The sequence below is a fragment of the Apium graveolens genome, chromosome 3 (assembly GCF_009905375.1).
Source record: "Apium graveolens cultivar Ventura chromosome 3, ASM990537v1, whole genome shotgun sequence".
Lineage (NCBI taxonomy): Eukaryota > Viridiplantae > Streptophyta > Magnoliopsida > Apiales > Apiaceae > Apium > Apium graveolens.
Genome location: NC_133649.1, coordinates 286,785,251 through 286,857,339, shown reverse-complemented (window position 1 = coordinate 286,857,339; position 72,089 = coordinate 286,785,251). Strand labels below are relative to the sequence as shown.

The 72,089-nt window shown below is 36.0% G+C and overlaps 3 protein-coding genes and 1 non-coding gene across 4 annotated transcripts; 1 reads left to right on the top strand and 3 right to left on the bottom strand.

Annotated features, from left to right (window-relative positions):
• The first annotated feature begins 13,938 nt into the window (after positions 1 to 13,938).
• On the top strand, positions 13,939 to 14,045 carry LOC141716438 (small nucleolar RNA R71). The gene has a single exon (XR_012573148.1). It is a non-coding gene; the product is annotated as a small nucleolar RNA R71 (small nucleolar RNA).
• Positions 14,046 to 18,810: 4,765 nt separating this feature from the next.
• On the bottom strand, positions 18,811 to 20,734 carry LOC141715117 (uncharacterized). The gene is made up of 7 exons (XM_074518599.1): positions 20,539 to 20,734; positions 20,351 to 20,447; positions 20,121 to 20,245; positions 19,728 to 20,014; positions 19,512 to 19,629; positions 19,022 to 19,169; positions 18,811 to 18,874 (listed from the first exon to the last, which is right to left on the bottom strand). Exons 1-7 carry the CDS (start codon positions 20,732 to 20,734, stop codon positions 18,811 to 18,813), a joined length of 1,035 nt encoding a protein of 344 aa, XP_074374700.1.
• Positions 20,735 to 20,782: 48 nt separating this feature from the next.
• On the bottom strand, positions 20,783 to 39,361 carry LOC141715116 (uncharacterized). Its single transcript, XM_074518598.1, has 10 exons — positions 39,213 to 39,361; positions 38,935 to 39,119; positions 38,198 to 38,656; positions 38,059 to 38,088; positions 37,835 to 37,961; positions 37,127 to 37,579; positions 36,833 to 37,068; positions 35,350 to 35,540; positions 20,927 to 21,088; positions 20,783 to 20,827 (listed from the first exon to the last, which is right to left on the bottom strand). The coding sequence occupies exons 1-10, from the start codon at positions 39,359 to 39,361 to the stop codon at positions 20,783 to 20,785; spliced, it is 2,037 nt and encodes a 678-aa protein (XP_074374699.1).
• A 14,527-nt stretch (positions 39,362 to 53,888) lies between these two features.
• Positions 53,889 to 54,212, bottom strand: LOC141715115 (putative mitochondrial protein AtMg00820). The gene has a single exon (XM_074518597.1). It carries the CDS (start codon positions 54,210 to 54,212, stop codon positions 53,889 to 53,891), a length of 324 nt encoding a protein of 107 aa, XP_074374698.1.
• Between the last annotated feature and the right edge of the window lie 17,877 nt (positions 54,213 to 72,089).

Genomic DNA, 72,089 nt, shown 5'->3' with positions numbered 1-72,089 from the left:
AATTTTATAAAAATAAAAATGTGATTTTTGTGGGGTTTTTAACACCCAATGGGGCCCGGAAAAGCCATTTTTCGCGAAATGAGAAAATTTGTAAAATACCTAGATGTTTAGAATAACGCGATGGTAAAAGCCGTTTGATGAAAAATAAGGCCTATTATTTTATTTGAAATATCAGCTATAAAATCATGATTCGGGTCGTAAAACTTTTAAAATGAAAGCTATGAATGCAAAATAAAATATCTGAAAAATATCTTAAAAAATACCGGGACAACATAGAATGCACGTAACACATAGCAGTTATGGTTTGACAGTTAATTACACATAAATGACACATTAACACACATAATTTATTATAAACATGATATAATACAGACGTAAATTTCCTAGACGTTACATCCTTCCCCCTTAACATGATTCTGTCCTCAGAATCTTGCTACGAAAATAAATGAGGATATTTCTCTAACATCTCACTCTCAAGTTCCCAGGTTGATTCTTCAACCATAGGGTTTCTCCACAATACTCGGACTAAAGATACAGACTTATTCCTCAACACTTTCTCTTGCCAATCTAAAATTCTTACCGACTGTTCTACAAAAGACAAATCAGGTTGGACATCTACCAGTTCATATTCTATTACATGCCTAGAATCAGGATTATATCGCTTAAGCATCGACACGTGAAACACAATATGAATATGTTGCATATGAGGCGGCTCGTAAGCAACTTTTCCCACTTTCTTTAAAATTTCAAATGGTCTGACATATCGTGGCTTCAATTTACCCTTGTTGCCAAATCCGGTCAATCATTTCCATGGCGATACCTTGAGTAGCACATACTCTCCTTCTTGGTAGTCCATATCCTTCCTGGCTTGATCTGCATATTTGCGTTGTCTATTTTGTGCTGCATCCAGTCGCTTTCGAATAAGTTCTATCTTTTCTTTAGTCTGTTGAATTAATTCTGGACCCAAAACCTTGCGTTCTCCAACTTCATCCCAATACACTGATGATCTACATTTTCTTCCATATAACGCTTCATATGTTGGCATCACAATGCTCGTATAATAGCTGTTATTGTAAGAAAATTCAACCAAAGGTAAATGTTCATCCCAACTGCCTTCGAAGTCAATCGCACAAACTCGTAGCATGTCCTCGATTATTTGGATAGTTCTTTCACTCTGCCCATCGGTTTGCGGATGATAAGCGGTACTCATGTTTAGTTTAGTTCCAAGACATTCTTGAAATTGTCTCCAAAATCTTGAATTGAAACGGGATCTCGATCAGACACGATAGATATTGGAACTCCATGTCGCATCATAATTTCTTTGAGATACAAGTGCACTAGCTTGTCGAGCGAAAATCTTTCGTTAATCGGTAAAAAATGTGCCAGCTTTGTTAGTCTGTCAATTACCCATATCGCATCATGATTGGCTTTAGTCCTTGGAAGTCCTACCACAAAATCCATTTCTAGATGTTCCTATTTCAATTCTGGAATGTCCAATGGTTGCAGTAATCCACTAGGACGTTGATATTCTGCTTTAACTCGCTAGCAGGTGTTGCATTTGCTTACCCATTCTGCTATCTCCTTCTACATGTTTGGCCACCAAAAGTTTTCCTTCAGATCACGATACATGTTCGTACTTCCAGGATGAATGGAATATTTTGAACTGTGCGCATCTCGCAATATTTCTTCCTTCAGTTCAGCCATTAGGGATCCAGACTCTTGATGCAAAGCGTAGAATTCCTTTTTTATCCTTCTGGGTTGTGATTTCTTCTCCCGTTAAGTCATCATCTTGGCTCATCATTTCTTTTTGACATCGTCGAATCTTTTCTAATAATTCTGGTTGGAAAGTCATCGCGTAAATAGCTTCGGTAGGTTTATTGGGAACACGAATTTTGATTTCTAACTTATCAAATTCCTTGGATAATTCTTCACATGAAGTTAAAAGATTCAATCTTTCTTTCCGGCTTAGCGCATATGCCACAACATTTGCTTTTCCTGGATGATAACTGATCGTAACATCGTAATCTTTAATCAATACTAGCCATCGGCGTTGCCTCATGTTGAGTTCCTTCTGCGTAAAGATGTATTTCAGACTTTTATGACCCGTATAGATTTCACATTTCTCACCGTAGAGATAGCATCTCCAAAGTTTCAATGCAAATACGTTCGTTGTTAATTCCAGATCATGTGTAGGATATTTCTGTTCATAAGGTTTTAGTTGTCTCAAAGCATATGTAATGACATTACCATGTTGCATTAGTACGCATCCTAATCCGCGGTATGAAGCATCGCTGTAAATGACAAACTTTTCATGCTCGTCTGGCAATACGAGCACCGGTGTGGTTACTAACCGATTCTTCAGCTCTTAGAAACTTTCTTCACATTTGTCATCCCATACAAACTTTTCACTTTTTCGAGTTAACTTGGTTAGTGGCATTGCTATTTTGGCAAAATCTTTGACAAACCTTCTATAGTATTCTGCCAATCCCAAGAAACTTCGAACGTCTGTCGGTGTCTTTGGCCTTTCCCAATTTAACACAGCTTCAATATTCACTAGATCAACGTGAATGACTTTTCTACTGATGATGTGCCCTAGAAATTGTACTTCTTTCAACCAGAATTCACATTTATAGAATTTCGCGTACAATTGCTCTTTCCTCAGAATTTCCAAAGCTATTCTCAAGTGCTAGGCATGCTCTTCTTTCGTATTTGAGTAAATCAAGATATCATCAATAAATACAATCACGAATTTATCCAAGTACTTCTTGAATATCCTATTCATATCCTATTCATCAGATCCATGAATGATGCTGATGCGTTTGTCAAACCGAATGCCATTACCAAAAACTCATGATGTCCATATCTAGTACGAAAAGTAGTCTTGGGGATATCTTCAGCTTTAATCTTTAATTGATGATAGCCCGATCTCAAATCTATCTTTGAAAACTATGCGGCTCCTTTTAGCTGATCGAACAAATCATCAATTTTTGGTAACGGATATTTATTCTTGATAGTGAGCTTATTCAACTCCCGATAGTCGATGCATAATCGCATACTGCCATTTTTCTTTTTCACGAACAATACCGGTGCACCCCACGGGGATACACTAGGTCTTATGATGCCTCGGTCTAGAAGATCTTGTAATTACGTTGACAATTCTTTCATCTCGACTGGTGCCATTCAATACGGAGCTTTCGAAATTGGTTATGTACCTGGTGCTAAATCAATTGTGAGTTTCATTTCTCGATCTGGTGGTAATCCTGGAAGTTCGTCAGGAAAGACATCAGGAAATTCATATACAACTGGAATGTCTTCTATTTTGGGACTTCCCTTCTCGGTATCTTACTGTAGGATATATACACCTCACATCCCTGTCGAAGCAATCGTTTGGTCTGCATTACTGTCAGAAATTTATTCCGCTATTTTTCGTCTTTGGACATTACCGTTGCATTTTCCGCATTCCGTAATTTTATTTTCTTGTTCGCGCAATCGATTTGAGTATTATGACAAGCTAACCAATCCATTCCCAAAATAACATCAAACTTTCCTAACTTAAAAGAATTCAAGTCTACAGAGAAATGATGTCCAGCTATTTCGATATCACATGCAGGACATACTCGATCTACCGGAACTTGGTCATCATTCGCTAATTTTATAATTAACATCTCGCCTAACCATTCTAATTTGCAATGTAACTTATCAAAGAATTCTTCTGAGATAAACGAACGTGTAGCTCCAGAATCAATTAATACTTTTGAATTTACCGAATTCACCAAAAGCGTACCTGCAATTACACTAGGACTCTGCACTGCTTCTTTCATTGTCATGTTGAAAGTCCTTGCTCTAGGTTGATTAAGCGGCAGTGGAGGAGGTAATGCCTACACTTTCGGAATACTAGCTATCATTGCTGGTCCTTTGCAATTCCTAGTGATATGCCCTTTCTTTCCACACTGGAAGCAAGTAACTTCTGCTGTTTTCCCATTGGATAATCGTTAGAATAGTGCCCTTTCTGCTTACATTTGAAACATGTCACATCCACTTTGATACAGACGCCAGTATGTTTTTGTCCATAAGTCTTGCAGTACCGCACTGAGAATCTGACAATTCCCTAATGGCTAGGAGCTTGGAAACGATTACCTATTTTCTGGATACCTTGTCCTATCCTTTTAAAATTCAAATTTCTCCGGGCTTGAAATCCCGGCTTCCTGCTGAAGCGGTCTTGGAAACTTCCCTGTCCTCTTTCCTTTTGAGATCTTTCGCTTTCTCCCTCAATAATCAGAGCTTTTTGGATTACGGCGGTATAAGTTATTAATTCAAAAACTGCAACTTGTCCACGGATCCATGGTCGTAATCCTTCTGGAAATCTTTGGACTCATTTTTCTTCAGTATCAACTTGTTCTGGGACAAACCTAGACAACTCGATAAATTTGGCTTCATACTCTATCACGAACATACTTCCCTGCTTCAACTCCAAAAACTTGATCTGCATTTGATTTCTTCATATAGCGAGGAAAATGTTTCTCCAAGAATAATTCTATAAACCTATCCCATGCAATAACATCTTCACCTTCTAAAGTCTTCTTAGATTCCCATCAATAATTTGCTTCCCCTTTCAACAAGTAACTAGCAAAATCAGTCTTCTGGCCTTCACTTACCTTCACTAACGCAAATGCTTTCTCTATTTCTTTCAACCAAGTGGTAACCTTAATAGGATATGCTGTTTCTTCAAATTCGGGAGGCTTAACCGACTGAAAATGTTTAAAAGTAACAATAGGTATAGCCGGTGGCATCTGAGGCTCAGGATGCGGTGGTTGTTGTCACATTTGTTGTTGAATTTGCTGCTACATCTGTTGCTGCATCATTACCATCTGTTGTTGCATCAGATGGAACATTTGGGTCATGATATCATTGGTCTGTTTTTCGGAGTTGCTATTAGAAGTCTCAGCCCTTGTCTTTCTCTTGGGTGCCATTTGCTGATAATAAAACAAGTAATGTCTTTTTAACAGCGTATTAAATAATTGACAATAGGTAAGAAAACAATATATCCTGTATTAACAAAATTTAGATAATGGTTCGGAAAGAAAAAACAGTTTGCTTAATATAAAAATAGGAAATATAAACAGTTAACTGAAATGATTGTTTTTTTTCTTTTTTTTCTCCAGAATTTAAAATACGAAAAGCTGTAAAACAATAAAGTAAAGGTAATTACTGAAAAACTGTAAAGACTGAATTTTAAATAAAAGAAATTTGAAAAAGTTCATTATATATATATATATATATATGACACCAGCCTCAGGTGTTAGTGCTTGGTACAAAAAGTCTCGCTCTGCTGGTCCTGGCTATTGTACTAGTCAGATTACTACTACAAGTCAAGCTGCTATTATACACATACACACTATACTAGCCGCATCTATGTACATCTGTCATCTCCACTATGTCAGTCCCCAGTAGTTAAAATCTCAGAACCCCGACGGTATACGCCTCAACTCATCTCTGAGTACCTGAACCAACGTCTGTGCTAAACGGAAAATCCTATAAAACTCCACAAAAGAACGCGGCCCGTCATGTGTCAAAACATCTAACTCCCATGTAGCACTCATCAAAGTAGACTGTAACCTCTATCTTATCATATAATCTGGCTGTAATGCGGCTAACGGTCCTCGGTCTCTCTGATCAAACAAGTGCATAATCTCCCTACACTGGGCTCTCCAATACTCAGCGTCATCTCTCATAACACTGTAATCATGATACGGTACCATATATGACTGTGCAACATGACCTACTGACTCCTGCAACGGAACCCTCTGCATCCCTGTAGCACCCTGTTGTGGTAATCCCAACTGTAACTCCACATCATGCTCACTCATACCTTCAATCGGAACCATCTGAAATATCTCTGGCTCTGTGGCATACACCTGAATAGGAGGTAATACTGCTGGTGGTGGAAACTCTGGCTCAATCTCTGGCATAAACTGATGTTTTACTGGAAGTGGAGGTAAAAGCATTGGCTCAAAGAACTCCAGTGGATCAAACATCTCTATTGGATCATGATTCAAATCTGGCACTGGTGGTGCTGGCTCCTGGGGCAATGGTGGAGGAGGTGGAAGAGGTGGAAACATATACTCAGATACTGGTGGAACCACTAGTGCAACTGGTCCTGTCACAGTCCTCTCGGATAAAACTGAATATCCTGATTATGCCATTCGATAATATACCAAAGAAAGAAGAAAGGTCACTAAATCATTTCTAGAACTAATACCTTCATATCCTAATCTTAATTAAATTCTAACACTACTCTTCCTAATTGACTATTCCTTACCTATGTGATCTCCCTATCTTATTTTAATCCTAATGTTCTTGTTTTTAGGGACCAAACCTACAACTCTGATGCCAAACCTGTAACGCCCTCCAGACCCGAGGTATAGGTCTGGGGGTTACTAGCTAATCACCAAACCTGTACAATCTGAATAACAATAATAATGAAATATATCTAAACCCCTTTAACACTAACCAAGATCTTTTTAGGTTGAAGTATGAAAACAAGAACCACTAACTACTTTATTACAAACCAAATTCAAAATCTTATAAACTCTCTTTATTACAAACCATTGTCTAACCAGTTTTAAACTAATTTCATTTTTATTGAAACACACACATTAATTATCTACACTCCACCTGTTCGGGCAACTCAAAACTTTCTTCCAGGATTGGGATCAACACCTTGGGTATGAGAGGATCCCGAGGCTTGACCCACTTCTTTACCACTCGAGTCCTGATGGGTTTCATATTTCTTCTTAAATGAAAATAATAAGGTGAATAACAACAAAAAAGGGTGAGCCAAAAATTGCTCAACAAGTCCACAAAATATAAACAGTGTTAAAGCACTTTAAATGAATCGGTAATCTGGGTACATCTGCAAAAATATAACCCGCTAGAATAAAAAGAAGCCACCATTGCGAATACAAATGAATTAAACTGGACACAAGTTTGCATCTATACCCTGCTGATCAGCCAAGATACAGTGCAGATCTTTATCCCCTTATATAGATCCAGTCAGGCACCCAGGCACTACGACCCATCACAAGGATCCAGTTATGTCTCGGTCCTTAGGATTAAGTAAAACTTAATCCCCAAAATATTACTATCCAGTCCATGAAGTAGCAACCGGAATAATCGCTATGCTTTGATATATTCTAATCACTAAAATATACCAATGTGTGTGCGTAATAATTGGAATATGAATAAGGAATTCAAAGGAAAAGGAGAAATCAAGAATCAAAATGAAATATGAACAAGAGAACAACAAGTGTGTATCAGTGTTTATGAACAAGAATTAAAAGAGTGCAAGCGTGATATGAATCTGAAGAAATATCACTATTCTGAAATTAGAATAGGGGAAAAACTTGCGTTCTGCGCGATTCACTTCAATTAAATCACCTTCGTCTATCACTGGCTCAACCTGCCTTGCTGGCTTAGCTTTTGTTAGAGAAATAATCTGGTTTAGTGATTTCGTACTTCAATTACGTCTTGAACCGACTTCACATTGTTCCTATTGTCTACCCATGCGCTTATGACTGACTCGTATATTATATATTAACAAGTAAGACTCGATTAACCACATAATACATATAAGCACATAACCCATAATAATTTTTTAGTTAAAATAATTTTTAGAATCAAAATCGACTCGCTGATCGCTCAACTGATCATTATCTGACTCGTTTCCTATTTTTCGGAATTTATCGGACTCGTCTCGGCACGCGATTCGGTTGATAAACAAACAAATAACAAAGTCAACTAATTTCTACAAGAAATTAGGTTTTAATATTATTTTTAATGAAACTATTTTATTTTTCTGAGTCAAAGGGCTTTTGTTTCGCTCGAATCGGACTAACGGTCTATTTAATATCAATTAAAAACATATAATTCAATTTATTATTCAATATAAATAATTATAACTAATTTTTAAATCCTAAAATAATTTTTAAATAATTATTTAAGAAAAATCAGAACTGAAAATGATTTTTCTATAATTATTGGAATTAAAATGAATTTATTATATTTTTTTGAAAATTATTTGATTAATTATTAAAATAATTGATCATTTTTAAATAATTATTAAATAATAAATACATAATAAATAATTGAGAAAATAATTAAATCTGATTTTTAGAAAATATTTCAGAATCATTTATAATATAAATTAATTAATTAAATAATTAATTAATCAATTTATAAAATAAATAAAATTGATTTTTTTAAAATTTAAATAAAAAGTAAAAATAATTTCCAAAAACATTTGTCAGAACTGAAATCCCTGACAAAATAGATCAAACATGGGTCAACTGGACGGGTCAAAATCCGGGTCGTGAAGAACATGTCGGACTTTGCCCAGAATCCGGCCACCGGAGTAACTTCCGGCCAGCTAATTTCAGGCCAAAAATGGAACCTTTTGGTTCGTTTTTAAGCTGGGAACAATTCCAAATCATTTTGGCAATCTAATTCTGGCAACAACATCACGGAATAACCCTCAGGTCACCTTCTCAGATCAAACCGACTTCATCTCCGGTGAAGTATCGATATTCTTCGTTTGTACATGAAACTTCGATGATAATAGCTTAAATCAAAGCTTGTTAAACACATAATCAAAGCCCTAACACCATATATACCTCAGCTTTCTCTAAATCAAAAACGTACAAATCAAAATTGACTATAAACCCTAGATATGGAACTATCAATTCAAGTAATCGTCAGTAAAATTAATTAACAGAAATCAGTTAGAAATCATCAGACAAAGCTATTCATAACATCAATTTCAACAAATAACCCCAGAATCAAAAAGTACCAAATCGGGCATAAACCCTAGAAATTGAAAATCAAAAATAACAACTCAAAACTTGAAATTGATGGAAGAAACAGAAAGAACAGATTGAAACCTGTGATTTGAGTACTCAAACTGCTTGATTTGGTGCAGAAATCAAATGAAAATCCGTGTTGGATTGCTTAACCCAAATTCAAAACCCGACCCGGTGCTTGAGAGAAATTTCTAATTTTCTGATTTTTAATTACTTAATTAATAATAATTAAATAAAAAATTAGGCTATTTATATTAGTAAAATTAATACTCCTAATTAAAATTAAGGCCCTAATTCTACACTTTTTAAAATTATAAGCCCCTAATTTTATAATTTTTGAGTATTAAAATTTAATTTATAAATATTTTATATATACAATATATATGCCAAAATTTCCCAAAAATTGTGAATAATGCAAAATACAAAGCAATGGTATAAATGAAAGTCCTATAATTTTATAAAAATAAAAATGTGATTTTTGTGGGGTTTTTAACACCCAATGGGGCCCGGAAAAGTCATTTTTCGCGAAACAAAAAAAATTTGTAAAATACCTAGATGTTCGGAATAACGCTATGGTAAAAGCCGTTTGATGAAAAATAAGGCCCATTATTTTATTTGAAATATCAGCTATAAAATCATGATTCGGGTCGTAAAACTTTTGAAATGAAAGCTATGAATGCAAAATAAAATATCTAAAAAATATCTAAAAAAATACCGGGACGACACAGAATGCACGTAACACATTGCAATTAGGATTTGACAGTTAATTACACATAAATGACTCATTAACACACATAATTTATTATAAACATGATATAATACAGACGTAAATTTCCCAGACGTTACAGTTGAATCGTGCTAAAACGCTCTTCTTACGGCTCTCCTTGCGCTCTGGTATGTCTCTCGTACGTCTCTCAATGAAAACGTTCTTATTTGAATATATATAGCAGCCCTTTGGAATCTGGAAGTCTCCCCACTTATTTGAATATATATTTGCGCTATGTGATACCGCGCGACCTCGCCACCTTTCTAGAATCCTGGCGCGGCCGCGCGGTATCACAGCGCGGGCGCGCCGTCTTTCTGGGAAAAACTCAGATTTCATCTTTTTCCTTGCTGCTTCGAGGCAGATTTCCACGAGCTTTTATTCCAACACCACCTTGACACCAAATTAGCACCAAAACAATGCTAATTCACCTGATTACCTAGATAATGCCTGAAACACAAAAACACTAGAAAGCACATTAAAACACTTAATAACTTGAGTACAAATGCATCAATTCAAAGCTTATTAGAGCATTATAAAGTGTCATAAATGCCACTCAACATACCCCCAAACTTGAATCGATGCTTGTCCTCAAGCATAAACAGACTCAAAGAACAAGAGAATAAAAATGCATGAATGCAACTAATATGAATGCAACGATCGCAACAGAATAACTCAACCACTCAACAAGCAACATATCAACAAATGCAGCTACTCGCATAAAGATCAATTAAATCATACAAATTAACTTACAAACTAGAGACGTGCGTGTGTGCAAATGCTTACAGATATACTATCGCAACTAGATCAACAATCATGACTCACTACTTATCATGACAATCGCAAGTTTATAAATAGAATAAAAACTAGACTCAAAATAACTTATAAACCTTCAATTCTATATCGGAGTTTAACATGGATTCTTGCTTTTATTCACAACAACACAAGTATGCTTATTTGATCGTGCATTGAGTGAGATCCACAAAAGACTTATACAATAGTACCCATGTAGTGAGTGTTAGGTTAGTGGATCTCAGACAATAAAAGCCTTAGGTCATTAGGCACAAAGTCCCCTAAGAACTTAATAACTCGAGTACTAAAAAGCCCACTCGTGATCAATTATACATAACACTTGTTCTTTTCTTTTTTTTTTTCCTTTTTTTTCTTTATTTTTCAACGAATTTCTGAATGAGTGTGTTTCGCTCCATCTCATTCAACCCTAGATTACTCATATAAATATGAGCCGGCTACTAGCAATTTGACACCTAGCCACACAACTGGCTATGAACTCCAATTTCCTCCAATTTTTAAATATCCATGTCTTTTATTATTAAGAGAATATCCTAAATTCTAAATATAAACAAGTGATTAAACCTCGACCAAACAACAAACCATGATTCTGATCTAGCACTCTAGCAACCTATAAGACTTAGTGAAATACAAGTGTCTCTAGCATGCAAATCAACTTAATACGACTTAACATCTCTAAACACGACATCACTACACTAACATCAATATCACAAGTCAATCGGAAAAATTATCTAAGGGATCCTGTTATAATGCAAATGCATGAAAACTATATGAACAAAATAACATAAAACTAAGAAAAATAAATAAAAAAAAAACTATATGGCAAAATATGCAAACTATATGCACTAAACTATCATGAACATGCAACTATATGAGACTCACACAAAAACATATTCATTCAACTACTACCCCCAAACTTAAAATATTCACTATCCTCGGTGAAGGTAATAGTAAGGAATTAGCATACCTAATCAGAATCAGAATCCTCACCCTTAACGGGTGGAGTGTCAGGTGTGTCCGGAGGTGGATACACGGAATCCTCACCAAAAAATGGCCACTAGATATCAACTCCGGTGGCTCTGAAAAGCTGTCCCAAGTGTGTGGGTGAGATCATGTGCGAATCGACTATGGATGTCGTGCATCGCATCCATCCTCCTAGCTAGACGCCTGTACTGCGTCGAGCTCAAACTAGCTCCAATATCTACTCCTGCTGCCTCCTGCTGCTGCTACTGCTGCGATGAACCAGCCTCCTCTCCTAACTGAGCTCTCCTCGCTGCTCTACTTGCTTGCTGTGTACCACCAGCATACATCTAATCACGGGGCACACCTCCTGGCAGATGATCAAACATGTATTCAAGCCCCTTAGGATCGGGCTTACCTCCTCCCTACTCAACCATGTTGTGCAGCGTAGAACTGTCAATAGGAGCACTGGGAAGCTGAAGCTGCTCATGTGCAGGCCAATGAACACCAACTGCCACGCACAATTTCGTCATAACGGACTCATACGGAATAGCACCTATTGTACCTCCTCCCAAGAATCTCAGAATCCCCTGATAAATCACCATCCCCAAATCAATGTAATCACCCTGAAGAATACCCCACAATAGACGAGCACGCTCCACAGGAAGAGTAGATGGATCACCTAAAAATGCATACCTCAAATGCTCAGGTAAAGGCTTAAGCTCAAGAGTGGGAGCTTCTTCAATAGATGGCTTGAGATGTTTAGGAGCTTTGTTCAATTCCTCCATTCCAGGAGATTCAAAAGGAATATCTATCTTCCTCTTTCAAGGAGAATCATTCAAATACTAAAATTGTTCTTCACCTTCATCATATTCACTATCCAAATTCCCCAAGAAGGCTTTTTCTAAGGCATCGGATCTTAGCAATTGATCAAGTTCCGATGTGACCTCCGAATCGACCAACTCCACTTTTAAGCACTCCTCATTATCAGTAGGATATTTCATAGCATTAAAAACATTAAAAGTAACATCCTGATCCAGAACTCGCATTGTGAGCTCACCCTTCTACACGTTTATCAAGGTTCGGCCAGTTGCCAAGAAGGTTCTTCCCAAGATTATGGGAATCTTCTTATCCCCTCGAAATCAAGAATTACGAAATCAGCAGGAAAGATGAGTTTATCAACCTTGACCAAGACGTCCTCCACAATACCTCACGGATATGTAATAGAATGGTCGGCCAACTACAAGGTCATATTAGTCGGTTTGGGATCAGGTAAGTCCAACTGCTTGAAAATTGACAAAGGCATCAGATTGATGCTAGCTCCCAAGTCACATAAGCATCTGTCAAAAGACATTTTTCCAATAGTACACGGAATAGTGAAGCTTCCTGGATCCTTAAGCTTCGGAGGCAACTTCTGTTGCAGCACTGCACTGCATTCCTCCGTGAGAGTGACTGTCTCTAAGTCATCAAGCTTCACCTTCCGAGAGAGAATACCTTTCATAAATTTTGCATAACTAGGCATCTGCTCAAGAGCCTCAGCGAAAGGTATGTTGATATGAAGTTTCTTGAACACATCCAGAAACTTCTCAAATTGCTTGTCCCACTTTTTCTTCTGCAGCCGCTTGGGAAAATACGGTGGAGGATAGATCTGTTTCTCCCCTGTATTACCCTCAGGAGGAGTGTGCTCAATAGTAGTCCTCCTTGGTTCCACTTCTACTTCCTGCTGCTCTACTTCTTTCTCAGCCTCAGCTTCTTCAGTCAACACTTGAGTTTGTTCGGGTCGCAACCTTTCCAGACCTCAAAGTGATTGCCTTTACCTGCTCTTTAGCTTCCCTCTTTCCTGGAACTTCAGTGTCACTAGGTTGTGTACCAGGCTGACGATTTAGTAAGGCATTGGTAATTTACCCAATTTGATTTTCCAAGGTCTTGATAGAAATGTCTTGACTCTTGCACATAAGCTTCAACTCCTCTAATTCAGATTTTTCATTGGCTTGTTACAGCTGGAGTTGTTGTCTTAGTGAATATTGCGGTTGCTGAAAACCAGTGGGGTTACACTGCTTAGCTGGATACTGCTGATAAGGCTGTTGAACCGTATTCTGAGTGTTGCTCCAACTGAAATTAGGATAATTGTGGTTGTTGGGATGATAAGTGGCTGGCACTGGTTGCTGCAATCACTGGAAGTTACTCACGAACTGAGCTGATTCATTAGAAATTGTGCACTGATCAGTCTCGTGGGCACCAGCACAAAGCTCACAGACACTAGCGATTTGATTAACTCCATAATTAGCCAAAGTGTCCACCTTCATCGTAAAAGCCTTAAGTTGGGCAGCGATAGCAGTTGCTGCGTCCAACTCCAGAATTCCGACGAATTTTCCTTGAGTCAGCCTCTGAGAAGGAGTCTGGTACTCATTAGCAGCCATCAGTTCAATAAGTTCATAAGCTTCATCGTAGCTCTTAGCCCACAAGGCTCCTCCTGATGCTGCATCAAGCATGGGTCTATAAGTAGCACTCAATCCATTGTAGAAATAATTAATAATCATCCAATCAGGCATGCCATGGTGTGGGCACTTCCTTAGCATCTCCTCATATCGATACCAAGCCTCACACAGAGATTCTCCAGTTTGCTGAGCAAACTGAGTAAGAGCATTCCTGATTGCAGCAGTCTTCGCCATAGGGAAGAATTTAATGAGAAATTTTTGAGCAAGATCCTCCTAAGTGGTGATAGACCCTGCCGGTAGAGAGTGTAACCAGCACTTAGCTTTGTCTCTTAGAGAGAATGGGAAGAGGCGTAGCTTGATAGCATCTTCAGTCACATCATTAAACTTGAAGGTATCGCAGATCTCGATAAAATCCATGATGTGCATGATGGGGCCTTCAGTAGGAGAACCCCCAAACTGAACTGAGTTCTGTATCATCCGAATCATGCTTGACTTGATCTCAAAAGTGTTAGCCCTGATGGCTGGTCTGATGATGCTTGACTACATGTCATTAATCTTAGGCTGAGAATAGTCCATCAAAGCCTTCAGATTTTCCGCTTGATCACCCATCTATTCTAAAGTTGGTTATTCAACTTTCTCCTCTTCTTCTTCTTCTACGTTCTTTTCTTCCTCAAAAACTTCCTTACGAACTACCACAAGTTTTTCCTCGACTTTATCCAGTGTTCTCTTACGAGTACGCGAACGCGTATGCATACACCCTCACTAGAGTTCCTGAAATAAGACAAGAAAATAGATAAGTAATAATGTCCGAGTCAATGAACTTTAACGACCACTGATGGAAAGCACATAAATTATAAGTTAACACTTCAGTCCCCGGCAGCGGCCCTAAAAATTTGTTAGTCGCTAAACACGCGCTAATATTACACGCAAGTATACGAGTTCGCAAGTAGTATAGAATCTTTTCTAGTTCGTTCCCACAGAGACTGTATTGGTTAACTAATTAATTCATGCACTTAAGCAAGAATGTATGGTTATTATTCAATGCTAAGCCGATAACAAATTGAGGTTATTTATAACTAAGAATTACGCTAACTATTATAACTACGAAATTAAGATTAATTAAATTACTATATATGATAAACATGAGATTCTAACTTCATTAAATACTTCATTCAATAGCCTTATTGTTCTCAACCTTAGCATGCAATGGTGATGACACTAATCAGCAACACGAAACTGATAAACGCCAACTTTTATTGCACGAGTACCATACTACCAGACATCCACAAAAGAGATAGAAGTTGAATAGACACCAATTATATTGAGACCCTATATGTCTATAGAATTTTACAACATAACGGTTTAAGCACAAGTTATGTATCTTGATTACATAGGGCAAGTAAGATGGGTAAAATTACCTACGAATCATGCATAACAATAACACATGAATCTATGCTAGCATGTCAAGTTCTAAATCCTTAAATTCACTGTTGCTTCACTAAGAATTAACACACTATCTTATAAGTTTGCGACGCTCATAAGACGAATACGCACAACCAATATTAGGATATCAATCAATCACCACATAATAAGGCATCGAAACAATTTAACTAAAGAAATTCATAAATAAATCTGCTAGAACCCCACGATAACGATTAGCCCATAATCGGACTCATCATCAACGTGGGTTCCGATGAAATCATGGTATAACAAACGTAATCTTTATAACGAATAAATAAAACCATGTACAAACAAGAGTAAAGGTTCACAAGTAAGAAAACTAGCATCCAAATACAACTTAAAACAAAGATTCACAAGTAAAAACAAGATCTTCTTCGCCTTCGTTGAATCGTGCTAAGACGGTCTTCTTGCGGCTCTCCTTGCACTCTGGTATGTCTCTCATACGTCTCTCTATGAAAACGTTCTTATTTGAATATATATAGGAGCCCTTTGCAATCTGGAAGTCTCCCCACTTAGAATCGAATTAGAATTAGGATTCTCTGCCTTTCTGGAATCCTGGCGCGGGCGCGCGCTATCACCGTGCGAGCGCGCCGTCCTTCTGGGAAAAACTCAGATTTCATCTTTTTCCTTGCTGCTTCGAGCCGGCTTTCCACGAGCTTTTATTCCAACACCACCTAGACACCAAATTAGCACCAAAACAATGCTAATTCACCCGATTACCTAGATAATTCCTGAAACACAAAAACACTAGAAAACACATTAAAACACTTAACAACTTGAGTACAAATACATCAATTCAAAGCTTTTTAGAACATTATAAAGTGTCACAAATGCCACTCAACACATACATATACTATTTTTTTTATACATTTTAGTATTGGTTATAAATCTTAAATATAAGTTTAACTAGTAACGTTTTTAATCAGTGGTGCCTTGCAACCCAAATATTTTTCCAAATACCAAATGACATGTTTTGATTTGTGAATTGTGAGCGAATATTTATACATGAAAAATTTCATAATATTATTAATATCAAGGTGACCAATCAATTAATGGCATATGTCCATTTAGTAATTTTTTGGGATAAAGTTTGGGTTATCCTAACATTTTTCATTAGGAAAGATTAATATATCGTAAATAACAGGCTTCATTCGGAAAGTTTAATTTTTGGATTTTCAATATTACTTGCGAAATTTATTCATTTTTTATGTGTAATTATGACGTGATCTAATCAAGAGAGATTATTTCTGTGAAAAAAAAATATGAATAATTTAATAAAAAATTCGAAAGTGAACCTTCTAAAAAAAATCTTGAACATTATTGTGGTAAGTCAACCTACAACATCGGTTGATGACCCTATGACGTGTCTCGCTTAACCGAAACAATTAATGTTTGTGTGTCGCTTGTTTAACCGACGTTGTAGGTCCATATATATAGCATCCCCCACACTTACTTTGCCATTTGATTGATGCCTTAGTGCTATTTTTACCGATGCTAAAAGTCCAGTCTGTACTAGTGCTTGCTCAACTTCAAGAGAAATGGAAAAACGAATAAAGCCATGGAATTGGTCACATCTAACTTCTAGATAATGACTATGGTACTGGTATAGAGCATCGCAGTTGAGCTTCTGCCACATCTCTTTAACTTGGATCCGGCTCGCTTTAGTGAAATAGGCCATCAACAACTTTCCAAACATGTGAAAGCTATCAAGATCGTGTATTATGAATGCAAACAATATATCCATAATATCAGTATCAATGCTGAAAATGTTAAAGTTTGGCATGATGTAGTGATGATAGTAATTTGGTAATGAAGCACAATTAGAATGATAAGTGATTATGATAAGGTCTAAATAAAATTAAACTGCTAAATGCAACTATTATATATGTAAAGGCGGGCAAACTTGGAGTTGTTCACTTTGTAGATATATAAAATGTTTTATGTATTACAATTACTTGAGTTAACTGCATTGAATGTGAAGAAAAACTTTTCACTTTCTACTATACTTTGTGATTCTTTAAAGAGTTGTAACTTCAGAAATGCGTAAAGATTAAATGGTAGTAACTTGGATTATTGGAAAGTACTACTACATCATTATGACTTGTAGTAATAAAAAAAATTGCCAAAATATTTTTGCCTTGTGGGAATAAACATAATCATGACTTTAATTGATAAACATATCAGTAAGAAAATACAATATTGTAGGTAATCGAAAAATTTAGGAATGGACAATGCATGTAACATCAAATCAAACATATTTACACATTTACATATTTACGAAGTACAATAATTATTTACATTGATATATAAAAGCAAACTGTACATTATTTTAAAATATTTACATATGGATTCAGTACATATACATAATTAACAGGAACAAACACAAACAATTAAACATGCTTAGAAATTCACAACCTGACCATCTTGAACAGGTTCAAGGTCATTACTTTCAACATCTTGAAATCGGGCTTGTGGAGGGCCAATACCTAAATCCATATTAAGCGATTCTTGAATACTGTCAATAGGTCGGTCCAATGTCTGCAAATCGTAGAGATTTTTTCTACCAATAGATGACAAACGTCTTGCAACAGAGTTCCTCTGCGGATGTATCAAATTAATTTCATAATGAATGTTAGGATCATTAAGACGTGAAAGGATAAATATGAAAGTGCTCCTAGTATGTGGTGTTAATCCATCCTCTTTGTAGTACTTGCATTCACGGTAAGCCTGGATATTATCAGTATCAATCATAACACGTTCATACTGGTCTTGAAATGCTCTACGCATTCTAATCAAAACAGCCCATAAAGCACTATTCAGATTAGTTAGGCCTGAAATGGTGCCATATGTTAATCGAATAAGAAGGCCATTTAAATCTCTCACAACAACGCCAATGCCATTTCTATTCTGACCTTCAGGAGCATTCTGAAGGAACTCACTGTGAACATTTATCTTGATCCAATCTTGAGCAGGGAATTGCCATACACGTTCAACATGTTCCATGACTATCTATTCCGTGCTTTTTTTTCTTACTAAAATGTTTAAAGACCAACTAATCTCAAATATAATGACAAAATTCTATAAATACAAAAAAAGTAGATGGGGTGACTATTGGGGAATGGCTATTGAGTTTTATAATAAATTTGTTTTTTGCTTTAATAACTAACTTGAAACAGTTATAACTATATCAGATTAACTACCTGTAACAAATATAACTAAAAAAAGGCATCTAAAATTTGGTGTTCCTCTTAAAATTAGATTAAATATGAAAAATGTGATTATCCAAAAGTATGAATTAGATGACAAATAAAACCAAAGCGCAATCTTGATAGATTCTAATAGAAAAACAAACTGGAACAACCAGAAATAACGTTTAGAGTTCAATGTGATAAGGAAATTTCATAAATAAAAACTTAGGAAATTGAATTGTCATATCGAATGTTGCATCCAAGCCACAAAAAAGATGCACATCATCACTTCTCCTGTAATATAACTGAAAAGCTATTATTACTATTTACCATTTTTATCCTCTTTCTGGAGGATTTGCAAGATCCTGGGGTCTTTGAACTCTCAGCCCGATCCAATGACTATAATGCAAACATTTAGTCAATAATGTTTAAATATATTCTAAAAAATGCAATCACATTAATTTATGAAAAAAATTACATACCTCTGACAAATCAAGGGTAGGGAATTCAACATGATTGGATGATTCATAATTTCACATTACATACATGTTTGTATCATACATGTCTTGGGATTTGATGATGAAATTTTCAAGAATATCTTTTGTTGTATGAACTTCAACAACATCAATAATTTCTTTACCGTCCAAGTCATGCAGAAATGTAGGAAATACTTTAGCAGCTACCTCTACTTTTTCTGGTATTTAAGTCATAAAAATAATTGGTCTGTATTGCAAATAATTTATAATCTGGAAACAAATTTTAAAAATATAAGTGATTGAACCTTTGTTTGCTTTAAATAAAAATGTGAAGCAGAGCATCTTATCAGCCGTTTCACAACACGATCCATGAGAAGAATGCTCCATGAGAAAGATTGATCCACAACAACAGCCTTAAACTGAATCTGTGAGTAAAAAAAATTATTAAATAATTTTGCGTTTCGTAATCTAAAGAAAATTTTCAAACCAAATGTTTAATATATGATTTACTATGTATCAATACCTTTTTTCAGCCAATGGAAAAGTGCGATTACATTTACCGCATTTAAATCTATTCCCAACTTCAACAACTTCCAAATGACATTTGCTACATGAATATGAAAACCAAGGATGTCCTTTCTCCAACTTAGCAATTGTGAAAGCATAGTACAATTTCTTCTGCAATTGATAATTTTGAGGATAGTGTTATAAACAAATAGTATATTGCATATAATTCAAAGATAATTCTCTAACATTGCTGTGAACTGTAAATTAACCTCAATGCTACCAGCAACATTATCAATTAATTTTTTCAGATTTATAAACTCGTAAGGAGAGGTCAATGTTAACGCATAGCTATTATCCACATCATCCCTCGACGGCTTGTAGCCTTTAAGTTCAAGCCTTCCCATTATATGATGAACATATGATTTGCAATCTTGACTTAATATGGAAAAGGAGTAAAAGTTTATGAGAATGTACTTGTTTCTCATCTCAAGTACACACTCATCGTCAAGATTGAAGTACACTTTCGAGGATGTCAAACTGCTGATTTGAAGCGTATCTAAAGTTTTAAGGCAATATGTATTTTACGTATAATATAATTTATTATAACTGTGTGTAACCTTACTGAAAAATTAGTATATAGCATAAAATACTAAAGATCAAACCGTTGTATGTTCCTAGCTTTGCGCTTGTCAGGATTACAATAACATTTTCCTCATGGTTATATTCCTCATATTGATCACTGACAACTTTCGCCATATCTCCCCATATACCAACCTTGTGCTTATTGCTATAATGTAATCAAGTAAGCATTTACTTATTTATAGAGCAAAGTACAAAAATTGATAATGACGTAAAATGAATAAAAAATTGTATGCTGAATTAAAAGAATAACCTTGCATCACAAATTTTGAATCGAACAATATCAATATCTCCAAACTTAGTGGGGGTTTTGCTTACTTTAATAAAGTCTTCAACAACTCCAATTATATCTACAAGATATAAACACATGGATTGCAATCAAAACTATTATAAAAATTGTTAATACAAATAATACTAAAAAAATAGTAAAGAGGAAGTAACCTATAGCAAATTCTGGATTCTCTTCGGGACCATATTTTTTGTCTTCATTCATCAAATCACCCAAATCCATAAATTCAAATTTGTATTTTGGAATCATAACATAATCGGTGCATGGTTGGAAAGTGGTCGCATTTTTAAATCTTATAGATGTGTCTGTAAAAACAGGATCTAAATTCCCAGAAGCATCCCTAACCATAAACGTCTCAATAATATAAACAGCTCATTCAACAACATTATTCCCAATCTATTTCCATGTATCAGCAAAAGCAAATGCATGAATATGAGTATTCTGCACATAGTATAAAGAGGCAAATTATAATTCTAAATATCAATTTCGAAAATGTAAACATAATCAATATATAACGAAATCAACAGATTAGGTAATTACATCATCATCAAGAAGAATGAGATTCCAGCCTTTCCTTATTCCTGATTCAGAAGATAAAGTAGGCCACATTCTTGTAACTCTTTCCTTGATCTTCCAATATGACCTAGATTTGTCAGGACTTAAAATGAGTTCAAACATGAGGGCTTCCATCTCTGCAAGATTCTGTGAAAACAAATTGTAATTTAAATTAAACAGAATGATCTATTATTAGAATTTGAAACTCACGACTCATGAGAGAGCTTACATGTTCTATTCTTAATGGAGGTACTAAACTTAAAATATCACACCGATGTGATAGTCTTTTTGTACTACATTACCTTACATTAACGGGAATGATAATTGATGACATGTTGTTCAATGAAGTGCATAACAAACATATATTACGGAATTGATCTTTCCCTTTTAATACGTGACATAAGACCTGTGAAGGAATAATCCAATCATCCTTTACTGAATCATAAATGTAATATCCGGGATATATCGTGTAATTATTTTGCTATTAAATAATTATTATGTGTGTTCAGTATCTATTCTGTGAGTTAATTGTTAAATGTTATCTGTACTTGGATATTCAAAAATAATATTAATTGAGTATTTTAATTTTTATATATCCAAAATAAAACATAGATAATTGTCATATTTTCCTAATTATTTTTATGTTGATTTATGGATTTATAAGGATCATATGAAATTTATAAAATCTTTTTCCGAGTATTTAAAATCTATTTTATAAAAACGGGAACCAACTGACGTCAACCGTTGCTACGTTTTTGGAACCCGAAACTCTTCCGAGAACTCCTTCCTAACTTAATTGTAATATTCCAAGCATATTCCATGTTTCGACTTTTTCGATCCGGCGTACGGTTTATTCTGTGCGGGTCCCGGCGCAATATTTTCGATACAATATTCATTTCGGTAAATCAATAAAACCCGTATTTTCGATAAACGGGAGCTTTTTATTAAACTATCCCAATTATCACTTCGTAGTACGTGTAACCAGGCGCTGAGACCAAGACCGCAGTACAAATTGTACTGATTTGGATAATTATCCCGAAAACCGATACCGTTTGGATCAGTTTTTATAAATAAACGTACCATTTATATCCGGAATGATCCAACGGGATACTAATTTTCCGTAATTATAAATAGCCTTTTTCCGTATTTTATTTCGTATCAAAATCATTTACAGATAGTTAATTTTATAATTTTCAGAGAAAAACCCTAATTACATAAACTGTTCTAAGAATTTAACAGCAAAACGAAGGCGTTACCAATCTCTGTTTTCAAAGCTTGAGTAACCAAAATGAAGGATTTGAAGTGTTCTATCAGATTCTGAGCTTTGTTTCACTGCAGAATCAAAGGTTTATTTTCTGAAAATTTATTTATTTTCGAATTTATTTTATTAAAAATATGAATTTTTGTTCGGATGATTGTTTGTATGATTTGATGATTGCATGTTGTAGAGCTTGTTTTCCTGATGATTTTCATATGTTATACGTCTGATTTTGAGTTCAATAACATGCTCAAAAGTTGGTTTAATTTTCGAATTTCAAAATTAGGGTTTATAACCCGTATGAATGTTTTCAATTGAAATTTGGGGGTTTTTGATTTAGGGGTTATTAGCTGTTGATTTATAGTGGGTTGTGTTCCATATAAAATTTGCAATCGATTGATATATAGCTCGTTAACAGAGGATGCTTGAATCGAAGGGAGTTGTGTTTTAAAGATTTACGATGTTCGCCGGAAACCGGCGATGTTCTTGGCCAATTTCCGGCCAGAACAGGGATGATTAGAATGTTTTGAATGCATGAACAAGTTCCTGGTGTTGTGTAGTGTTGATCTGGAGGTGTTGGTGGGGTGATGACCCCCGATTTTCCGACGACTGAAACTGCAAAATTGCAGTTTAGTCCCTGTATTTTTGAAGATGATGAAGTTTAGTCCCTGTAGTTTGCAAAGTTTTCAAAAATAGGATTCCTGTTTATAAAATGTTTAAAAATCATATTTCCTATTTATTTTTGTTATAAAAATTCATTTTTAATTTCTGAAAATTCTGAAAATTATTATTTTAATTCCGAAAATTATTTTTAATTCAAAAATAAATCTGAATTAATTAGTTAATTAATTTCAGTTAATTTTTAATCAATTAATTGGTCAATTAATTTGGAAATTAATTGATTAATTGATTTAATTAATTATTAATTGATTTTAATTAATTATTTAATTAGATATAATTACTTAAAAATGATTTAAAAATTTCGAAAAATAGTTTCGAGCTTTAAAATATTATTCTAAATTATTTCCAAGGCTCGATAATTAGTATAAAATTGTTTCGGAGCCAGAATTGGCCAACCGAACCCTGTTTATTATTCCGAAATTGATCCAACGACCCGTTTTAATTCCGAAAAATGTGTTAAAAATCATTTTAAATATCAGAAAGCCTATTTATGACCCGAGACTTTTTTATAAATAATATATCATTGATTACGTGATGTATTATGTGCTATATGTGACTTGTTGATTGACTATCAGTCTATATATTCGGTGTTTACTTGATTATTGCATAACTTTCAATCTGTTAATCAGATTTGGGTAAAACGAAGGGTAGACAAAAGTATGTGTTGAATAGAACTCTATGAGTCGATTATTGATAGATGTTTATGATATGTGAGTAGAAGAGGCAAGGCGTAGGAAAGGGAAACAGGTAGTTGAGGAGTAAGACGATTGTGATTGCAAGTGAGTGCAGAATAGTAAGCTAGTACCAGGCAAGTGTTCTGAACTTTCTCGAGACATTGTAGTACTTGATAATCCTGTGATATTACAAGTGCTTTGAAGCACAGAAACCTAAACCCTGATTCCAGTTATTGATCTTGAGCCATGAACCTTATTCTTTCTAGACCATTGATTATTGTATACCCAAACACGAACCTCAAGTATACGATACTACTCTACAAATACATGCAAACAAAATTCCAAACACTAAACTGAATTAATTATATACTCAAACATTGTATCCTATGCATTGAAAGCCCAAATCTTTGAAACCCTGAAATGTTGATTCCTTTGTTATCCAATTCTTTCAATACCAGCATCCAAGCTTTTAAATTATCTTATTGATCCTTACAAGGATTGAAACCCTTTCATTGTTAAACACTCATTGTTGTTAATGATTCTGATTATTGTTTATTATTGCTTATTCTGTTATTATGTTAGAATTAGATTGTTTTTATAAAATTGTGGACCAGATTCGTGGTCAGACCATATAATGGTCAAGTTAGGCCAATGTGTGCCTTGGATCCAGTAGTTAGAGCAATGCTGTGTGCCTTGCTCGGGGTTAGTGCGTGACTGATCAGCAGCCTAACCTTGGTTTTTAAATTAAAAGTATAATATCCAATTCTAAATCATAATCTATTGTTCACTTGATATCATAATCATGTTCACCTGATGATCATTATTCTCAGTTTTGTCATTGTGACTTGCTGAGCTAGTTAGCACATTTGTGCGATGTTGTTTATATTCTTTCCAGCTAAAAAGGAACCAGTTGGTAACGAGGATCCCCAGTCCAGCACGAGAGCTAGGGGTTCAGGTTGAGAAAGCTGAGCTAGTAGGCTTCTTTTGGAATAATTTAAGTCTGTAAAAGTTTGTAATAAAGTTTAATACTCAGTTTGAGTTTGAATGGTTGGGATTTGAACGATATGTAATATAAGTAGATGTGTGGCTTGTGTGCATACTTTAACCTGTTGCGATCCGTGGTAGTTGGTAAATAGGGTCACTGCATATTATTGTTATCTTTATTATTATTATAAGCAGGTTATAAATAAGATGTGTGTGTGTGTGTGGACCCCAAACTTCTGACCCGGGTTTGGAGGGCGCCACAGGTTTGGTATCAGAGCTACAGGTTATAAGTCACTGACACAAGCCTAGGTTGACGGGAATGGGTAGAGGGTTAGGATTAGAAGTAAGGAATAGAATGATAGAACATTGAGAGGTTGAGTGTTACTGTATAACCAGTAGTAGTATAATTCATGTCGTGGTTCGAGATTCTTATATTGCGATATAATTTCAGATAGCAGCGATGGCCGACTCTTTTATTCCTGTATCAACTGATCATTCAGTGCCATCAGTTGGAGTGCCGTCTTCGAATTCACGTCCTGTTGTTCCACCAGTGCTGGCTATACTACCTCCACCTATGTTGCAGCCCGTACCACTGCAGGCTATTCCACCTCCAGGCATGAGGCCACCTGTCAGAGGACCCCCACCTGCTGATTCAGGCTTTACTAGTCATTCAGTCACAGGAGTACCTTTCCAGTTCTCTTCCTATCTTGTCCCATATCATCAGTTTGAGGCTTGCCTTATGGAGCAGCGATTCCTACAGGGTCAGATCCAGGAGTTATTGCATATCATGCGTACCAGAGAGATGGAGAGTGGTGAGAGGCGACTTAGGGAGAGGCTCCAGGCATTTCGTAGAGCAGCTGCTGTGAGGATTGCTGAGGCTACACATGAGGACATCACTCCTGATTTCTTAGTGGAGTGGGCTAAGTGGGTTCTAGAGGAGTTTGAGGAGATTGGAGGTCTAAATTTTCCATGAGCCAGAGCTTTAGAGATGGAGATGTTGAGCAGTGTTGTTATGGTTATGTAGTATGTACAGTAGTGTGTAGTGTGTATCAATAGACTTTTGAATTATATTTATAGACTAGCTATGCTGACTAGTGAGTAGGTTGTTGTACCCTTTTTGCTTTTACTTCCGAAGCGTCTTTACCCTTGTACTACCTAAAACTTTTGATTTATATATATCAGTATCTTTTTCCTTTCCAGCACTGTCATTTACTTTATCACACCTGTTTTACTTTACCTTATTTATTGCACCAGTTATACCCTGTGATACCATGTACCCTGTTTTCCATGACTGTTTATATTCTGTAAAGAAGCATGCAATTTACTTAGTTACAACTGTTTTCAAAAAGAGATACCTCTGTTTTACAAAACTTTTCTTTTATACAAAGATTTGATTCAAAAGCTGAATAAGTTGTTTGATTCTTTATAGAAAATGCCTCCCAGAAGAAATACCTGCACCAACACCCAGAATGAAGAAACCAACAACAATAACAACCAAGATGATACGAACCCAAATGTGAACCCAGGACCCATAGACCCAGCAATAGCCCAGATTCTTCAAATCTTGGCCCAACAAACAGTTCACCTGGCACAACAACAACAAAGACAGACCAACCCCCAGGTAACTTTTAAAACTTTTCAGGCAGTAAATCCACCAGAATTCAAGGGTTCCTTAGAGCCAATTGAAGCAAATGTGTGGTTAAAGGAAATAGAGAAGGCATTTGCCTTAGTGAAAGTAAAGGAGGAATAGAAGGTTGAGTTTGCAAGTTACTATCTGAAGAATGAAGCCACCTATTGGTGGGAAATGGTGAAGACGTTGGAAGGCACATATGTTATTACTTGGGAAAGGTTTAAGGAATTGTTTTTAGAAAAATATTTTCCTCAGTTTGTTCAGGATCAAATGGAGCTGAAGTTTTTAGAATTAAAGCAAGGGAACATGTCGATAACAGATTATGAGGGTAAGTTTGAGGAATTGTCAAGGTATGTACCGTCGTATGTGGATACTGACAGGAAGAAAGCTAAAAGATTTCAGCAAGGTTTGAAACCATGGATCAGAGGGAAGGTAGCCATTTTTGAATTGGATACCTATGCAGGAGTAGTACAGAAGGCTATGATCGCAGAGACAGAGAGTGAGATGTTCCAGAAGGAAAAGGAAAGCAAGAAAAGGAAAGTTGAGGGAAGTGAGGGTCAGTCACAACCAGGGAAGTTTCCAAATTTTAAGAAGGGCAAGTTTCAGCCAGGGAGAAATTTTAATTTCAGGAGACGGAGGCCAGGGCAACCGTCCAGCTAATGTGAATCAGCCGAATCAGTTGAGATTAACTTTTCCAGATTGTCAAGTTTGTGGAAAGAAGCATGGGGGAGTTTGTAACAAGTTGAACGTGGTATGATTCAAATGTAATCAGAAAGGGCACTATTCGAGGGAGTGCCGAAATCAGCCAGCAAGAGAGCCAGCAAATAAGGATCAACCTATCCGAAATCCAGCAGTGAAGGTTCCAGCCATTGGATTTACGTGCTTCAAATGTGGAAAGCCAGGTCATATGGCCAGGGATTGCAAGACATCAGCCCCAGTCAGTAATACATTGAGGATTATGGGATCTACCCCAACAGTGAATGAGACTCCAAGGACTAGAGTTTTCGACATGTCAGTGAAGGATGCTATCCAGGATACAAATTTTGTGGCAGGTACGCTCAATGTGAATTCTTTATGTGCCAAAGTGTTAATAGATTCGGGAGCAACTCGATCATTTGTTTCACAAGATTTTGTTAGCAAGTTAACTTGTCCGGTAGAGTATTTAAATGAAATAATGACTGTGGAATTAGCAAACCAAGAGCGTGTAACTGTGAATCAAGTTTGTGGGAATTGTGAGATTGCTATTTAAGTTAGGAGAATTTGACGTTATATTAGGGATTTATTCGTTATCTAGGCACGATGCCCAGATAGATTGTCGAAATATGAAGGTAATGGTGAAAACGCCAGATGAAAGGATAGTAACGTTCAAGGGTCAAAAACAAGTAAAGAAGTTCTTAACGATGATTCAAGCCAAGAAGTTACTACGACAAGGATGTGAGCATTCCGTGGCATATGTGATTGACAGAAGTCAAGAACCAACAAAACTTGAAGATATTCCAGTTGTGAATGAATTTCTAGACGTATTTCCTGACGAGTTACCAGGACTTCCTCTAGATAGAGAAATTGAATTTGTGATCGACTTAGCACCCAGAACAGAACCAGTATCCAAGGCCCCGTACAAAATGGCTCATGTTGAGATGAAAGAGCTAGCGAAGTAATTGCAAAAGCTGTTAGAAAAAGGAGTAATCAGCCCCAGTATATCCCCGTGGGGAGCCCCGGTATTATTTTTTAAGAAGAAAGATGGAAGCATGAGACTGTGTATTGACTACAGGGAGCTCAACAAGCTTACGATCAAGAACAAGTATCCGTTACCCAGAATTGACGATCTGTTCGACCAGTTGAAGGGAGCCAAGTATTTCTCCAAAATTGATTTAAGATCAGGATATCATCAACTAAAGATCAAGCCAGAAGATATACCAAAGACAGCTTTCAGAACAAGGTATGGACATTACGACTTTTTAGTGATGTCTTTTGGATTGACTAATGCCCCGGCAGCGTTTATGGACCTGATGAATAAAATTTTCAAGGAGTATTTGGATAAGTTTGTTTTTGTGTTTATAGATGATATTTTAATCTATTCAAAGACGGAAGAGGATCATGCGGAACATGTGAGAACGACTTTGGAGATTTTAAGGAAAAAGAAGTTATATGCTAAATTCTCAAAGTGTGAGTTTTGGCTACAGGAAGTTCAGTTCTTAGGGCACATAGTTTGTAGTAAAGGGATCAAAGTGGACCCGGCAAAGATCGAGGCAATTACGAATTGGGAGAGACCGAAAACACCCACCGAGGTAAGAAGTTTCTTAGGATTGGCGGGATATTATCGTCGATTTGTTCAAAATTTCTCGAGGATTGCCACACCATTAACAAAGCTTACACGAAAGAATGAGAAGTATATATGGAACGACAAATGCGAGGAAAGTTTTTAGGAGTTGAAGCGACGATTGATCACGGCACCTGTTTTGTCACTTCCAGACGATCAAGGGAATTTTGTAATTTATAGTGATGCTTCTCACAAAGGATTAGGATGTGTTCTAATGCAGCACGAAAAGGTGATTGCTTATGCGTCAAGGCAATTAAAACCATATGAACAGAAATATCCTACTCATGATTTGGAGCTAGCAGCCATAGTTTTTGCTTTGAAGATTTGGAGACATTATTTGTATGGAGAAAAGTGCGAGATTTTCACGGATCACAAAAGCTTAAAATATATATTTACCCAGAAGGAACTTAATATAAGGGAAAAGGAGATGGTTAGAGTTGATCAAGGATTATGATTGCTCGATTAATTATCATCCCGGTAAAGCGAACATGGTAGCAGACGCATTGAGTCGGAAGGAAAGGTTGAATGTGTTATCAGTACCTGAAGACATATATAAGGAATTTCAGAAATTGGAATTGGAGATTAGAGTTTGCAAGCCTGAGGAAGTAAAAGTGTACAGTATGATTTTCCAACCGGAATTATTACAGAAAATAAAGAAATGTCAGGAAGATGTAATGGATCAAGATATAAATCGTTTGGTAGGGGAAGAGATATGCACGCAGAAAGATGACCAAGGTATTATGAGGTTTTCATCTAGAATTTGGATTCCACCGGTGACAAAGTTAAAGAATAAAATTCTACAGGACGCACATAATTCAAGGTATTCCATCCATCCAGGAAGTACCAAGATGTGTAGAGATTTAAAGAAGAATTATTGGTGGCCAGACATGAAGAGGGAAATTGCGGAATGGATTAGCAAATGTTATACCTGTCAGAGAGTTAAAGCAGAGCATCAGAGACCAAGTGGATTGCTACAGCCATTAGAGATTCCAGAATGGAAATGGGAACACATTGCCATGGATTTTATAGTTGGATTACCAAGGACAAGGGCTAATCATGATGCCATTTGGGTTATAGTGGATAGACTTACCAAGTCAGCTCATTTTCTGCCTATAAATGAAAGATTTTCGCTCGACAAGTTAGTCCATATGTACCTAAAGGAAATTGTAGTTCGTCATGGAGTTCCAGTATCTATAGTATCTGATCGAGATCCAAGATTTAATTCAAGATTTTGGAACAGTTTCAAGAATGTTTAGGAACAAAATTGAATATGAGTACGGCCTATCACCCGCAGACGGACGGCCAAAGTGAAAGAACGATCCAGACAATCGAGGACATGTTACGTGTTTGTGCTATTGATTTCAAAGGAAGTTGGGACGAGCATTTACCCCTGGTAGAGTTTGCTTATAACAACAGCTATCACGCCAACATTGAGATGCCACCCTATGAAGCCCTTTATGGACGCAAATGTAGATCTCCAGTATATTGGGACGAAGTAGGAGAACACAAAATACTCGGACCAGAATTGGTGCAGCAGACAAAGGAAATTATTGAAATTATCCAAAAGAGATTGATAGCCACACAAGATCGTTAGAGGAAATATGCAGATCAGTCAAGGAAAGACATGGAATTTGAAGAAGGAAGCTTGGTATTACTGAAAGTATCACCGAGGAAAGGACTAACGAGGTTTGGAAAGAAAGGAAAGCCGGGTCCAAGATATGTCGGACCTTTTGAGATCCTAAAGCGTGTTGGTAAAGTAGCTTACGAGTTGGCATTACCACCGCACATGGAGCACATTCACAATATTTTTCACGTATCGATGCTCAAGAAATATAATCCAGACTCCAGGCATGTAATAGAATATGAGCCAATAGAGCTTCAGGCAGATTTGTCTTATGTAGAGAGTCCGATAGAGATTTTAGAGGAGAAAGAGAATGTATTGAGAAATAAAGTGGTAAAGTTAATAAGAATATTATGGAGAAACCCAAAGGTTGAAGAGTCAACCTGGGAATTAGAAAGTGATATGAGAGAAAAGTACCCTCATTTGTTTTCTTAGGAGATTCTGAGGACAGAATCCTTTTAAGGGGGGAAGGATGTAATATTCGGGATATATCGTGTAATTATTTTGCTATTAAATAATTATTATGTGTGTTCAGTATCTATTCTGTGAGTTAATTGTTAAATGTTATATATACTTGGATATTCAAAAATAAGATTAATTGAGTATTTTAATTTTTATATGTCCAAAATAAAACATAGATAATTGTCATATTTTCCTAATTATTTTTTTGTTGATTTATGGATTTATAAGGATCATATGAAATTTATAAAATCTTTTTCCGAGTATTTAAAATCTATTTTATAAAAACGGGAACCAACTAACGTCAACCGTTGTTACGTTTTTGGAACCCGAAACTCTTCCGAGAACTCCTTCCTAACCTAATTGTAATATTCCAAGCATATTCCATGTTTCGACTTTTTCGATCCGGCGTACGGTTTATTCTGTGCGGGTCCCGGCGTAATATTTTCGATACAATATTCGTTTCGGTAAATCAATAAAACCCGTATTTTCGATAAACGGGAGCTTTTTATTAAACTATCCCAATTATCACTTCGTAGTACGTGTAACCAGGCGCTGAGACCAAGACCGCAGTACAAATTGTACTGATTTGGATAATTATCCCGAAAACCAATACCGTTTGGATCAGTTTTTGTAAATAAACATACCGTTTTATATCCGGAATGATCCAACGGGATACTAATTTTCCGTAATTATAAATAGCCTTTTTCCGTATTTTATTTCGTATCAAAATCATTTGCAGATAGTTAATTTTATAATTTTCAGAGAAAAACCCTAATTACATAAACTGTTCTAAGAATCAAACAGCAAAACGAAGGCGTTACCAATCTCTGCTTTCAAAGCTTGAGTAACCAAAATGAAGGATTTGAAGTGTTCTATCAGATTCTGAGCTTTGTTTCACTGCAAAATCAAAGGTTTATTTTCTGAAAATTTATTTATTTTCGAATTTATTTTATTAAAAATATGAATTTTTGTTCAGATGATTATTTGTATGATTTGATGATTGCATGTTGTAGAGCTTGTTTTCCTGATGATTTTCACACGTCTGATTTGGAATTCAATAACATGCTCAAAAGTGGGTTTAATTTTCGAATTTCAAAATTAGGGTTTATAACCCGTATGAATGTTTTCAATTAAAATTTGGGGGTTTTTGATTCAGGGGTTATTAGCTGTTGATTTATAGTGGGTTGTGTTCCTTATAAAATTTGCAATCGATTGATATATAGCTCGTTAACAGAGGATGCTTGAATCGAAGGGAGTTGTGTTTTAAAGATTTACGATGTTCACCGGAAATCGGCGATGTTCTTGGCCAATTTCCGGCCAGAACAGGGATGATTAGAATGTTTTGAATGCATGAACAAGTTCCTGGTGTTGTGTAGTGTTGATCTGGAGGTGTTGGTGGGGTGAGAACGCCGGGATCGTCTTCTCCGGCCACCCCCGATTTTCCGGCGACTGAAACTGCAAAATTGCAGTTTAGTCCCTGTATTTTTGAAGATGGTGAAGTTTAGTCCCTGTAGTTTGCAAAGTTTTCAAAAATAGGATTCCTGTTTATAAAATGTTTAAAAATCATATTTCCTATTTATTTTTATTATAAAAATTCATTTTTAATTTCTGAAAATTCTGAAAATTATTATTTTAATTCCGAAAATTATTTTTAATTCAAAAATAAATCTGAATTAATTAGTTAATTAATCTCAGTTAATTTTTAATCGATTAATTGGTCAATTAATTTGGAAATTAATTGATTATTTGATTTAATTAATTATTAATTGATTTTAATTAATTATTTAATTAGATATAATTACTTAAAAATGATTTAAAAATTCCAAAAAATAGTTTCGAGCTTTAAAATATTATTCTAAATTATTTTCAAGGCTCGATAATTAGTATAAAATTGTTTCGGAGCTAGAATTGGCCAACCGAACCTTGTTTATTATTCTGAAATTGATCCAACGACCCATTTTAATTCCGAAAAATGTTTTAAAAATCATTTTAAATATCAGAAAGCCTATTTATGACCCGAGACTTCTTTATGAATAATATATCATTGATTACGTGATGTATTATGTGCTATATGTGACTTATTGATTGACTATCAGTCTATATATTCGGTGTTTACTTGATTATTGCATAACTTTCAATCTGTTAATCGGATTTGGGTAAAACGAAGGGTGGACAGAAGTATGTGTTGAATAGAACTCTATGAGTCGATTATTGATAGATGTTTATGATATGTGAGCAGAAGAGGCAAGGCGTAGGAAAGGGAAACAGGTAGTTGAGGAGTAAGACGATTGTGATTGGAAGTGAGTGCAGAATAGTAAGCTAGTACCAGGAAAGTGTTCTGAACTTTCTCGAGATCTTGTAGTACTTGATAATCCTGTGATATTGCAAGTGATTTGAAGCATAAAAACCTAAACCCTGATTCCAGTTATTGATCTTGAGCCATGAACCTTATTATTTCTAGACCATTGATTGTTGTATACCCAAACACGAACCTCAAGTATACGATACTACTCCACAAATACATGCAAACAAAATTCCAAACACTAAACTGAATTAATTATATACTCAAACATTGTATCCTATGCTTTGAAAGCCCAAATCTTTGAAACCCTGAAATGTTGATTCCTTTGTTATCCAATTCTTTCAATACCAGCATCCAAGCTTTTAAATTATCTTATTGATCCTTACAAGGATTGAAACCCTTTCATTGTTAAACACTCATTATTGTTAATGATTCTGATTATTGTTTATTATTTCTTATTCTGTTATTATGTTAGAATTGGATTGTTTTTATAAAATTGTGGAACAGATTCGTGGTCAGACCATATAATGGTCAAGTTAGGCCAATGAGTGCCTTGGATCCAGAAGTTAGAGCAATGCTGTGTGCCTTGCTCGGGGTTAGTGTGTGACTAATCAGCAATCTAACCTTGGTTTTTAAATTAAAAGTATAATATTCAATTCTAAATTATAATCCATTGTTCACTTGATATCATAATCATGTTCACCTGATGATCATTATTCTCAGTGTTGTCATTGTGACTTGCTGAGCTAGTTAGCTCATTTGTGCGATGTTGTTTATATTCTTTCCAGCTAAAAAGGAATCAGTTGGTAACGAGGATCCCCAGTCCAGCGCGAGAGCTAGGGGTTCAGGTTGAGAAAGCTGAGCTAGTAGGCTTCTTTTGGAATAATTTAAGTTTGTAAAAGTTTGTAATAAAGTTTAATACTCAGTTTGAGGTTGAATGGTTGGGATTTGAACGATATGTAATATAAGTAGATGTGTGGCTTGTGTGCATACTTTAACCTGTTGCGATCCGTGGTAGTTGGTAAATAGGGTCACTGCATATTATTGTTATCTTTATTATTATTATAAGCAGGTTATAAATAAGATGTGTGTGTGTGTGGACCCCAAACTTCTGACCCGGGTTTGGAGGGCGCCACAATAAACATATCCTTTGATTAGATGGATTATTATTTAATACGATGAGGATCAATGTGATTGGTTCGGCATCAAGTTAGTTAGATGGATTAGTGGGAACTAATTAACAGCTTTGTTATATAGATGCCATTCTTTTTTATTCTTTTTCAATACTATAAATTATTTTTCCAAACAAAACTCCATGACATAAAACTATAATAAAAAAACATTTAACTGTTAAACAAATCGCATACCATGAAATAAGGAATTTAAGTACAAAATATCCATGGTCAAACAATTATAATAAGTTAGTTAAAACAAATATGATCACAATCTTAGAAGGTTGTAGAAAACTTCTTCAAACACAACATTTGATGTAATATTTATGTTTTTCCCATTATCGTCATCAATAAGAATATGTAGTCCTTCTGGAGATGTAACACGAGATATTACAACGTATACCTGACCATGAGAGAATACGGGCCGAGGAAGATACAATCTAACTATGTCCAATGATTATCCTTGGCTCTTGTTCATAGTCATAGCAAAACATATTTGGAAAGGAAATTGTGTTCTTTTAAATTCAAATGGCCAATTCGTGTTTGTTGGGACCATATCGATTCTTGGAATTAGATGTTTCGTACCAACTTGAGATCCACAGAGAATTTGACATTTTATAATATTTTTTGCATCCGGTAACTATCATCCTTGTAACATTGCATAGACCCATAATCTGATTTAAATTCCTAATCAACATAACAACAACTCCAACCTTTACTCTCAACTCATGTTTAGGCATACATGACATATTAATGGAGTTCAGATACTCATCTGGAAATGACGAATCAAAGCCATTATCGTCAACACCCCTGTCTTCAATTTAATCTTGGTTGAGATAAGTATGCACATTACCCGGAACTCTTTCAAGAATCTGTGTATTGATGTCATCAACTACGACGTTTGTTGGAGTCAAAATAGATCTCGATCTCAGATACTCCTGTGGATGCATATTATTCTGAAAATCTCGATATATAATGTCAATTAGGGTTTTTATAGGACTTTTCAAGGGACTCTTGACAAAATAGTCATCAGGAACTACAAACTCAGTTTCAACATCTACACGATCAGTATCAATGCATTCAACTTTTTAGTCTCCAATCTCAAGTTGCCATTTACTAAAGTCATCTATTACTTTATTTATGGCATCAAAATTACCTGAATGTAATCTCATGTTCTGACTAAGAAGAAAGACCTTGCAATATTTCCAAAGCCGGGATTTGTTAAACGATGCATTCACAATTTCAACCCTTCCAGCCTTAGGCAAAACAGTTAATATCTGTCAAAAATCGCCACCGAAAACAACTGTAATACCACCAAAAGGTATTTTTCCTCGTTCTACATCAACGGAAGCCATTATGTCTCGCAAGCTTCTGTCCACGACTTCAAATGTATAGCGATGTTGTATTGGACCTTCATCCCATATTATAAGACTTGTGTGTTGCATCAACTCTGCAATGTCTGTGAGTGAATTGCAGATTGCACCCTTTACTTTGGCTGAAATTCAAAGTTGTATATCTGTTTTCATAAATTGCATAATGCACCCCCTAATTTTGAAACCCATTTCACATTGCATCCCTTCCGTCAAAATTGACCGTTAACGTTAATGGGTTGAAGGGTAAAGTTGGCATTTTGTTTTTGAACGTTAAAAAATCTGTGTATATATTGTGCTCATGTTTAATCAGTATATACCCAACAGTTGTCTTCTTCATCCAAGTCACACACTTTTTCTTGAGTAATCATGGTAGAGAAGTGTAATTGTCGTCCATCGAAAGCTTGGACGAATGCAAATCCTGGTACTACACTGTAATCGGGAGCTTCATCGTCCACAAATCTTACTCTTCCCCTTATTTTACGCTTTCAATTGATGCCAATTTCGATAACAAGTAATTAGGGTTTCAATCGATAGGTAATTGGGGGTAAAAATATCAGGTAAATGAGAGTGAAATTGGATGTAACTATGTTTCAGTTGTGCAAGTACTAAAATACCCCTGTTGACTAACGTTAACAGTCAATTTTCACGGAAAATGACGAAGGGGGTGTAATGTAAAACGGATTTTATAATTAAGGGATGCAATTTGCAATTTCTAAAAATAGGTATATAACTTTGAATTTCAGCCAAAGTTACGGGATGCAATCTGCAATTTACTCTATATTTTATTCCAGCAATGGAACTATGATCTAATTTCAGCGGTATTTTACCTAGAATGAGCTGTTCGGCCACCAGGAAGAAGTGTAACAGTAATTCTGGAGTCTGCAACAGGAATAACAATCTTTCCTTCTGATCGAAAATATGAACAAAGAGTTTGACAAAGGAACATTTTACCACATCCACCACTCCCATAAACAAAAAACATTCCACCTTTATTTTTGTTTACATTATCAACAACTGCATTATATACATCCAATTGCCTTGAGTTCATATTTTTATGAGCTTTTTCGTGATTAAGTCTCATTTCTTCTTTATTGTAGCTAGTTTCCTCAACAATGAGGACGATTAACAAATGTGTGAAAAAATCATTCGTCAGGAAATGACATCATATGAAAGTCTCTTAAGAACTTCTCAACATCATTTAACAACTTTTCAATCTCTACACACAAAAAATAATGGAAAATGGCCAGGCATCTAATTAACAACAATAAAAGTAATACTACAACCTAACGGACATATCAGTGAATTTAATAATGATCACACACCTGCTAAAGCATAGTTCTGGATTTCATACTCTGACAATGTTAAATGAATGTTATCTGAAATCTTGTGCCTCATATATAGAACATCATCTGACAGTGCTGGCCATTTTCCCATAGCACAAGTGGATCAGACACAGAACAATTTTCCAGGATGTTAACAAACATAGCCCGAATTTGGGTTGCCATAGCTGAGAATGCATTTTCTTCCAAAGCATCATGCCACTGCTTGTCATTATTTAACAAACCAAGAGCACCACATGCTTCCTTAAATGTATCATATGTAGTTCCATCAATAGTTCGCAACTGAGTGAAAGATAAAGCACCTTTACATCTAAATAACAACATTAAGGTACAATAATTCACCAGTTATTGCATGAACCTCTGGTAACCTCCCAACCACATCACCTCTTTGTCTAAGCTTCCATTTAGCAGTTTTTTTGATCCGTGTAAAATGGGTGGGAAAGTCAGAATATGTAAAATTTTGAGCTTGTGGAAATTCACTATTAGCTAAAAACCAAGCCTCTAGTTTACTTTTTTTAGAAGTCGCATTATTGCACACATTCTCCAAATCTGCAGAACTCTGAAAATTCAAGTAATTCTGACCGGGCAAATGTATTGGTAAGCGTTCCACGCTTAGGGAATGATGGTGAATGTCAAACCCAAAAATCCTCCGGGATGCACAAACATATCTACCATCAAGAAAATTCTTTACCTCATTCAAATTCTTCACAGATCTTGCAGTTTTTTCATTCCCTGATTTATTACTTTTCTTCTTCAAAAACATTGTAGCAGTGTCATGACCCTTCAAATAGTACTTGAAGAGATATTTCAACGATCTTGGACTGTTGCAAATTTCTAGACTTATATGACACTAAAACCGCTACATAAGATCTCGATTATATGAAACTACATATTGATTGTCAAGGTTGATCCCTTTTTATTCATAACTCCACCAGTGTTACGCCTCCGATAAATAGGAAAACCACAATCGTCAAAATAGGTGTTACCATTAAATTTGTAAAAAAAAACATGCATCGAGATTAATAATAAAATAGACTTATTACAGAATATATGTATCAGTCTATTTATTCTCACACCTCTTTGGAAAATGACGCATGCATTTTCCTTTCACCATACATGGAGATGTGTATAAGTCTTTCTCATAGGGTCCATGCATCATGTACTTTTTAACAGCTTCATATGCTATTGGATCTGAATTCTTATCTGGTATTTTAGCAGAAACCAACTGGTCAACCTTTTTTAATAGAATTAGGTCTACTTTCGAGGTTCAGCCAGATTAGCATATGCACGTGTGGCAAACCACGCTTTTGGAATTCAATTACATGCATAACTGTGCAAAACATAAGTAAAGAAAAAATATGTTATTAATTGTATGCATGTGTACATATGTTTACAAAAATTTAATGTAAAATTGGTGGTGTCCAATAACAAAAATTTACTTCCTATACACTTTCCAAAGTAGTTCCTCTTTTTAATCAAATCTAATAGCTGATCAATCTTAAGTTTAAATACGCGAGAAACAATATCTGGTGCATCGACAGGATCAACATTGGGCAAGAATTTAAGCATTTCTTGTATTTCTGGCCACTTTGAGTTGCACGTCATGGTGAGAAAAAAGGATGGATGACCAATTGCACGACATATCGTCAAGGAATCCTTAAAGTATTGAGACATGTATCGCTGAGATCCAGTGAATGAAGCAGGAAGTATAACAGCTTTTCCAACATGCATTGGATCATGGTCTCCTTTATTGAGAGCATCACGTACAGAATTATACAAATCAGCACGGATGGGAGTTTGATGCGTTGAAACCCCGTCTAATCTATATTGTTCAATGGAAGAAAATTGATCCACAACATACTGTTGCCACAAACGTCCGGCAAGGTGTGGCGTTAAACCTAAAATTAATGACATGATGGTAAAAATTATGCAATAATTCATTACGCAATTTATATTCTAATCACATAGCTTACTTCTAATAAATTCCTTCAAAAGTGTGTATCATAATATTCTAACAATAATACTCTCTTAGTGAAACATGTCACCTCTGTGTCGAGTCAGGATCAAGGTCTTCATCATCTGGCACGGAGTTAGCCAGGGCTTCTTCCTCGACTCCTGTCATGATCGCGCACTCAACGAAAGAGCTTTACAAGCGACATTGCCCTTCTTCACTCACACGATATTATTGGATCAGGCTTTCGCCTATTGTCCTGCATGAAATGTGAATTTGTTTCATATATCCTCTTCAATCCTTCTTGTTTGGAATTCATAACCGTGTCTCTAAAACCACGGGTATCCGTATCATCACTCACAATGAAAGCAACAACTTCATCAGATGGGGTAATATGGTTTGGTCTCCCGCTAGAAGATTGAGATGATATGAGGACTAACTTCAACTCATCCAGATCTTCATTTTCAAACTAATTCCGAGCCATGCGAAAAGCTTTGACTAACTCATTGTTCTTGTCTAACATACTTAAAAGTTCCTCGACAACATCTAGATCAATATTGTCAGAAGCACCTCTCATTGCATTGATTCTATTCTCAACGATCATTCTGCGTGTCGTATATGTAGAGCTGGCAAAATTTGGGGCAAGATCCATCCAGCGGTACTAAACTCCCAACCAAATGATAGTTTTGACCTTGTAAGAGAAAATAATATGGAGAGTTACCTCTGTTTATTGAGTTATCAATCTTACCACCGGTGGAAGTGAATTGGAAGATGCAGTTGTACACTCTTATGTACTATTTAAAATGCCTTGATTTCTCACCACCAAGTAACAAAAAAGCAAGTGGTTCTAGTGGAGGTCTTTATTTTGGCAAATATATTTGACCATTCCGACATCACAAAGAAAACTTGGGCTCTTTACGTGGAAATGATTTATTATTACCCTATTCGTTCCACATAGTAGCACCACATTTACTGCACAACTTTTACGGAGGGACAAGATCCATAAATCCATGCCACAAATTTTGATTCAATATCACACCATCCAGGTCATCATGTTACATATCATCAATTCCAACATATGAATCACTTGACTCTGAATTGTCAATTTCAACCACATTGTCAAAATCTGAAATCAAATTCCTGTTCTCAGGAGATGCTTGACATATATTCTTCCCTTTACTCTTTCTTAACTTTGGTTCATGGGGATTATGACAACTTCTACATAAAGGAGACAGCCCAGGTTGACTCATTCGCCCATGTTCGAAGATGGGATTAGAGTTTGAAGATGCGTCACCGCTATTTACAAAGGACAAATCAGGTTATTTATGTTTCAGAGTTGCATAGTAAACAAATACTTGAGTATACATTTCCTAGGATTAATCAATTACATTCTGTAAATTTTAAGAAAAGTTCAAAACAGGATATTGAAAAAAAAACATACGCATGGGATTTGTATACATCTTATCAATATACCACGTACTGTACATTTCTTAGCTGCAACAAAATACAACAATGGAATATTAATTATTTTCAAATCAAAACAAACATAAAATCTTAAAAATTTGAGAATTAAGTTAATAGGTAACGCACACATAGTACTGTTCATATCTGAAGGCGTAGAAGATTGTTTTTTGTTCTTCGCCGCTACACTGTTATTTTCTACACATATAATTAACGAAAAAGATGATTGTTGAACAAAAAAACAACATAGAGAGTTATTAATATTCATTGTTAGTAATGGAAGATACTGATTAGGAGAAATAGTGTAATAGGAAATCATAACAACTTATTGAAAACAGATTTATTAAAAGACAACATATACACGGGGTGTGTAAAAATCTTATCAATATTGCGACCACGTATTCTACGTTTCACGGCTACAACCAATAACACATTGTAATGTTAAACATATAGTAAAGGAAACAGAATATACAAACTTCGTAATTTTAGTATCAAGTTATGATATAACGTACACGCCGCATTGGTAATATCTGACAATGTAGCAGGTTCTTCCATGTTCTTGGCAGTTGGAGTGTTCTTTTCTTCAAGTGTAATCCCCAAAATAGGTGAAATTTGTACACTACAAGGTGTTTTATTTGATCCACCAACAGGTTTCAATTCCACACTTCTACTCATACATTTCAAATATAGCAATCAATAAATATCACAGGCAATAAAATTATACATAACATCATCCATCTGCACGGAACATTGGTACAGAATGCGAACATCTGCACGGAAAATTGGTAAAGAAACTCCACATACTTGTGAAGGAAGATCTGCTGGTTCCATTAGATGAAACATCAACAACAAAGTTAGATGGTTTGTTGGGGGGGGAATCACACAATACATTTATCTTATTTGATAATGGTTGTAAAGGAGACCTAATTCCCACTACAAAATGCATATGTAACACATGAGTTTCAATATTAATTTATGTAACACATAAGAAATGTATAATATGGAAAACTTAGCAGACGATACTACAGAACCTGGTGTCTGTATATTTGAAACTGTAACACTAGGACTGAGATTTTCTTGGACAACACAAACATTTCTACGATTCACAACTAAGTTCATAAGAAGAATATAAGAACATGATTTGAATTCAAATCTACATAAGATAAGAAAGACAAAGAAAGATACAATACCCGTCGAGTCGGGAACATTCAAACTTGTGATGGGCTGCAATACAGAAGATTAATTTAAGTCCTGATTTTATGAATCTTGGCTAGAATCAAGCGTTTTAAACCTATGAACAAAAACACAAACCAAAGAAATCAGATAACAGTTAACATGCATAATGATTAACAGGACTTCAGAATGAAAACAAACCTATAAGTGAAGTCCTTGCAGAGGTTGCCTGAGAGCGTGGATCCATGATTAACAGCAGATCACCGGAGTATGGAATGATTGAGAAGATGAGAGAGGGCTGGAGTTATGCAGCAGTCTGAGAGAGAACAATTTAAGAAAATTCAAATGTACTATTCAGTTGCTACAATCAGGGAGTGGGTTAGGTTTATATTAGGTTAGTTTCTAAATGGGTTATAATGAATTCAAATATGAAAGATCCATGAATATGTGTATAATATAAAGTTGTATGTGTAAAAAATAAAATTGATCATGAGTCATGGGTAAATTTATGCATAAATCTTATATGGGCAATAGTAGCCTTTAAAATTATATAGATTCATTTGCATTACAGGTACTAACAATACGCATTCTAGGTCTATGCATTAGAACGGCCATAATTGGCCAACGGTCATTTTTGTTAAAAAGATTAAAAAAGAATGGGGTGGTGCTAATCTTCAAGCATTAAATAGCTCGATAATCAGGACACGTGTTTTTCTTTTTTTAAGATTTATTACTAATCTTGTAATCTTTTATTAACCAAAACTAATCAAATTGCACTGATTTGTTAACTAAAATTGTCTTATTGACTAATATTTTTGATAAAATAATAGTTTAATGTAATACAATTTTTTGAAAAAATATGGAAATACTATTATTGAATTAAAAAATATTTATACTTGATTCAAATAATAGTAATTATTGTAAAATAAAAAGTGAACATATAAAAGCAAGGTCACAAAATTTAGTAAACTATGTTTTGTAATCGGAATAAAATAATAGAAAAAATTGCTTATATAAAGTAAAAATATATACTTAAAAAAGTAAACTATGTCTGTAATCGGAATAAAATAACAGAAAAATTGCTTATTGAAAGTAAAAATATATACTTAAAAAAATAGGAAGGAGGTAAAAAAGATTGAACTACCTTGAGTAGATAAAAATAAAACATTTTTATATGAGTTTTAATTTTTGCACGTATTTTAATAACTTTTGATTAAATAACTAAAAATTTTATTAGTATTTTTTTGTAAATAAAATAGACAATATGTATATAATTTAATTTATAAAATATTATTTAAAAATTATATTTTTAACTAATCACTCAAAGTATATTAAAATATTAATATATGTACAAAAGTGAAAATATCTTATAAAAAATAAAATCAAAGAAGTACTTACAAACATAGGGGGACGTGTATGGAAAATTGGGAATTGATAAGTTATTCATGACCATGTATGTATTTAATGTATTACAGATTTTTGTCAACTTTGCACAGAAAAAGATGAGGTACATAATAGTAATTACTAATTACTGCACGGAGAATTTTTTTACTACATTTAGCAATCATGAAAAAAAGCTATTCTTGTTATTTTTTTCTGGTGTGACTGCTTACAATTTTATGTATACGTATACAAACTGCCTACAACTACTTATAGTATCTAACCTCAAATTAAACCAGACACAAGATAATTTTTTTACAGGTCGTTTGCAGTATATAAAATATTAAATTCGTAGTAATACAAAATGGATTCAAATTAGGGTTGTTAATTGATCGGATATCCAATCCGATCCGATCCGATTCGAGAGCCAATGGAGCGGGTATGGATCATTTAAAATAAAATCTGATCCGATATACGTAGGATATGAATTTAATAAGATCTGATCTGTAAATAATCCAATCTGAATATATATATATATATATATAATGTTAAAGGTTTTTTATGCATGTAGTAATAGGTGTTTAATATGTGTACTATATATAGACCTGGCAAATCTGATAACTAGGTCAGTTTCAGATCGGATCTATTTCGGATTGGTTTCACTTTCGGATTATGATATAACTAGAGGTCATTCGGATCAGATCGGATGTGATTCGGTTCCGGTATAATTTGGATTAAAAGCGGATGAAATCCGGATAAAAATCGGACAAAAATTCGGTTCAGATTAAATTCGGTTGGAATATTTCGGACCATAACTTATTTATTTTTTCATGTTGTGAGACTTAAAAAATATCTTTTTATTAATGTAGTACTTTTAATATAATGTACTTTTACATTAATTTATGATTAAATAATTAAATTATCACGAATATAATATACATTTAAGTATGAATTTTGCTTATCTTAGATCATATTCGGTTCAGATATTATATTGATTGGTTTTGTTTGGTTCTAATTTATAATCGGATCTAGTATTTCAGATCATTTTCGGTTAAATTTTTGGTTCGGGTAATTTTTGGATCGGTTTAATTTAGTTTTCGGATAATTATCGGTTTTTATAATTCGGATCTCGGATCGGATCTCGGAACCATAGATTTCGGTTCGGTTCTTCAGATCCAGACCCATTTTGCAAGGTCTAACTGTACATATATGCTTAACTAATACCCGGTCTATTAGTGTTAAGGTTTTAAGTTCCAGAGAAGTTAATAATCTGAGACATTAGCCTAATTTGATTCTAATTGTGTTGCCACTGGATTTTCTTAAATGCCTAAGGAGTGATCTACTTACCCTACCGCCTATCGAATTTGTGGAGTTCTTATGTACTATGAACATAGCAGGCGAGAAGAATTATTTCATGGCTATCTTTTTTAAGTCCAACCTTGAATATGCTCGAAAAAATCATTGTAAATCTGTAAAGCTTTTAATGGTTTCGAATAATCGAACAACACTTGAAACTTCTTTATGTACTATAAATTCAGCCTTTTTTCTAAATTCACCCTTTTTTCTAAATATAACGGAGCGGAGCTCCGATCCGAAAATCTAAAAATTCGAAAATCCTACGGATTAGGATATGGATCATGCTTTAAAAAATACGGCTATGATCCGACCTGAATCCGATAAAAATAAATAGATCAGGATATGGATCAAGGGCGATCCGATCCAAATCCGATCCATTGACAACCCTAATTCAGATTATGGAGTTGTGAGAGAGCTTTCTGACTTGCAAAAACTGCAATCTCAGTATCAACCAGAGCTTCCTCCTTGTCTGCAGGTTTCCTGTTTTTCTATATTTTATAATGCTATCAATATATCACTTTTTTTTATTTAAACTTGTTATCCCAACTTGTTTTTTTAAACTAATGCACCCCTGGGTGTCGGAACCAATCACCAACCCTTTGTTGGCGTGATCCCTACTTGGTTACTACTTAATTGCGTTTTCATTATGTACTTGGGTTAACACATTTTTTATGTTGATTAAGGGTGAGTTTTTAGTTTATGTTGGTAATATTGGTATATATTTTGTTGTAGAGTGAAAGAGGAGTGGATGAGATAATATGTGTTTTAAGCTGGGGTTTTAGATCTTAATTGTGATACAATTGGTTTAGTAAGTAATATATTTTGGATGAGTGTGATATACTAGAATGTATATAGTGATGAAAAATCCGAAAGTTTTTTTGATCATATGGCATTATTCGGGGTTTTTTCGTGGGATGGTTTTTTTGATGGTAGCATTTAAGATAATAAAACATCTTTAATGTGCTGATCGTTCTCTGCATTCTGAACTTGTGTGTGTTAATGTAGTAGTTTGTTCCTTACTATCACAATTTAGGGAGAAAAGACCTAAAATCTCACAAGCGCAGCAAAATGGCCCTTTCTATACTAAAAATGCAAAACAAAATTGAGTTTCCCATCAAAACAAAAAATGCAAGTTTTTATTGCGTTTATTAGTGAGGCCCGACTTGATTGATTTTTGAAATCGAACAGAAAATGCAAGTTTTTTTTACGTTTAACATAATACGCAATTTTGTTTTGCGTTTCTTTCTCTTCTACCACAACAATTATAAGCATTTTTGTACAATTTTAACAGGCCTAGTACCTAGGTCCATTAACATACGCACTGATTTTTAAATTTTATATAAAAGGCCATTTTTCCTGATTATAATATTTTGTACCATTTGTACTTAAATTGCAAGATTAAGGGCCATGTTTGGAGATTGGAAGCCTGTTATGAGATTGACAGCTTGGTGGCAAGCAAAAGTCCAAAAAGTAGAAGGTAACGACGCTTGATGTAAGAGTATTTTAGCAGTTTCAATTGATGTTCTGCAAAAGCAATTCTTTGAGGGGTGTATGAATAGAAGTTAAGTGTTGAATTCCTCGACTTAAAAGATAAGGTTTAAGGCTGATAAATTCTCCGCTAGCATCAGTATATAAAGATTGAATTTTTTGTTTGAAGTAACATTCCACAAGGCACTGAATTTTTTTAATTGTGGGATTGACTTCACTTTTTGTTTGATGGTATAACCAATATCTTGTGTAATGATCAACAAACAACATATAGTATGATTTTGTATCAATTGAAGTAACAGGGGAAGGACCCCAAACATCACTATATAAAAGCTGAAGTTGACGAACACTATATAAAGTATTATTGAGAAAAGGGAGTCGATGGCTGCAAAGGAAAGAGTTATAATGCCCAATAATATCAAAATTACTAAAAGAAATAAAATAAGATCTTAAAACTGATTTTAATAGACACGAGTTGGGATGACCCGATCGTTGATGCCACAAGGAAGGAGGTTTTTTGGTGGTAACAAGATATGATATAGGAGGCCATTCATAAAGTCTGTTTTTATTCTGTCCCATGCACTATAATTTTTTTCCTCTGGACCAGTATAATCATGAACTTGATGAAAATTGTGAATGTCATTAGCGATGCGATGTGATGCACCAGAATCAACTATGATGGAGTGTTACTGAAGTTGGACCTACTGGAAAAAATTTCCTTTGCTTCCAAGTGATTGTGAGATCGCGAGCGACATTCTCGAGCAGAGTGTCTTGGTTTATCGCATAATTGGCATTTTACACGATTTGGTGCAGGGCCTGATATTGATTGTTGTCATCATGTTTGAGGGTTGAACTGGATATTGATTTGATAGTGGTACCGGCGAGATAACCATAGAGAACATATCCATGAAGAAGGAGTTCAAATTGGGCTTTCCAAATGGTGAAATTGTGGTTGCCCACAAGTTTTATTGATAATTGAGAGGCGGGGTTAGACTGCAAAAGTTGGTTGGTGGCATAAATAATAGTGGGATCAGGGTTGAACCTGGTAGAAGTTATTGAGGTATTGGATGTGGAAGAAGATCAAACCATTGTTATAAAGAATTTTCAAATTGGGATCTGAAAAAGCTTGTTAGAGCGTTGTGGCTCTGATACCATAACAAATTTTTAATGTAATGAATGAAAAATGTTTCCTGTTATATCATTTAGTGTTAAGGTACAGAGAGTTTATATACAACAACTTGTGTTATTTAAAAATGTTAGGGTTTATGATTGATACACCATATCACAATTAGTATCAATCATAATCAAGTTGCTGATCTTGGCACATTCTGAATTAGTTCTGATTTATCGTGATTAGTAGGCGTAGGTGCTTTGCTTTTGGTTGAGATCTGGCGACGCCATGTTGGTCATCACTTCTTGATACTTTTATCAAACTGAACAGCTAAATGAAGATCTGAGTACAAGAATTTTATAGAGGAAAAGCAATTCAAAAGTCTCTATTGATTACATCTGAAAAGTGAGAATACATTGTTGACCTTGTGCACATATATGCCAAAAGATTGTACTGCCACTAACTAATAAAAAAATGTCTGAAATATGCTTTCCATCAAATGACTAGAGTACCCTCTAGAGGATTTCTTAGCACTACATGATCATAACACATAAAAACATTCACTGGAATATGGAAGACATAAAATAAATGTTGACAGAGGTCCATGTGCTCTTTATGTTATTGTTTGTGCTCTAGAGACAACACTATTATGTTTATATTATGATACATTTGGATTATTAATTATGATTGTATGGATTATTCTTTAGTAATTTATTATATCTTTATTTTCTGCGATAAGATGTTAGATTATTAAATGTCCCTGGAATATGATATGTAAATCTATATCTCTAAGTACGTGACTTAGAAATGACATTATGAGAATAGTATTGATATTCCTAAAATCATGATCTGGTTGGACCGCATATTTTAAGGATGATTAGGTATATTGAGTACCTTGCCAAGTTGGGTGCCCCGATTACTGTGGAGCACCAGATTGACCTAATTTTGCAATTTTAAACAACAGCTATTCTCAATTTGTGATGAATTACAATATGAATGAGATAGATAACAACTTCACCGAATTGTTGGCTATGTTGAAAACTACTGAGACCAACGTTCAGAAGGCATCCCCTGCTCCCATGTTGATGGTGAATAAGGGGAAGGCCAAAGGAAAGGGTAAATGGAAAGGCAAGAGGAAGATGGGATCTAAATCGAATGCCAAACCGAAATCTGATCCGACCAGGGCTTTGAAGCCTAAAGGTGGTGTTCCAAAGGTTGGTGATTGTCACTATTGCAAGAAACTAGGTCATTGGAAGAGGAACTGTCATGCTTATTTGGAGGATCTGAAGAAGAAGAAGGCTATTGTTACTGCTTCTGATTCAAGTATTTATGTTATAGAAGTCAATTTGTCTACTTCTTCATCTTGGGTATTAGATACTGGATGTGGTTCTCACATTTGTATAAATGTGCAGGAACTGCAGGGAAGTAGGACATTGATGAAGGGAGAAGTCGACCTACGAGTTGGCAATGGAGCAAAGGTTGCTGCTTTAGCTGTAGGGACTTATCGTTTATCGTTTCCCACCGGGCTTGTTTTAGAACTAGATAACTGTTTTTACGTGCCTGTGATTTGCAGAAACATTATTTCGGTTTCTTGTTTGGACAAGAAAGGTTTTTCATTTTTGATTCAGAACAATAGTTGTTCCTTTTCTTTCAATAATGTTACCTACGGGGTTGCACGTTTGTTTAATGATTTATATGTTCTTGATATAGATACTCCTGTCTATAACATAAATAATGATAATAAACGTATTAAGATGAAAGACTCAAATCAACATACCTTTGGCATTGTTGTTTAGGTCACATAAATGAGAAACGCATTTCCAAATTACATAAAGATGGTTACTTGGATAAGTTTTATTTTGAATCATACGAAGAATGCAAATCTTGTCTCATTGGCAAAATGGCTAAAGCTCCTTTTACCGGACAAGGTGAAAAGGCCGCCGAACGATTAGGACTTATACATAGTGATGTATGTGGTCCAATGCGTACGATGGCAAGAGGTGGCTTTTACTACTTCATTACTTTTACTGATGATTTTAGTAGATATGGATATGTGTATCTTTTGAAGAACAAATCCGATTCTTTTAAGAAGTTCAAAGAATACAAGGCTGAAGTGGAAAAGCAAACAGGGGAAAGTATAAAAGTTCTACGATCAGATCGTGGAGCAGAATACTTAAGCCTCGAGTTTAAAGGTTTCTTGAAGGAGTGTGGTATCATATAACAACTTACTCTTCCTGGAACGCCTCAATGGAATGGAGTTTCTGAGATGAGAAATCGTACCTTGTGGGACATGGTGTGATCGATGATGAGTCTAGCAGTTCTTCTAATAAGTTTCTGGGGTTATGCTCTAGAAACGACTGCATATACACTAAATCGAGTTCCAACTAAATCGGTTCAAAAGACTCCATATGAGATGTGGACTGAGAAACGTCACAGCATGTCTTTTATGAAAGTATGGGATGCGAAGCATTTGTGAAACGCTTGGTGTCTGACAAGCTGGGACTAAAATCGGATAAATGTTATTTTGTGGGATATTCTAAAGAAACTAAAGGGTATAGTTTCTATAATCCTACCGAGAACAAAGTGTTTGTTGCTCGAACCGCTGTATTTCTTGAAAGAGAGTTACTTTCAAAGAAAATTAGTGGGAGGACTATAGATCTCGATGAAGATCGAGTTGTACAAAATAATATTGAACTAGAGGTGGAAAATGGGCAGGAAGTACATCAAGATGTTCCAGCTCCAGAAATACGGGTTGTTCGTAGATCTAGTAGGACTCGTCATGAGCCAGAGAGAAATTATGGATTTCTCTTAACTCAAGATGATGATGTAATGCTCATAGATAATGATGAGCCTCTTACCTACCAAGATGCTATGAACCGTCCAGACTCCGAGAGATGGCTAGAGGCCATGAAATCCGAAATGGAATCCATATATCAAAATAAACCATGGACTTTAGTTGATCCACCTGAAGGGGTAAAACCTATAGGATACAAGTGGGTTTTCAAGAAGAAAAATGACATGTATGGTAAAGTACAGACCTATAAAGCGCAACTGGTGGAAAAAGGTTTGAAACAAGTTCATGGTATAGACTATGATGAGACCTTTTCACCAGTTGCTATGGTCAAGTCCATCAGGATTTTGCTAGCAATTACTGCTTACTACGACTATGATATTTGGAAAATGGATGTCAAAACCGCTTTCTTAAATGGGAGCCTTGAAGAGGATGTATACATGATACAACCTGAGGGTTTTGTCGATCCCAAGTTTTCTAAGATGGTCTATAAGTTGCTTCGATCTATTTATGGATTGAAGCAAGCCTCAAGGAGATGGAATCGTCATTTTGATGAAACAGTCAAAGAATTTGGCTTTATTCAAAATGAAGATGAACCATGTGTTTACAAGAAGGTTAGTGGGAGCCATGCGGCATTCCTAGTACTATATGTAGATGACATATTACTAATAGGGAATGACATACCTTCTCTACAGGCTGTTAAGACTTGGATGGGAAATAGTTTCTCGATGAAGGACTTAGGTGATGCTACCTATATATTAGGGATCAAGATCTATAGAGATAGATTAAGGAAATTAATCGGCCTAAGTCAGAGTACATACATTGATAAAGTATTGCATCGTTTCGGGATGCAAAAGGAAAAAAGAGGATATGTCCCAATGTCTCATGGGATATTGATCTCAAAAAACAACTGCCCTAAATCATTAAATGATAAGGCCCGTATGAGCAAGGTTCCATATGCTTCGGCAATTGGATCTATAATGTATGCGATGATATGTACTCATCCTGATGTTTCGTATGCCTTGAGCATGACGAGCATATACCAGTCTAATCCTGGTGAGGGTCATAGGACAGCTGTCAAGAATATTCTAAACACTTGAAAAGGACTAAAGATTCATTCTTGGTGTATGGAGGAGATGAGAAGCTGGTTGTAAAGGGTTACACTGATGCCAGCTTTCAGACAGATAGAGACGATTCAGTATCTCAGTCAGGTTTTGTGTTTTGCCTTAATGGAGGTGCTGTAAGCTGGAAGAGTTCAAAGCAAGAGACAGTAGCTGATTCTACAATGGAAGCTGAGTATATTGCTGCCAGTGAAGCAACCAATGAGGCTGTTTGGATACGGAAATTCATAACGGGACTTGGTATGGTTCCATCGATCACAGATCCAGTTGATTTTTACTGTGATAATAATGGAGCCATCGCGCAGGCTAAAGAACCAAGGTCCCATTCCCGGGCAAAGCATATACTTAGGAGATATCACCTCCTTCAAGAGATTAATGAAAGATGAGATATACATATATGTAAAGTGCATACTGATGATAATGTTGTAGACCCACTAACTAAGGATTTGTTGCAGCAAAAGCACGAAGGTCATACTAGTTCCATGGGTATTAGATACATGGGTGATTGGCTCTAGTGCAAGTGGGAGATTGTTAGTGTTTGTGCCCTAGAGACAACACTATTATGTTTATATTATGAAACATATGGATTATTAATTATGATTATATGGATTATTCTTTAGTAATTTATTATATCTTTATTTTATGCGATAAGATGTTAGATTAATAAATGTCCTTGGAATATGATATGTAAATCTATATCTCTAAGTACGTGACTTAAAAATGAGATTATGAGTATGGTATTGTTATTCCTAAAGGTCCCTAGTCAAATGTTATTATTAAGGGACGATAATAAATATATTGAGACTAGTGTGTTTGTTGGCTGATGATCACATCTCATTGATCATAGGTATGGTGATACTAAATTCAAAACACAGGCACATGTATTAAATACATGGTGCTGGATTGACCCATTGTGAGATACTACATGTTTATAGTGTCATAAGTTAATCTCACAGTGATAATGATGTATTGGTCCTTTGACATGAAATCATTATATTTCTATATGAGAATTAATATACTTTGATACTATTAAAAGTTATCCTTGATGGGGTAATAATAAAAGTAGGCATTGGGTATATTATGAATCGTATGAGAAATATGAATGATCTAGATGGGATTTAGCCCTCCTTTATTGAAGGAGTGACATTATTGGCCTCTTGATTGAGTAAGACTATAAAATGCATGGTCGTGCTCAAATACTGATTTGTTTAATAGTTTACTCATTGATCAAGGAAAGAAGGATTGAACGTTAACAGAGGATGACACAATGCATGCCTCGAGTTTGATCTATAATATAATGCTAAAGGGATTATATTACATTGTACATTATTCACGAAAGGTTTAATTGATCACCGATTTAATTATTATTACTTGGGTAACAATGATGTATTACTAGATGCCGCTCATTGTTTATGATTTTAAATTAGATTTAAAATTGTTGCCAACGTAATAATAACCTAAAGGGTCACACAAAGAATGATTGGAGGATTATTTAATTTAAATTTGGATTTAAATTAAAAGTAAGTAATTCGAATTATTTATTATTAGTTAAGTATGACTTAATTAATCAAATAAATCGGAAATTCGAATTTAATATTAAATCCGAAATTAAGTTATTGGATGATTAAGTGAGACTTAATAACACAATAATTAGAATTTCGAATGTAATAATAATCATAATAACTCTAAAATTCAGTTTAGGATTGGAGGCCCATTAGCTCTTGCCTATATAATATCTTTTTCTAATAGAATTAGGGTTACACGTTTTATTTGATAAAACATAAACCCTAGCAGCTTGAAGAGAGATAGAGAGAGTTAAAGGCGGCCTCAAGAACGTGCTAGTACACACCCATCCTCCGGGCGATCATTCGTATGGATACCTTCAAGGCGTAGATCATTCTAGCTACGAGCTACGTGGTGATCATTCAAGACCTCCATCTCTCCATTAACGTAAAGCTTCTTAAGGTAAACATACTGAACTATGAATTAAATATTGTTTTTCGCATGGATCCTGCAGAGGGTTTCGTTTTTTAAGATTTAAATTTACATTTTTCGTTGCATTTATGTGCTAAAACCCTTCACTTTACTCCCCCTCAAGCTTGGAGGGAAGTTCACTTGCTGCTCCAAGCTTGTCCAAAAGATAGTAATGTTGCTTGGTGGAGAGAGCTTTGGTGAAAATGTCAGCCACGTGTGAATGAGTTGGAACATGTTTGGTGACCACGGTTCTAGAGTTGATTTTATCTCTTATAAAGTGACAGTCCACCTCCACGTGTTTGGTACGTTCGTGGAGGACATGGTTAGCTACCAAGGCCAAAGCAGCTTGATTGTCACAGTGGAGAGTTGTCGGAGGCAGATTCTGGAGCCCCATGTCTCTAAGTAGGGCAGACAACCAAGTGAATTCACAGGTAGCCAGGGCCATCGATTGATTTTCTGCTTCAGCTGTTGAGTGAGCTACTACAACTTGATTTTTAGTTTTCCATGAGATGGAAGAGACTCCTAACAGCATACAATAACCAGTGGTGGAGCGTCTTGACATTGGACACGTTGTCCAATCACTGTCGCAGAATCCTTTAAGTTCAGCTGCTGACGCAGACACAAGTAGGATTCCTTACCCCAGATTAGAGTTTAAGTACCTCAGTAGTTTCAAGGCAGCCTCCATATGATCAGTAGATGGGTGTTGCATGAACTGAGTGAGTATGTGCACAATAAAGGTTATGTCAGGTCGGGTTATTGTGAGATAAATCAGTTTACCCACCAAGTGTTGATAAGGATGCGGGTCCTTGAGAAACTCTCCAACATCAGTTTTGAGCCTTAAGTGTATGTCCATAGGGAGTTTAAGTGGAGTGACATTTGTAAGACCAAATTCATCAATAAGATCCAAAGTGTATTTTTTTTGTGAGACAAAGAAACCAACCGGTGATCTGCTTATTTCCAGACCTAGAAAGTAACGAACATCTCCCATGTCTTTCATCTTGAAGGTGTTAGATAACATTGTTTTGAGATGATCAATCTCCTTTCTATCATTACCAGCCAGTAACAGGTCATCTACATATACGAGCACCAGTGTTATTGTTGACGATTTAGTGAGAGTGAACAGGCTATAATAAGACATGGACTGCTGAAATTTCAGATCCTTCAGTGTACTCGATAGTTTGCTAAACCAATTTCTTGGTGCTTGTCGAAGTCCATACAGAGATGTTTTTAACCGACCCACCAACTTGGACTTTCCATTATTAAACTCCCCCTGATTCAACACAATTCTACTTCCATAGTGACTATACCATTGGGGCATTTTCATCTACACAGTTTCATAGAGTTCTCCATGGAGGAATGCGTTTGTGACGTCCATCTGTATGATAATCCAACTCTGCAGCGCTGCCACAGCCAGCAACGCTCTTACAGTCATCATTTTCGCGACAGGAGCAAGCGTATGCTCGTAATCAACACTATATGTTTTTCTATAACCCAATATAACAATTATTGATTTATAACGTTTAATAGTTCCATCTGGTTTGAACTTGGTTTTGTAGAGCCACTTACTTCCAATTGCCTTCTTTGATGTTGAAAGTGTTACTATATCCCATGTATCATTGTTTTCCAAAGCTTCCAACTCGAGGTTCATGGCATTCACCTAGTTGACATCTGTAACAGCTTGACTGAATTTAACCGGATCTGTATGAGTCATAAGAGAGGACATAAAACATCTAAAATTTGGTTCCACCGTTTGAGAAGTCACAGCAGCTAGGTTTGCAGATGGCTGAGGGAATGGTTTGGTGACATATGACTCCATCCAAGTTGGTGGTTTATGTAGTCTTGAGGATCTTCGAGGTGAAGTTGTTTTATGGATTTTATTATTTGAGGTAGAGTTTGTGTCACTGGTTGTTTCAGATTGGAGAGGAGAGAGTTCAGTTGTAGTATGAGAAGTGTCCTCACTATCACTTTCATTCTCATTGGGTTCAGACATGTACATTGGTGTAAGAAATTCATCATCCATATAGGAATTGGTGAGTGTAGTGGGCATTTTGGTTTGTAGAGGGAGGAGGTATGGTTTAGGTGTTGTCGTATTTAAAGGGAAAATGTTTTCATTAAAGGACACATCCCTAGATACAAAGATTTTCATGGTTTTTAAATCAAGCATCCTATAGCCTTTCTGTGTAGGTGGGTATCCTACAAATGCACATGGGACTCCTCTAGGTGCTAGTTTATCAGATGTGTGTGTACTATTGATAGAAAATGCCAAGCAACCAAAAGACTTCATATCAAGATAATCCACAAGTTCATTGCATAACATTTCATAAGGACATTTGTTATTCAAGACAGAGGAAGGTAACCTGTTAATTATATATGCAGCTGTAAGCACGGCTTCTCTCCAATACGACATTTGCAGACCAGATTAAAATATGAGGGCTCGAGCAATTTCAAGTAGGTGTCGGTGCTTGCGCTCGACTCGAGCATTTTGTTACGAACGGTAAGGACATGACGTCTGATGGATTATGCCATGAGCCTGGAAGAATGCTCTGCATCCAACATCCTTGAACTCGAGAGCATTGTCAGATCTCACAACTTGGATGGTGGCTGCAAATTGAGTCTTGACATGATTGTAGAATATTTCCAAGGTTTTCAAATAAGCTGATTGGTGCGGAATGAGGTAAATCCACGTCATCCTCGAGTAATCATCAATAATTGTGAGACTGCCTAGTACTCACCTTGTATGGTCCCCATATGTCCGTGTGGATGAGTTCAAATGCCTTGGACGCTCGTGATTCGCTTGTAGGAAAAGGGAGATTTGTGAATTTTGCCATGGGACACGTTAAGCATACTTTATCAACAACGTGAGTGCAGTGCTTGACACAATCTATGAACTTCAATTTTGAGGTCGGGGCATGTCCCAACCTGTTGTGCCATAGAGTAAACTGGTCTGTGAGTGACTAATTTGCCACTATTATACACTGTAGATGGGTTCTAGTAGCTATATTTGTGGAGGCAGAGTTGGACATATGATACAACCCATTGGATACACTGCCTTTTCCTTTTTCTTTATACGTTCGAGAGTCTATGATTGAGCAGCTAGTAGGTGAGAACACAACAAAGCAATCATTATATTGGGACAATTTGTGGATTGAGAGGAGATTGTGTGTGAAGGTTGGTACATACAACACATTCAACAATTTTAGACCATTTTGAAAGTTTACATCACCAACATGAGACACCACAACACTTGCTCCATTGGGAAGATTGACACTCATATGCGATGATGAGGGTTTAATATTTGTGAGAAGTTCAATGTTTGAGGTCATATGGTCAGTTGCCCCTGTATCTACAATCCAGGTGTGAGGGTTTTGGTGCACAGTGTGACATGAAATCATTCCAGAGAACGGGCTATCCATCAGGTCATCATTTGACTCGTGAGACATTGACAGAGGTTGTGTGGGTAAAATTTGAAGTAATTATTGAAGTTGGTGAGGTGTGAAGGTTAGTTAAGGAGTGGTGGAGTCTGTGTGTGAGGGTCATGTAGTAACATGTGCAGCGGAATGATTTTTAGAGGTGTAGGGAGTTCGTGGTCTGGACCATCGGGTATTGGAATGATTCTGGGGTCTAGGTGCAGGGTTTATTGAAGTGGGTTTGTATTTATAATTCCAGGGTATCCAATGGTGTTCCAGCAATTTACAGTGCTATGACCTTTACCCCCACATGTGCCACACATAAATGGTTTTCCAGAGATCAAGGAGGTTTTACTAAACATAGCTGACATTTCTGAGTCTAGCGAGAGTGGATTTTTAAGAACCTCTCGTTGAGATTATTCTTGCTGGGTAGAGGCACTAGCCATCTCCACACTAGGAAAAGGAGTCACCATCAAGAGTTGACTACGCAGTGGTCCATATGATTCATCTAAGCCATTTAAAAATTGAAACAGAGATTCCTCCTTCTGAGTATTTATTGCCTTTAACAAGGTTGACACTTCATCACTAATAGTAGTTAAAGTAGGCAATTGATTCATAGAGTCAAGTTCAGCCCACAAGTAGCTTAAGGAGGTATAATAGTCTGCTATTTTAGCACCAGTCTGTTTCATAGCAAATAGTTCTTAACTGAGTTTATATTTTCTAGACCCATGAGTTAGTTGAAAGCGTTTTTCAAGCTGTTTCCACACTTCAGAAGCCGAGGTGATAAAAAGCACAGATTGTTTAATATAATCACATATATTGTTGTGGATCTAAGAAGTTACCATACTGTTGCAGTGTCCCATTACACGGCTTCCGTGTTGTCCGTAGTGCTTCTCACCTCCGTACCTTCAACAAACCCCAACTTGCATTTTGAAGAGAGTTGTATCTCCATAGACCTTCTCCATGTACGATAGTCCCTAGCCCCCTGTAGCTTGGTGACACTGATAGATAATGGGTTGTCAGATGGATGTAGAAAGAGAGGATTCTGCATATCCGAGAATGAAAATTTGCTGCCACTGGCCATGATTTGATTTAGAGAGAGCACAACTCACACACACAAATAAACTTTAAGATTTGACTGAAAAGAGAGCACTGCTCACACACAACATTAACAAACAGAGTTTTAGATACGAGACCACTGTAACACGACTGCCACGATACTCTCCACTCAATTCACTCAAAGATAAGCTTCATTAGCAGCTCTGATACCATGATACTTTTATCAAACTGAACAACTAAATGAAGATCTGAGTACAAAAATTGTAGAGAGGAAAAGCAATTCAAAAGTCTCTATTGATTAGATCTGAAAAGTGAGAATACATTGTTGACCTTGTGCACATATATGCCAAAAGATTGTACGACCACTAACTAACAAAAAATGTCTGAAAGATGCTTTCCATCAAATGACTAGAGTACCCTCTAAAGGATTGCTTAGCACTACATGATCATAACACATAAAAACGTTCACTGAAATATAGAAGACATAAAATAAATGTTGACAGAGGTCCATGTGCTCTTTACTTCTTGTTAATATTATATTTATGTGGAATTTTGTTGTAATTTTTAGAAGAATGTCGCTCTGTTCTTCCTGCAGTTGGTGATTTTTCTTAATGTGGACATGTGAAGAAACTGACTATGCACTGTAATTTACAGGGAAAAAGTGTTCGGGTAGAGTTTAGTTATGCAACTGCTTCTGCGGACTCCTCTAGGGCTCACGCCATAATTCAATCATTTCCACGTACTTATGATCAGCCATTGGTCCATTTTCTTAGAGCAAGTGCTAAGGTTCCTGATGCTCAGATAATCACTGAGCATCCAGCAGTTAGGTATAAACGTGACAGCTTCATCATTTTTCTTTCAGTCTACTTGCAATTCAGACCATACTAACTAAAAAGATTTAAGTTGTAGTACCCAATTAGATAAACTCTTTGTAATTTTAATCAGCATCTATTTAAGTAGTTACTGCAGTTTAAAGATGGACAAATGATAATGCTTTTAACAAAAGAACCTTAATGTTCTTGTAATTTTTGCTATAACAAAGAACCAGAAGTGTTGGTATCAGAAAGGCGAGGAAGAATCTTATCTCCATTTATAGATTAAATCTTTAATTTGTTGTTTTTTCTCAGAGTTGGAGTAGTTTTCTGCGGTAGACAATCACCCGGAGGACATAATGTCATATGGGGTCTTTATAATGCTCTTAAAACTCATTATTCTGCCAGTAGTTTGTTCGGGTTTCTGGGTAAGTCTTGTGTCGTTTCTTTTCAGCAGACCTTGTAGAATTTTCAAAACACATGCATGCAGGACGGGAATATGACATTTGAGACTTCAAAGTTTCTTAGCTGCACACCATTGTAGAGATCAATTATGCTTGTTGCAAGTGCAACTAGAGGTAGTGTTCAGTGAATTGAATTGCTAGTATCAATTTCATTTGAAATTTGCTCGAGTGATGTGGAGTCTCTCAGTACCAATCTATGGCTCATTATTCCTAGTTTGGAGGTTTTTTCTCCAGATGAATAGATTTATTTGAATGTCTATTTTTTAAATGTGAGATTGAGTTTTTTTTAAACATGTCCTTTTTCTCCAGAAGAATAGATTCATTTGAAATTGTGAAATTAAGGATATGAAGGTTTATTTGCACAAAAGACTCTTAAAATCACCGATGCCATTCTGAAAACCTACAAAATCTAGGTGTCAATCAACATTGATAAAATTTTATTTAAATAAACATTTTCCATATAGATCTAATGGAATTATATTTTTGAATCTTGTAATTCATAATAATAAAAAATGGATTCAGATAATGGAGTTGCGAGAGAGCTTTCTGACTTGCAAAAGCTGTGATCTCAGTATCTTCCGGAGCTTCCTCCTTGTCTGCAGGTTTCCTGTTTTTTATATTCTATAATGCTCTCAGTCTTTCACTTTTTTTATTTTTTGTTTTTCTAAAACCTGTGATACGTACTTGAGATCCCTACTTTTTCTTTACAAGTAAACTCACGCACACCCAGGGACAAATCCAACAATGAAAAAATATACAAAATTTAATATTTCTGAAAATGAAGATAGAAAATAAACAAGAAGCCCAACATTCAAAATAGATAATTTATTAATGCTGTCATGAAAGTTCAAACAGCCTATCAAAGAAATTTATATAACTTCAGACAGACTACATGAATAACAATCTAATGATTCAAAGAAAACAGTTGAAACCCTCATCGACTCATTGCGAATGCCAGGAAAATAGCCAAAAGATTCAGATTGGTCAAGAGTTTTTGGTCACCAAAAATGGTCAAATAGGTGACCAATGTTCACCGGAAAAGCTGTCACATTTAGTGCGAAGTTTGACGGTGCGATAGGAACCATCATTCAGCACCATGAACAGAAAAAGAGGACCCACAAATGCAAGTATCCAACACATTTCTTTGACAAGATTTTTTAAGCTTTGTCCCTGTACTATCAGTACTCTCTTCCAAAGTTAAGTTTGGCTGAATTTCTGGACCACTTTCTCCATCAGCATTCTTTCTTTCCTTCTTTCTGAGCCATTTTTCCTTTTCCTACATATGAAGTCATTAATTTTATATCAAAATATAGGTGCAATGCAAACTATAAATCTAATATAAGGGGGTCATGTTTATCCACAGGATGAGTTATAAGTAAAAAGTAACATTGAGAGAGAAACCGTCTGTTGCTTCTTTGATGACCATTAAAATATCGCGGAACCGATATGAAAAGCATATCCCGGAGTGCTTTTCCCGTCATCCAAGTCACCATTATAATCACTATCTGAGTAGCCAACTAATTTTGCATTTTGAGAATGAGAATAAAATAATCCTTGACCAAGTGTACCTTTAATGTATCTCAAAATTCTTTTAGCTGCCATGAAGTGATCTTGCTTCGGTTTCTCCATGTACCTACTAACCAATCCAACTGCATACATAATATCTGGACGAGTAAGAGTTAGGTACCTCAGACAAACTTTTGAACAATGTCGGATTTACCGACTCCCTTGTTGAATCAACACTGAGCTTTATGCTCGATTCTGCAGGCGTGCTTATTTGCTTGCATTCCTCCATTCTGAACTTCTTTAAAATCTGCTCCGCATATTTTTTCTGAGACATAAAAATCCCGTCTTTGTTTTGCTTTACCTCGACTCCAAGAAAGTATGACATTTGACCAATATCTGTCATCTCAAATTCGTTAGTCATAACTTTCTTAAAATCATCAAACATACCAGGGTTGTTTCCTGTAAAGATCATGTCATCCACGTACAAGCACATGATCATAATATCTCCCCCTGAATTTGTCTTCGTATAGAGGGCATGCTCGTATGGACTCTTTACAAAATCATTTCTCTGAAAATATTCATCAACCCTTGTATTCCATGCTCACGGAGCTTGCTTCAAACCATATAAGGCTTTCTTTAGTCTGTAGACTTTGTTTTCTCTGCCTTTCTGAACATATCCGGGAGGCTTCTCAATACAGACTTCTTCTTCAAGATAACCATTCAGAAATGCTGACTTGACATCCATCTGAAATATTTTCCACTGATTCTGAGCTGCAATTGCTGTCAGAAGTCGTATGGTATCAACTCTTGCAACTGGAGCAAATACCTCGTCATAGTCAATGTCATATCTCTGCTTGTAGCCTTTAGCTACCAACCTCGCCTTGTATTTCTCCACTTCTCCATCTTGATTCGTCTTAGTTTTATAGACCCACTTGACACCAATTGCTCTGTGTCCTTCTGGAAGATCTGTGACTTCCCAAGTATCATTCTTCTTGATTGCGCCAATTTCTTCATCCATGGCTTTATTCCATTTGTTTTCTTCAGAAGCTTCTTCAAATGTAACTGGATCACATTCAGCCATTAAATAAAATAGAGAATAATCAAAAGATGTTTGTACCGGACTTGTAACTTCATAGATATTATCCAAACTCCGCATCTTTCGTGGTGCTCCCCCTGAACTGCTGCTTTCTCCCGTGGATGGTGTCGATACAGGAGTTTGTTGATTTGGACTTGGTGGAGGAGTTTGATCATCGTCTCCGTCATCTTCAATGTTCTGGTTATCACCGTCATCATCATCACCATTGAAAAATAAACCTGCAACTTTTCTTTCATCCTCGCTCCATCTCCAGTAATCTTATTCATCGAATTCAGCATCTCGAGAAATGATTAATTTCTTCGTCAGGGGATTGTAGAGTCTGTACGCCTTGCTTCTTTTATCATATCCGGTAAAAATACACTTTTCGCCTTTGTCATCCAGCTTCTTTCTTTTCTGATCGGGAATATGGGCATAAGCAATATAGCCAAAAATTCTGAGATGCCCAACTGATGGTTTGCTACCACTCCATGCTTCATTCGGAGTTTTATTTCTGACACTTTTTGTTGGACAACGATTCAACAAATAAACTGCACATTGAACGGCTTCCGCCCAGAAAGTTCTTGGCAAGTGTTTTGCTTTCACCATACTCCTTGCCATATCAAGAATAGTGCGATTCTTCCTTTCTGTAACGCCATTTTGTTGAGGAGTGTAGGCCGTTGTTAATTGATGATTTATTCCATGTGCTCGGCAGAATCTTCTAAACAAGTTTGAAGTGTACTCGCCTCCTCTGTCTGATCTGAGTATCTTCAAATACAGGCCAATTTGTTTTTCCGCCAGTGCTTTGAACTCCTTGAATTTATCAAGAGCCTCTGATTTTTCTTTGATGATATACACCCAAATTTTCCTGCTAAAATCATCAATAAATGTTAGGTAATACCTATTACCTCCAAGTGACGGGATATCAAATGGACCAGCTATATCTGTGTGAATTATCTCCAATGGCATCCTGGCTCTCCATGATTTTCCAACAGGAAAACTTTGTCTGTGTTGTTTCCCCTTTACACATGCTTCACACAAATTTTCTGGTTCGTTGATTTCTGGCAAACCGTCCACCATTTTTGTCTTTGACAATAATTTCAGGCCAGAAAATCCAAGATGACCATATCTCAAATGCCACAACCACGAGTCATTTTTAATGACCGACTTTAAGCACTTCTGCACATTTGTTTGCATATCAAGCGTAAACAAACGATTCTTTGACATCTCCACATTTGCAATCAATTCCCGAGCTTGATTTCTGATAATGAGGGAATTGTCCTGCATCTGTATATTATATCCTTTCTCCACAAGTTGGCCAAGACTGATAATATTATTTTTCAATGCAGGAATATAATAAACATTATTTATATATTTCTTTTCACCTTTCTTTGACATGATTGTGACGGTACCTTTTCTTTTCACCGGAATCTTTGACGAGTCACCAAAAGTAACTTCTATGCTGATGGTGTCGTCTATCTCCGTGAATAATTCCTTGTGACCAGTCATGTGATTACTGGCCCCTGAGTCAAGATACCAAACATTCTTTTTGCTTTCCTCGTCTCCTTTGTAAGTGAGGAATATAGCAGTGCCAACGTCTTTGTTTTCTTTTGCTGCTGCAAAATGACTTCTTTCTTCCACCTTTGGTGATCTACACTCGTAACTGAAATGGCCATATTTATTACAGTTATAGCACTGATATTGAGACTTATCACCTCGTTGTTGATATCCGCCTCGTCCTCGGCCTCTGAAATTTTGACCATGACCAGATGGCTGATACCCTTCAGAATTCTAGCCTCTATTGAAGGACTGCCTTCCTCGTCCTCGTCCACCACGGTAACCCCCTCTAAAGTGACCTCTGCTACTGCCAGAATTGTCACCAATGGACACCTTACTTTGCAACACCTTTTCCAAATGGCTTACATCATCATACTGGTTCATTCGCTGCTCGTGGGCTTGAAGAGAACCTACGAGCTCATCAATAGAAATCGTGGACAAGTCTTTTGACTCTTCGATAGAAGTAACAACATAATCAAATTTTCTTGTTAATGAATGGAGCAACTTTTCCATGACCCGAACATCATCGAAACTTTCCCCATTTCTTTTTATCTCATTTTTCACCATTTTCAAACGCGTAACAAATTCACCAATATTTTCGGAACTCTTCATCTTCAAATTTTTGAACTCCCCACGTAGTACTTGGAGCCAGACCTTTTTGACTTTCTCGACACCCTGGAATGATTTCTGTAGAATCTCCCATGCGTCTTCCGCCATTTTTACATTTGAAATTTTTTCAAAGGTTGATTCATCAACTCCTTGAATAATTATATATAACGCCTTTTTATCTTTTTTCGGGTCTCTTTCAAAATCATCTTCTCAGCATTTGACAGGGCAGCTTCAGTGGCTGCATCTGTGGGCTCGTCATATCCGCTTTCGACAATATCCCAATTATCGTAGGAACCGAGTAATACCTTCATTTGAATACTCCATTTCCCGTAATTTGTACTCGTCAATTTTGGAATATTTGGTTGCACCATCGTCGCCATTTTTCACGAACGGAACCTTAGCTCTGATGCCACTTGTTGAAAACGTGATGAGTTTGCAAAATATATATTTATATATTTTTAGTATAACTCAAACAAACAATATATATTTATAATGTTAATACAAGCAACAGAGTACTCAATTTTGACTCAAAATAGGCTACTGCCTTTATACTCTAAAATTAGAGCTTCAGCTCTTTTGCTACAACTGTGGTGTACAACTTTACTAAGATGTGTATATCAACTTTTCTTCAGTACATATTATCAGGAACATACATCCTTATTTATAGGCTACAAAGACCTGGTTTACGTCATGCCTTACCTCACACAATATTTATTATTGTAGCCTACTATATTGACTGCATAATCTTCTTAATTTCACTGCAAACCGTGTTATAGCTATATACATCCAGGCAATCTTTTCTAAACTTGTGCAGCCTACCATTTTCCATGATATTTACTCTTTAACAACCAAGCCTTCTATGCTAAGTTTACTTCAGTTTAAAATACTTTCGTTTTATCCACATCTGTAACACCTTGCATGCATGTATCTTTAACTTAGGCCATTAACCTTAGCCTACCATATTTTCAGGAAGCTATTATTGCTATAACTTTATTCAACCAAGTTATTTTTTTTATTTTTATCTCGGGAGAGTTTGCAAATTCTAACACAAAAGACTCGAGGCGGCCAGAAACAGTTTGTGAGACACTCCCAGACTCGGAAATTTTGAAAGATGTTTTTTTTTCAACATATTATTTTTTGGTTCTGCCCCGGCCCAGGATGAAAGCTGCAAAAATTCCCTCTCAAGTTAATGGATTTTACTTTAGTTTTACTCATTCGAAATAAAGAGATGCAACCTGAAATACTAGAACAAACCTTCTCATGCAATTGCCTTTTTAGACCCAAAAAATCTTGGTATGGGTCTTGACAAACATTATTAGCAGCTCTGAAATCAGCTAGTTCCTTCTTCAATGTTTACATAAATCAATTATACAAATTGTAGTAAATGAGAAAATATAGAAAATTAGCAAATTAAAAATGTTCCAAATTTGCCCTATTTGAGTTATTGTTAATTGATAACGGGATATCGGTAGGAGTTATTGTTAACTGATAAATGAAACCTCAGCAAACATAAAATTTAAGTGACAAAATTAACTTTAACTGAGAATGACCGTAAATATATCATTTATATCTTTGACATTTCTCAAATGTAATGTGAAGAGTTGTGCAAGTTACACCCAGTCAAATAGAAAAAAGAAACAACATAGAGGCACATACCTTAAGCTGCATTTTGATAGGTACTATCTGACTGAAAAATGAATTATCTTCACTTGCGAAATATACATTCATAGAAATTTGATTTCGTAGCTTTCTCAATGTACTAATTTCTTGAAGAAACCGCTTTTCCTCGTGTGCCTTATCTATTGTAACACGAAATAAAATTCAAGAAATCTGTAATAAATTGAATTGAAATTACACACAATGTCGTGTGTTTTAATTTTATGTAATTTATTAAAATAAATAAATAAATAAAACTTATAGAACAAGCAATGCTTACCCTCATATTAATATCTATAACTAAAATTGAATTATTCACTTCATTTATTCTACCTTGAATAAATTCTATTTCCCGCCTCTTTAGTTTAACTGATCTCCTTGCACCTCTCTCATTCGATTTTGTAGCTTCAAATTTATTAAAAAAATATTGGAGCTTGGCCTGTTAATAGGATCTTAGATTTATTACATCAACCAAGATATGAATATATCACATATAATGAAAAAAATCAAGTACTTACCCACTTCATTTCAATTTATATTCATATAATATCTCTTAGAGTTGTCTTTTCCTCAATTAACATCTCAGTATATTTTAACTGTTAAATTTAGGAACTTTTGGGAGGCATTGAAATGGATTTGACTTGGCCGTAAAACCCAGAGTTTCTCCATTTACAAATCACCACTGGTCCACAACACTCCAGCAAATTAACATGCTAACTATTAATTAATTCACTTAAAACTTTAGATTCAGCTACAGTTGCATTTTTGGCAGCCATATCAAAATGGTAATGAATGCCACATTCTTAATTTATATTCGCATAACTCTCAGAGTCAATTGTATTCATTGTAGAGTCATCCTTCGAAAAATTTTCAATGTCTACATTTGGGACTATGATATCTTCTTGCACAACACTTACAAGAAAAAAAATAAATTTGTAACCTCTTCTAATTTAATCCTAGTCTCCTTATTTTCTCCAAACTCTACTTCATTCACCCCAATCCTAGCAACCAACCCCTTATTTTTGACCCCTGCACCACTCCCATACTTCAACTAAACTTGATCATCAACCTTCACCTCGTAATCAGTCTCCCCAACCTTTACCATATCAATACTTTTGCTCCCAACCAATAATTCACCATTCAAAGCAATATCATTTTCTTTCACCACCAACAGCCCACAATCATCCGCATCCACCATGTAATCATGCTCATTTCCCTCATCCCTAACATCTACTTCCCCATTATCGACCCCCACACAACTCTCATCCTTAAACCCAACTTGATCTTCAACCTCTACCTCACAATCATTTCCCCAACCCTAAAAACTAACTTCCCATTTTTAACCCCCGCACCACTCCCATCCTTCTTGCCATAATCTTCAACATTCACCTCACAATCATTCCCCGCAACCTCAACAATACCACCCCATTTTGGACCCCTGCACCACTCTCATCCTTCTCAAAAACTTGATCATCAACCTTCACCTCACAATCATATTTTCCACCCTTAACCATATCGACACTTCCAATCTCAACCAACAATTACCATGCAAGGCCCCACATTTACCCGTCTCCTCCAACAACCTGCCATCATTCCCCTCATTCCCAATAACCACCCCCTCATTTTCCACGTCCACACCATCAACAAGATCACAATCACTCACCCCATCAACAAAAACATGATCACACACATTGTCATTCCCCTTCATGGTCCCACCACTGACTAGCTGCTGCAGATTGAGTTTAACCCAGGATCTCTAGCATCTAGTCAGAGGTGGGACCATGAAGAGGAATGACAATGTATGTGATCATGTTTTTGTTGATGGGGTGAGTGATTGTGATCTTGTTGATGGTGTGGATGTGGAAAATGAGGGAGGGGTCATTGGGAATGAGGTGAATGATGGCAGGTTGTTAGCGGAGACGGGTAAATGTGGGGCCTTGCATGGTGAATTGTTGGTTGAGATTGGAAATTTTGGTATGGTAAAGGGTGGAAAGGTTGATTGTGAGGTGAAGGTTGATGATCAAGTTTTTGAGAAGAATGAGAGTGGTGTGGGGGTCGAAAATAGGGTGGTATTGTTGAGGTTGCAGGGAATGATTATGAGGTGAAGGTTGAGGATCATGGAAAGAAGGATGAGAGTGGTGCGGGGGTCGAAAATGGGGAGGTAGTTTGTGGGGTTGGGGAAATGATTGTGAGGTAAAGGTTGAGGATCAAGTTGGGTTTAAGGATGAGAGTGGTGTGGGGGTTGATAATAGGGAAGTAGATAGAGGGATGATGGAAATGAGCACGATTATATGGTGTATGAGGATGATTGTGGGTTGTTGGTGGTGAAAGAAAACGATATTGTTTTGCAGGTGAATTATTGGTTGGGAGCGAAAGTATTGATATGGTAAAGGTTTGAGAGACTGATTACGAGGTGAAGGTTGAGGATCAAGTTGGGTTGAAGGATGGGAGTGGTGCAGGGGTCAAAAATAAGGGGTTGGTTGCTGGGATTGGGGCAAATGAAGCAGAGTTTGGAGAAAGTAAGGAGACGGGGATTAAATCAAAAAAGATTACTGATTTATTTTATATCCTTGTAAGTGTTGTGCAAGAAGATGTCATAGTCTCAAATATAGACGTTGAAAATTCTTCGAAGGATGATTCTACAATGATTACATTTGGCTCTGAGAATAATGCGGATATAAATTTAGAATGTAGAATTCATTACCATTTTGATATGCCTTCCAAAAATGCAATTGTAGCTGAATCTAAAGTTTTAAGTGAATTAGTTAATAGTGAGCATGATAATTTGTTGGAGTGTTCTTTTGAACCAGTGGTGAATTTGTAAATGGAGAAACCTTGGTTTTACGGCCAAGGCAAATCGATTTCAATGTCTCCTAAAATTTCTTAAATTTAATACTAATAAGATTCGAGAACAGATAAAAGATGTTGAGATATTAATTAAGGAAAATATCATATATACATACATACCTGTTGCTGAAGTTATCGAAAGTACAATATATATGATTGCCATCTGAATAACTGAAACAATACAACTGTCGTTCCTGCAACGAAGCAATATGTTTTCCTTCATATTGTGGTGTTCTCGGAAATTGATCTTCTCAATCAAAAAATGTAACTGTAGATATATTATCGAACATTGTTTTTGAATACAAAAGAATTCAAGAACAACAGAATGGAAACACTGATTGAGAAAAGTGTTGTGACATTTTCGAAAATCGATCAGCTCAATCGAAAATGTAATTGATAATTGTTATTGAGCATTTCTTCTGAATGTGAAAAGATTGATCAAGAAAAGTGATAACCTCGATATGTGAATAAACGAAACTAACTTATACTCCTTCTACTCTCTCATATGTTTACATTTCAGAGAGAGTGTTTGACGCACATTTTAAGTTGCATAAAAAATATAGGTATGTAACATATTTTTATAATTTTATGTTTTTGAATAAAAAACTGAATGTTTAAATTTTAATTAAGAATATTTTTTAAATTATAAAACTATACTTTATATTCACCTTAAAATGTGTGTTGAACCACACTATCTCATAAATCAAACAAACGGGACTGAGTTGTCCCACTCAATTGTTAACATTTTCTATTTTGGAATGTACCACTTCCATCCAATTATTAACATTTTAAAACTTTCCCAAAAAAAGTAAATTTTAATAAATTAAAAAGTCAAATGGAGTCCTCTGACTCCCACTAGTTTCTAATCAATTATTATTAATGGGTCCTACCCCAACTACTTCTTACTAAACTCATTATTTTTTTAATCTATTACTTAAATGTTGACGTGATGCACTACTTACCCACTTTTCTTACACATTTCCATTACAATATTCTTATTTCTTAATCTTTGTGTCCAAACAAAACGGGACTGATAGAGTAAAATTTTAGAGTATTTTACTAATTTTTAAAACTTAATAACTAAAATACACTTTTTGCAATTATTATATATATACATATATATAATATTCTATATTTGTATCTAAAAACATTTTAAAGAAAAAAAATTCTATATATGTATTATTATATTTTTATGTAAAAGAAATAACTAAAACTTTAAATATAACAAAATGTATTAGATATATATTATTCATTTTTTATATATTTTTTAAATTGCAGCTACGTCTTGGTAAACTAAAATTTTCAATTTAGGTCACTTTATTCTATAATAAGTATTTCAAAATTTGATAATTTTATATCAAAAGAAAATGATAGTGAGCACCCCGCTATCTATAAAAACTATCTCTCATCCTAATCCGAACCTAGAAGAAATTATTTGTGCCATATTAATGCCATATTCATTATCTCAAAGAAAAAAGTAAACATTGAAAGATCAAGATACTATCTGTAAGTTAGTTTCAGTATTGCTTGTATATCTACAAACGATCTCGAGATATCCCGAGTTAATGTAAAAACAAATATATCATCTTTACTATATTATTAAAAATATTTAACATATAGGATCTCCCACCTAACAACCTACTCTCTACCCATGTATACACATATAAACTTTCTTTTCCATTCATTCTGATTTCGTCATCTCATGTGTTCACAAGACACTATGTTGAAGTGTCTTGTAAATTGTAATGTGTATCACTAATTTAAAGTAAATTCTAAAATTCTCATTTACAGGTTAGATATGTTGAGTATAAGTTTAAATAATTTATTTCAAATCTAGAAATAAATCGAGATCAATCACAATATACTATGACATGTGATAGTACGTATAGCTCCTGGGAGGACTACTCCTACGCTCCTAACTCCATATAGCTCATGGGAGGACTACTCCTAGGCTCCTAACTCTATATAGCTCCTGGGAGGACTACTCTTAGGCTCCTAACTCCATGCAGCTCCTGGGAGAGGTAGTCCCACACACTACCAATCCTAACCAGCTCAGTCCCGCAAGCCTAACCTTGGTATATCCCAGCACGTGAGACATTGGCCCAGGCACGTGATGGGGACAACTGTCACACATCAATCATGGGAATAATCAGGGCACGTGTTAGAGGATCCCCAGAACATTCCTCGTCAAGTCCCGCACTGACACGTGTAAAGCATCCACTCCAGCCAGGTGTCCTCCGCTCCCAGAACCAATGGCTATGATCTAAAGGTACCAACCCCAAAACCCTACCCTTGGGCTATAAATAGCCCAAGAAGGTGAGGTTTTGGGGTTAATCACTCTCTCACACTCATATACACACACAGCCATCTTGCATTCATATTCATCTTCATCTTCCCAAAAAGCTAGTTCTTACTCTCACGCCGGAGGTGCCACGGGACTCCAACCCCCCTTCCGGTGTTGTTTTGTAGGAACCCAACCACCGCTACACCTCTACAGCGGCGAAGGATCCAGAATAGCGTCGAAGGAGCAGCCCCGCCACCAGGAGTTATCATTTGGCGCTAGAAGGAGGGGCTCTCCATCCTTGGGTCTCGGTGCCCCTGGATTCACCTTCATCAACAAACTCTTCAAAGAGTCCATTTATTCAAACTTGTAAGAACCCAAGCAACCAACATCTTCCAGAAGCATGAATGTTGTTTATTTCAGCCACGTTTGTGTGTGCTCGTTATTTTAGGCCACGTTTGTGTGAGCCCGTTCTTTTGATTAAAGCCACGTTTGTGTGAGCTATCGTTAGTTTTAATCGTTATTTCTTTAGTTTGAATTTGGCATTTGTGTTATACTTCATCGTTGAGTAGTCCCAGGAAATTATTTAAACTGCTCCCAGGAAGCTATTTGTTAGTGTTTGTTGTTATTCTGGGTAGTTTATGCAAATTTCATAAAGCAACCTTAGACCGATATTCTCTGTGGCATATTGTTGTTATTTGTTGTTGGTATTGTTGAGAAATGGCAAGACCAGGAAAGAATACCTCTAGAAGACCATCTGCTAGTGCTCAGGTCCAGGAGCCGGACCACTCCCAGGCCCTTGACCCAGGAGCCGAGAGAGAAACGTTCCAGGAGCAACCACTACACACTCCTGTAGTGGAGAAAATCGTAAACACCAGGGATGCCAGGATCCTCATAGAGCTCAATCAGTACAAGTACACCAATGTCCCGGTAGCCGAAGAGCACATGGCCAACCTTACAAGTGATGAACTAGCAGAAGCAATCAGACTATATAGGCAGGAGCAGACCCGGCTCCAAGAAGAAGCCGAACTAGAGGAGGAACCGGAGGAGTCCGAGGACTCCCAGCAATCGAAGAGATCTGTGTTCGACCGAATTAGAGCCAAAGGGAAGAAAAGCAAAAAAGATCAAAGCAAGAAAGAAGCAGAAGCTGCTAAGCAGAGAAAGTTGGAAGAAGTCCGGGAGCAAATCAGGAAAGAAGAAGAAGAAGCAAATCTTGAGCTAAAGATCCAAAAGAGAATGCAGCTAGAAGAAGAAAAGTTGGCCAAGTCTAGGAGCAAAAGAACCCGGAGAGATCCTACTCCGGAGCTGATTTCTGATGATGAAGAAGAAGAGGGGCAGAAGGACCTAAAAGATATGATCTATTAATTGCAGAGAAAGATGGATAGAGACTCAGGAGTAGAGGTCGGAGAAACATTAACTCCATTCAGCCACTCCCTGGAAGCTATCCCCCGGTAGCGGAACTTGAAGCATTACAACTTCGACTCCTTCGATGGACTAGGATACCCGGAGGAGCACTTGAACTACTTTGAACAGATAGCGCAGATATATTACTACAATGACTTAACGAAATCAAGGTTTTTCACTTCAACTCTTAAGGGGGGCCCAGAGATGGTTCAGCGGAATCCCCTCCCGCAGCATCCACTCTTGGAAGGAATTTCGAGCCTCCTTCCTTTGGAGATTTCGGGCAAACAAAATGCACGAAATGCACATGTGTCACCTGGAGACAATCCGGCAGCATGACAATGAGTCCCTCTCTGCATACATGCGCCGGTTCCAGGAAGTAATCAATAAAGTTTCAAGTCTGGATGAGAGGGAAGCTTTAAGCATTTTCAGAAGAAACTTGGACCCAGAGCACAATGAGAGATATATAGTGGAGCTAATCAATAAGGAGTCGAAGCCTTGCAGCAGCTTACTCAATGGCCGCCAGATTTATTAAGGAAACAGATGTGCTCCAGGAAATGAGGATGACCCGGAATGGGGGGTCCAGGAGCAAAAACACTGATGACCGACCGAAAGGGGGTTACCATCAGGATAAGAAGTTCAAACAAAGCAACCAAGGCCAAGAAAGACAAACTACTCTGGTTTTCCAGAGACTTGGTCCTAAGAAGGAGTCAAGCAGTGACCTAGGACCCGCGAAGCAACCCCGGGAGCTGAAGAAGGAGCCGGACTGGACTCCTCTTAATATGACCCGGGAGGAAATCTTGAAAGAGGTAAAAGACAAGCCTTTCTATTATCCTCCAAAACCAATGCAAACT

Bases quoted from the DNA above. Each gene is read 5' to 3' on its own strand.
- LOC141715115 (XM_074518597.1), bottom strand. From the start codon at position 54,212: ATGAACCTCGAGTTGGAAGCTTTGGAAAACAATGATACATGGGATATA.
- LOC141715117 (XM_074518599.1), bottom strand. From the start codon at position 20,734: ATGGTTAGGGATGCTTCTGGGAATTTAGATCCTGTTTTTACAGACACA. The intron at 19,630-19,727 runs GTTAATTTACAG...TATCAATTGCAG, and splicing joins ATGTTGCTGGTAGCATTGAG to AAGAAATTGTACTATGCTTT. The intron at 19,170-19,511 runs GTAAATGTAATC...CTTAAATACCAG, and splicing joins TGGGAATAGATTTAAATGCG to AAAAAGTAGAGGTAGCTGCT.
- LOC141715116 (XM_074518598.1), bottom strand. From the start codon at position 39,361: ATGGATCTTGCCCCAAATTTTGCCAGCTCTACATATACGACACGCAGA. The intron at 39,120-39,212 runs GTTAGTCAAAGC...TCAATCTTCTAG, and splicing joins ATGTTAGACAAGAACAATGA to CGGGAGACCAAACCATATTA. The intron at 37,580-37,834 runs GTGTGAGAATAA...AATTTGCAACAG, and splicing joins ATGCGTCATTTTCCAAAGAG to TCCAAGATCGTTGAAATATC.